This window comes from Monodelphis domestica, chromosome 8, assembly GCF_027887165.1.
Source record: "Monodelphis domestica isolate mMonDom1 chromosome 8, mMonDom1.pri, whole genome shotgun sequence".
In the NCBI taxonomy this organism is placed as follows: Eukaryota; Metazoa; Chordata; class Mammalia; order Didelphimorphia; family Didelphidae; genus Monodelphis; species Monodelphis domestica.
The window spans coordinates 259,792,743-259,864,831 of record NC_077234.1 but is presented as its reverse complement, the minus strand read 5'-3'; positions in this window follow the sequence as shown (position 1 = coordinate 259,864,831).

Sequence of the window (72,089 nt, the reverse complement as noted above, 5' to 3'; positions counted from 1 at the left end):
TTTATTGGAAGGATAAACAATGTGACAATGTTCCTATAAGTAATGTGACAGCGTGGTGCCTAGCCTGACAGTTTTTTCCTCATTCCCCCTCACCTGCCTGCTCTGTCTCTTCTCCCAGTGATTCTCCTGATTCCTCTTGTAGGTCTCCCCCAATTCTGCCCCAAACCTTAACTTTTACTGATGTACAGAACATACACCAATGCAACCCTGGTGCAACTGTGGTATGTCAGGAATGTTCGATAGACAGATAAAGTTACTCAGGAAGGGGAGGGGATGAGCTTCCTTGACACAATGAGGAGATCATTTACATTTTCTGGACTCCATTTTCTTTAATAGTAAAAGAGGAACTTCATATATGATCTCTGAACCATTTTTGATAAGTAACATAGATCATCAAATTTGAATAGAATAAATTCTAGTCAGAAACCTTTTTACATTCCAAACTGTTCCATATTTAATATCCTAATGAATAGTCAGATTACAATCACTTTGCATTTCAAAATATAATGCAAATACATCCTTTCATTTGATGACATAAATGCATTATTGTAGTTATGGAAATATTGGCTGCCAAATCACTCTAGGTGGCTAAAAATGTAGATGAAAGGCAGCTAAAGCATAATTAATTATTATGGTATCTTATTTGTTCCTAACTATTTTATTATAAATAGATTCCTCTTTTGATTTACATTTTCTAGCTGTGTAATACTTATCTCTAAACCTCCTTTTGAGGATAATTCTTTCTCTAATTCAAAAGGTCACCATGAGGGACAAAGTTTGTAAATTTTTAGCAATATGTAATTGAGAACTAGAATAATAAAGTATTATTCTACTGTTTTATTTATTCCTTTTTAACAAAGGAGAATGTATAAAAAGTGATTGTGTTTATAAGTATAGAAGTGAAAAGATGAAGCTTTCAGGAAATATCCCGTAAATCTAGGAGCTAAAAGCATGGTGTTGGCAAGAATTATTTGAGAGGAGTATGGAAAATTGACATAAAGACATTGAGTGGTTCCTTAAATACCAAGCATGCAATAGAAAGCTTGAAATCCTTGCTGCCCCAAAAAGACAACATTCTGAGTAAAAGAAATACTCTGGAGAAAACAGAATATAAATAGTAATGAGAAATATTTTGATGTGATTTTGAGAAATGAAATCATATCAGAAAATTAGATTACCCTATTTAGCAAATGAAAGCCAATGTCAGGAGGTTAATGTGATCCAAGAAATCAAAGTAGCCCAAAGAACAAAATTAAGAGTTCAATATTAATGAAAAAGGGTTTTGTTTTCTTAGAAGGTTAAGAAGTGAGAGCTCCCAACGAAACAGAATGTACATATATTGTGACCATTTTCATCAGTGGTCTTTACATTTTTTTGGTTTGATAAGCCCACTGGTAGAAATGTTTTATATGTAAAGTTGCAAAAACACAACTATAGTATTGATTAAATATGTTATAAACCATACAGAAATTAAAACTTAACAAGATAAAATAAAAATGGATGATATAATACTTGTTTCTAGAGTCAATAAGGAATGGTCAGACTAGAGTATTTTTGTAAATCCCTTGTAACTGTTTGGAAGATAGATTTGAATGAGAATGCAATGAGGCAAGGCCAATTAGTAGTTAGAATTTAGGGGGAAAAGGTGATGAGAAACAGGACTGGTATTTGTGCTTAGAGAAAAAGGAACAGATCCCAGAGTTACTGTTGAAGGAAAAATGGTAATATTTGTAAAATTACCATATATCAAATGAAGGAGATTTTTCTTAAATGCAGCTCTGATCTTGTCATTCTCTTAGTTAATAAACTCTAGAAACTCTCTATTTACTATAGGGTCAAAGGATCCATTTCATTCTTTTTACATTTTATGTGAATTTATAACTTATATGCTTATTAGCATAAATATTAATTTACATAATTTATTTAAAATTATACCTTTTAGGAGGATGGTAAAAAATTTGCTGATGGAGAACATGATAAAATTTTGGAGAACATTATTTTAAAGGAATTTCCACCATTTAAATGATTTCATGATCACAACTGGAAAATATTAGCCTCAGAAGAAATATGGAATGATTAGCACTAGAGGAAATGCAGAGTACAAGGCTAAAGAAAAAAAAGCAAGACCAAAGAAATACTGAGATAAGCAATGGAAAAGTCCTCTGGACAGGCTGTCCAAGTATGGAAGAGTACTAAGATGAATAGTTACAGCCTTTGCTTTTCCCATGTCAGGTAAATTCCAGATCGCAGTAAGTTTATACAAGTGGCAGGTGTAGTTCACAGTTTTGCAATACAAAATGATGATGAGGATTGAAACAGAATCAGGAAAGCTCAGGTTGGAAAGCAGATGATACTATCCTTCTCCCCTTCACATTCACTCTTCAGTATGTAATTAGAGTTTTCTCCCCAGAACTCTTTCCCAGCTCCCCATTTTCCTTCTCATATTATATAAGAAAGATATATTTTGTTGTGACCCCACCTCCCTCTCTCTCTGCTCCCAAGAAGGTGATCGTGGAGTTTGGGTGAGAGCCAGGCAGGAGAATTTTACCCATGTGGTTTTTACTTAGGCTTTATACTTTTATTCTTTTATTTCTTCTACTCCAAGTGATTACTAATAACTCTTATAAAATATAATACTTGGAGTTATTGGACATTAATTTAACTTGACTTCATCATGGGCTCAGGTTCACTAATATTATAGGTAATGAAGGTACTTATTCTATAGCATAACACATATTTGAATGATAGGGCAAATACTAAGATTTGTAGTACTCCACCAAACGGTAAATTTTCCTTGGCCTATTTGCCCAAGATTTCCCATTCCCTGGAAGCTTCTTGGAAGAGCGATACTCATTCTTTGGCACATTAGAGGCCTTACCTAAGCCCTCTTATTTTGGGGGATGTGGCCCTGCACGTTTTCAACCAGGGTTTCAGAATTGGCACCAAGTCAGTTAAGGATTTTCCTTTATTACATTTACCATAGTTATTCACTTATAATATCATCTGTTCCCTATATTTGGAAAGAAGGGTACTTCTATGTAATATTTTCACTTAACCCTTCAATCTCTACCTGGGAAGAATTAGTGTAAAAAAGCTTAGGTGAAAGATGCCTTATCACCTGAAGATAACCTGAAGTATTTCCTTAAAGAGTATGTAGGGCTATGAAGGGTCATAGAACTCAAGGTCTATGTCATTCTGAAGGAGTGATAGAAAAGGTCAATTGCAACAATGTCTAGTAATTGTGGTTATCAGGTACGTGTCTCTGGTGGCCAAAGAACTACGGTATTTGAGAGACATCTGAGAGAAAAAAGTTATGTGCTAATGGAAGTTCCCTAAGATACTTGGAAACTTTAAGGGGATCAGGGACCTCCTTAAGAGATGTAATAAGATGGTCAAATGGAGTCAACAAGAACTATAGTCTTTCCTTATCAGGTAAGTTCTCCTATAGGTCAGATCCAAGAAACTGCTAGCCTGGAAAACCTTCCTAAGGTGGAGCATTTTAGTCAGTGCCTGTCTTGAACTTTAACATTAAACACACACACACACACACACACACACACACACACAACTAATGTCATGTTAACTTGCCCTATTACTTCCAGGCAAAAAGAGGGAAAAGGAATGCAAGGAGTATCAGATTTTGTATAATTGAGTCCAAAGATGATTACATATGGTGACTACAGCCACAAAATTAAAACAGACTTAAGAGGAAAACTATACAAATCTGGATAGCATACTAAAAAGCAGAGACATCACCTTGACAACAAAGATCTAGTCAAAGCTATGTTTTTACAGTAGTAATGTATGACTGTGAGGATTGGACTTTATGGAAAGCTGATCACTATTGAATCAATGTTTTTGAATTCTGGTGCTGGAAAAGACTTGATAGTCCCTTGGACAGAGAGGAGATTAAATCAGTCAGTACTTAAAGAAATTAATTCAGACTACCCATTGGAAGGAAAAATACTGAAGGTGAAGGCTAAATACTTTGGCTATATAATCAGCATACGGGATTCAATGGAAAAGATCCCAATGTTGGGAAAGTTGGGAGGCATAAAGAAAAAGGATGGATAATATGTGTAAGATGAATAGACAGTGTCATTAAGTCAATATAGATGAGTTTTGGCAGACCTCAGGAAATAATGGAAGATATAAGGGCATGGTGTGTTATAGTCCATGTGATCACAAAAAGTCAGATACAATTAAAAAAAATGGAGCATTTAAAAGTGGTATGCAAGCTCTCACAGACAGAGGAATGATAATGACCTTTCAGATACAAATAGAATTGTACATTAAAATATATTCTAATGAAGGTATACCCAGAAAATCCTAGAAAACCAACTAATAAAATAATTGAAATAATAATATTAGCAAAGTTCCAGGATATAAAATAAAACATATAAATCATCAACATTTCTTATATATTTCCAATATATCCTGACAGGAAGAATTAGAAACAGAAATTCCATTTAAAATCACCCTAGACAATATAAAATGCTTAGGAATCTATTTTCCAAGATGAATACAGGAATTATATAAACATAACTACAAACCACTCTCCACACAATTAAAACTAGATCTAAACAATTGGAAAAACATTAATTGCTCATGGCTAGGATGAGCTAACAATAACAAAAATGATAATCCTACCCAAATTAATTTACTTATTTAGTGTCTTACCCATCAAACTACCAAGAAAATTTTTACTGAATTAGAAAAAAACTATAACAAAGTTCATTTGGAAGAACAAAAAATCAAGAATATCAAGGGAAATAATGAAAAAAGTGAAGGAGAGTGGTCTAGCTGTATCAGATCTTAAACTGCACTATAAAACAGTGGTCATCAAAACAATTTGAAACTGACTAAGAAACAGAAAGGATGAGCAGTGGAATAGACTTGGGGTAAGTGATCTCAGCAAGATTGTCTATGATAAACCCCAAGATTCTGGCTTTTGGGACAAAAATCTACTATTTGCCAAAAACTTCCAGGGAAATTGGAAAACAGTATGGGAGAGATTAAGTTTAGATCAACATCTCATATCCTACTCCTACATCAATAAGCGCATGAAAAAGTGTACTAAATATCTTATAATTAGAGAAATGCAGATCAAAACAACTCTGAGGTATCACTTCACATTGAGCAGATTGGCTAACATGATAGCAAAGGAAAGTAATGAATGCTGGAGAGGATGTGGCAAAATTGGGACAGCAATGCACTGCTGGTGGAGTTGTGAATTGACTCAACCTTTCTGGATGGCAATTTGGAACTATGCCCAAAAGGCTTTAAAAGACTGCCTACCCTTTGATCCAGCCATAGCACTGCTGGGTTTGTATCCCAAAGAGATAAAAAGGAAAAAGACTTGTACAAAAATATTCATAGCTGCGCTCTTTGTGGTGGCAAAACATTGGAAAATGAGGGGATGCCCTTCAGTTGGTGAATGGCTGAACCAATTGTGGTATCTGTTAGTGATGGAATGCTATTGTGCTCAAATGAATAATAAAGAGGAGGAATTCCATGTGAACTGAACAACCTCCAGGAATTGATGCAGAGTGAGAGGAGCAGAACCAGGAGAACATTATACACAGAGACTGATGCACTGTGGTACAATAGAATGTAATGAACTTCTCTACTAGCAACAATGTCAGACTGTTAAGGGTAAAATTTTGGGTTGAGACTGAATATATTGTTTAGTGGTCACCAGGGATTTAAATTCTAAATCCCAGTAAAATACTCAAGTCAGAATGGAATCTTATGGTGGTTTATTTGCAATAGAAGGAAGAAATTAAGAAGGATAAAGAGGGAAAGGGGGTAAATATCTACTCCAATCTGGCCTTAGCCAGGGGGAATTCATAGGCATCTCAGCCAAGTGGCCTTCCCAGAAGATTAAATCTAACTCAGCTTCTAGGTAGGAGGCCTCCTCCAAGATGAGGGGCCTCCTTGGGGGCTGGAACGTTTAGAAGGGTCAAGGGAAATGGAAGTCAGCCTTAACACTCACCACATGGTTGCCTAAGGAAAGCAGTCTCAGTACCTATGCTTCAGAGCTCATCCAAGTCAAGTTTTTTCCACCCAAGACTGCAAAAGCCCCTCTCACAGGAAGTGATGTGAAACATTAAAGTAGTTCCTTACATCACTTCCTGTTATCTCATATGTACCAATGGTGGCTTAAACTTGGTTTAGGACAGCCCAGGGGATCAGTCAGTCATCTCAGATTTGTCACTTGCTAGCACACACATTTCAGAGCGTCCTCCCCCACACTTAATCCTTAAGTGGTGGTATATACCTTCCTGGTTGCAAGAATTCTAAAGACTAAGCAGGGTGGAGTAAAACTAAAATTCACAATCCCCTCATATGATGATTGGGGGACTAGTCTCCTCAACTGACTAAACATAATCATCTTGTACCTCTAAATCTTCTTACTACAGGTGCATACAAAATTTCACCTTCTAAGAAGAAACTGCAATAGTTAGAGATGATACGGAAATAGAAGAGAGAGACAGCAAAACCAATGTTTTGCTGGGTGCATTGACAAAAACAAATTAGGAGTCAGTCCCCTTTTTTCATAAGAGTATACATTCAAAATAAATGTTCAATCAACCTTCAGTTCAATCAACCACACCCCAAAGTTCATTCTGGATCTTCCTGATGTAGTATAGATGTAGACTTATGAGAAATAACACTATCCCCATTCAGAGAACGAATCATGAAGATTCACAGAAGAAAAACAACTGCTTGATCATGTGGGGTGATGGGGATATGATTGGGGATATAGACTCTAAATGATTACCTTAATGCAAATACTAATAATATGGAAATAGGTCTTGATCAATTATAATATAAAACCCAGTGGAATTGTGTGTTGGCTATGTGAGAGGATTTGGAGAGGGCAGCAAAAGAATATGAATCATGTAACCATTGAAAATATTCTAAATTAATAAATTTTTAAAAATTTCAAATAAAAATTAATTAAAATCATTCTAGACTATATAAGATATTTGGAAATCTACTTGCCAAGACAAATGTAAGGATTTTATGAACACAATTACAAAGCATTTTCATAAAAAATATTAATTGCTCTTTGGTAGGCCAAGATAATATAATAAAATGATAGTTCTACCTAAGTTAATTTCCTTAAAAATACCATACCAATCAAGCTACCAAAATATTGTTAGAACTTAAAAAAATAACAAAATTCATCTGAAAGAACAAAAGATCAATAATATCAGGGAACTAATAAAAAACAGGTGAAAGATAGTGGTTTACCATTACTAAATCTTAAATTGTATTTTAATAAATAAAGCAGTAATCATCAAAGCAATCGATAGATCAATGGAACAGATTAGTGGTAAATTACCTCAGCAATCTAGTGTTTTATAAATCTGAAGATCTGAGTATTTGGGATATGGACTCACTCTGACAAAAACTCCTGGGAAAATTGTAATATTAGGGAAATATTGGGTTTAGATCAATATCTTATACCCTATACCAGTGATGATGAACCTATGGCATGGATGTCAAGATGGCATGCATAGCACTCTCTGTGGCCATGCAAGTCACCCTCCCACCTCCCAGTTCCTCACTACAATGGCAGAAGTATTTGGGCACAGCTATACCCTTCCCCCTATCCACTGTGCCTACAGACATTTTTTCACTTTATATGCCCTCAGCAGAGCTTGAAGGGAGCAGAATTCTTGGGCTACTCCCCTTCCCTCTTCACCTGAACTGAAGACATTTTTTCACTTCATCTGCCCCTCTGCCCAGCAGCCTAATGGTAAAACTTCTTCCCTCTCCTGTCTGGGATAAGGGGGTGCAGAGGGCAAGGGGGAGAGGGGCTCAGTACTTGATCTCTGTGGAAGAACAGGAACAGCACTAAGTTTGGGGACTTGGATGGGGGTGGGGCTTGGCACTCCAATTCTAAAAGGTTCACCATCACTTCCCTATACCAATATAAGGTTGAAATAAGTATATGTATATTGCAAGTTGTAAAATAAATCATTTTGATTATATTAAATTTAAAAAGTTTTGTACAAACAAAACCAATCCAACTTAGAAGGGAAATAATAAGCTAGGGAAAAAAATTAATGGATTTCTTTGATAAAGTTCTCATTTCGTAAAAAGATAAAGAACTAAGTCAAACTTGTTCAAATGTTATTCCCAATTGATAAAAAGTCAAACGATCCAAACATTCTGGAGGAGAATTTGAATTATGTCCAAAGAACTATAAAACAATGAATACCCTTTGATCCAGTAATGTCATTACTGGGTCTGTATCCCAAAGATGTTTTTAAAAAGTGGATAAGGACTGGTTGATACAAAAATATTTACAGCTTCTCTTTTTGTAATGGAAAAGAATTAGAAACTCAGGGGAGTGGCTGAACAAATCATGGCATATGATGGTGATGGAATTCTATTGTGTAATAAGAAACAATTAACAGGATGATTTCAGAAAGAATTGGAAAGACCTACATGCAGAGTGAAATAAGCAAAACTAGGAAAATATTGTACACAATAACAGTAATATAGTGGAATGATCAAATGTGGTAGACTTAGTTACTAACAGCAATAGAACAATCCAGAACAATTATGAAGGACTTGTGAAAAAAAAATCTTATCCGCCTCCAGAGAAAGAAATATTGGAGTATGAATGCATATGAAAGCAAAAGATTTATCACTCCTTATTTGGGCATATATTTGGGGTTTTGATTTTATAAAATTATTCACTTATAAAATGATTAATATGGAAATGTGTTTTGCATGATAATTCATGTAAAATCCAAACTGAATTGCTTGCCAGCTCTGGGAAGCAGGCGAGAAGAAGGGAGGGAAACAATTTGGATCATATATTTTCAGAAAATCAATGTGGAAATTTGTTATTATAATAAAAAATTACATTAAATTAAAAAAAAGAAATGCATAGTAGGCAAACAAACAAAGAAGAAGAATATATTCAAGGCAGATAGGTAAGTGACAGAGATGTTTGAGAGCCAGGCCTCAGGATGGGAGGTCCTGGGTTCAAATCTGTCCCAAGACAGTTCCTAATCATGTGATCATTGGCAAGTCACTTAATCCCCATTGCCTAGCCCTTACTGCCTTTCTGATGTGGAGTCAATACATAGTATTGAGTCTAAGATAGAAGGCATTTTTAAGGTTTCCAGAGTCTTATTATCACTATTACAGGTGATAGTTTATATAAGAAAACTTTCAGTGGACAGGAACAATTCAACCAACCTGGGAAGGTCCATTCCAGATATTTTTGACAACACTGACATCAATCAAGATAGGAGAAAAAGCAGCATGGATACATTGTCCACATGTGAAAAAGGACCTGACATCAAAAATGATTACCTGCATACATCAGGGACAAGACTACAGATGGACTCTGGTTTTAGGGACATTGAAATTAAACAAGAAGGCTACAAATGGACTCTAGGACAATTGGATGATATTTACAGGAACACTGGATTACTACAAAGGACTACTACAAATGGACAATATTTTAAGGATAATTTGTGGGTAAATAAAGGTTTCTCTTACATAAAGGTTCAAAATGGAATGGAATGGGTAAGTATAATCTATTTTATGCTATTTTATTGTGTTTTATTTTTATTTGTTATATGTTATGCTATACCTTTTATTAGTTCTATGTAAAACTAATAATAGTAATAATACTTCTATAGGATTATAGAAAAAGTTATAGATATAATATATTTTTATAGAAAAGTTTAAAATGAACTAAATGATAAGTAAATGGTAAAGCTTTATAACTGTTGCACAAGATCCACCTCAGAGGGAATATATTAGATGTATATGTATTATATATATATATATATATATAATGTGTATAGAAGGTTCTTGTTCATTTTTATTGTTTAATTTTTTGTGTATCATAATTATAAGGTGTATTTGAATTAATATCTTTATGTTTTAATTTCTATAAAGTATAAGGTTTTATTTATTTATAGTATGAATTTTGTGATTATAATTTCTGTAACTGTAAATATTTTGAATTATATGTTATTTGAGACTTGCATTGTGCAAGAATTGTTTTTCTTTTTTCCTTTTTTCTGTACTTCTTCCTGTATATAATATAGAGCACAGGAGAGTTTTATTTGAAATATTCATTGGGGAGATGAGTCTCGCAATGAATCTCAGGGGGATTGGATATGTTAAGTGTTTTTTATTAATTTCTCTTTTTTTATAATTAAGAGAAAAAGGAGCAAGACTATTTTTCAGTAAGAAACCCTCTGCTGTGCCTCTTGTCAATTAGTGACAGTTAGAAGGGTGTGGCTGAGTGGAGTTACTCAGTTGCATAGAGTTGCAAAAGGCTTTTTGCCTCTGTGTCTCCAGTGGAGAGGCTGTGCTGCTAGCACTCTCTCTGGTTGGAGACAGAGAAACAGACTTAAAACCTTAATAGCCTTATTGATTATTAATAACTTGAGTAGATAGGTAGATAAATAGATGTTATATTATTAGATATTCAGAGTAAGAGAGTAGGCGAGGGTTTTGGCCTAGAAAAACATACTGCCCTCTGAGACAGATAGATTTAAGGTTATTTAGTGAAATTTTAGTTAGGTTTGGGATCTAGTCTATAAGTACAAGCTATTATAAGATTACTTTCACTTCCTCCTTCCTATTTCTCAATATGAACATAGAAATTTTACGTTGCATGTATTTTTATATTTTATGTTGGACCATGTGCAATAGATATCATATTACCTGACATCTTAGGTGGGAAGAAGGGAGAGAATGTGTATTTTAAAAATGTAAGAAAAGGATCATGAATATTGTATCTACAAGCAAAAGGAGCAGAACCAGAAGAATATTGTACACAGAGATTGATACGTTATAGCACAAACAAATATAATAGATTTTTCTACTAGCAGCAATGAAATGACCCAAGACAATCAAGAGTAGCTTGGGAGAAAGAATGCTATCCACATCCAAAGAAATAACTGTGGAACCATAAATGCATTAGAAAAATATATGATCAAGCATATATTGTAATAGGGATGTGATTAGGATTTTGTTATTAAAGTTATGCAAATATGAATAACATAGAAATAGGTGTTGAACAATGATACATGTATAACCCAGTGGAACTGCTTCTCTGCTTTGGGGGGTGGGTGAAGGAGGAAGGAAGATAACGAATCATGTAACCATGGAAAAATATTCTAAATGAAATTTTAAAAAGATTGTATCTACATGAAATCTGGAAAAATATAAAATAAGTATATCTACTAATGTGACTTTCTACTCAGGAACCAGGCCAGGAAATCATGGCATAGAGAGCATTGGGGTAAAGGTCAATGGAAATAGAAACAGAAGTGGTTTTGTTATTACAGTATATAACGGACTATCTGGCAAGAAGAATAAGTAAACAAGGGGTTTAGGAAACAGATTCCAAATCTGGCAGAATCATGGTCATGTCAGTTATCTAGACATCTTTCCTTCAGTCAAAAGCAGTGAAATTAATAATATACAAAGGGGGAAGGAGGTTTCTGGGGTGGAAATGACAAAGAGAAATGACCATGTACTCTAGACCATCTGATGTAGAAAGAGAATTTCCAAGCGTAATATGACATTCTCTTTAAATCTTGGGAAATTTATTTTTTTTAGTATTTCAGAGAAAGGATACATAGAATGCCATAAATTAAATTTTATAGTAGGATTGAGCTCAGGAGGAACTGGAGAAATTCTAAGGTAATGAAATTCTGAAGAAACAAAGGGAAACAGTTCTAAGGAGGAGGAAAATAAGGAGTTGTCTAAAAGGACAGATATGGATGCAAAAAGAACTCATCAACCAACTTAGATTTTTAAAAGAAATGCACATAAGTTTTCTGAAGTTATATGATCCAGATTGCGTCCTTCTCTTCTTCCCTCCCCCTTCAAGAGCTGGCAAGCAATTTAATCTGTGTCACTTACAAAAATGAACAATATGGAAATTTGTTTTGCATGATAATACATATATAACCCAGTTTAGAGATTTTAAAAACTAAATAACTATTTTGCAGTTTAAAAAGAAAAGAAATGAAATGTACATAATTAGGGCAAAGCTTGACACAGGCCATAGCCTTTTAGTTTGCATTCAATATTATGATGAAATGAGGCCCTCATAAATCATATAACATTTTATTTTATTATTTTATTTTAGTTTTTAAAACATTGTTTTATTTGGTCATTTTCATACATTGTTCATTGGAAACAGATCATTTTCTTTTCCTCCCCCCCAAACCCCTGCCACCCCTTACCTAGCCAACAGGCGATTCGTCTGGGTATCATATGTGTCCTTGCTCTGAACTCATTTCCTTGTTGTTGGTATTTGCATTAGGGCGCTCATTTAGCATCTCTTCGATCATGTCCCCTCAACCTCTGTAGTCAGGCAGTTGCTTTTCCTCAGTGTTTTTACTCCCTCAGTTTGTCCTCTGCTTGAGGATAGTTTTTTTGTTTTTTCTCATAGATCACTGCAGGTTGTTCAGGGACATTGTAAAGCCATTACTGGAGAAGTCCATTATGTTCTCTTGTACCACAATGTGTCAGTCACTGTATACAATGTTCTCCTGGTTCTGCTCCTCTCACTCTGAATCACTTCCTGGAGGTCTTTTGAGTTCACATGGAATCCCTCCAGTTCATTATTCCTTTTAGCACAATAGTATTCCATCACCAACATATACCACAATTTGTTCAGCCATTCCCCAATTGATGGGCATCCCCTCGTTTTCCAGTTTTTGGCCACCACAAAGAGCACAGCTAAGAATATTCTTGTACAAGTCTTTTTCCTTATTATCTCTTTGGGGTACAAGCCCAGCAGTGCTATGGCTGGATCAAAGGGCAGACAATCTTTTATCACCCTTTGGACATAGTTCCAAATTGCCCTCCAGAATGGTTGGATCCAATCACAACTCCACCAGCAATGAATTAGTGTCCCCAATTTGCCACATCCCTTCCAGTATTCATTACTTTCCTTTGCTGTCATGTTGAACAATCTACTAGGTGTGAGGTGATACCTCAGAGTTGTTTTGATTTGCATCTCTCTGATTATAAGAGATCTAGAACACTTTTTCATGTGCTTATTAATAGTCTTGATTTCTTTAACTGAAAATTGCCTACCATGTCCCTTGCCCATTTTTCAATTGGAGAATGGCTTGATTTTATGTATAACTGGTTTAGCTCTTTATAGATTTGAGTAATTAGACCTTTGTCAGAGGTTTTTGTTATGAAGATTGTTTCCCAGTATGTTGTTTTCCTTCTGATTTTAGTTACATTGGTTTTGTTTGTACAAAAACTTTTAAATTTGATGTACTCAAAATTATTTATTTTGCGTTTTGTGACTCTTTCTAAGTCTTGCTTGGTTTTAAAATCTTTCCCTTCCCAAAGTTCTGACATGTATACTATTCTGTGTTCATCTAATTTCCTTATAGCTTCCTTCTTTATATTCAAGTCACTCGCCCATTCTGAGTTTATCTTCGTGTAGGATGTGAGGTGCTGAAACAAACCTAATCTCTCCCACACTGTCTTCCAATTTTCCCAGCAGTTTTTATCAAATACTGGATTTTTGTCCCAAAAGCTGGGGTCTTTGGGTTTGTCAAAGACTGTCTTACTGAGGTCATTTGCCCCAAGTCTATTCCACTGATTCTCCTTTCTGTCTCTTAGCCAGTACCAAATTGTTTTGATGACCACTGTTTTATAGTATAGTTTGAGATCTGGGACTGCAAGTCCTCCTTCCTTTGCATTTTTTTTTCATTATTTCCCTGGATATCCTTGATCCTTTATTCTATTAAATGAACTTTGTTATGGTTTTCTCTAATTCAGTAAAATAGTTTTTTGGTAGTTCAATGGGTATGGCACTAAATAGATAGATAATTTTGGGTAGGATGGTCATTTTTAATATGTTAGCTCATCCCACCCATGAGCAATTAATGTTTTTCCAATTGTTTAGATCTAGTTTTAATGTGTGGAGAGTGTTTTGTAGTTGTGTTCATATTGTGCCTGTGTTTGTCTTGGCAGATAGTTTCCTAAGTATTTTATATTGTCTCCAGTGACTTTAAATGGAATTTCTCTTTCTAATTCTTGCTGCTAACTGGGTTGGAGATATATAAAAATGCTGATGACTTATGTGGGTTTATTTTGTATCCTGCAATTTTGCTAAAGTTGTTGATTATTTTGATTAGCTTTTTGTTTGATTCCCTGGGATTCTTTAAGTAAATCATCATATCATCTGCAAAGAGTGACAGCTTGGTCTCCTCATTGCCAATTTTAATAGCTTCAATTTCTTTTTCTTCACTAATTGCTCCTGATAGTGTTTCTAGTACAATATTAAATAATAAAGGTGATAATAGGCATCCTTGTTTGACTCCTGATCTTATTGGGAAGGCTTTGAGTTTTTCCCAATTGCAGATGATGTTTGCTGATGGTTTTAGGTATATACTATTTATTATTTTTAGGAAAGGCCCTTCTATTCCTATACTTTCTACTGTTTTCAATAGGAATGGGTGTTGTATTTTGTCAAAGGCTTTTTCTGCATCTATTGAGATAATCATGTGATTTTTGTCAATTTGCTTGTTTATATGGTCAATTATGTGGATGGTTTTCCTAATATTGAACCATCCGTGCATTCCTACCTGATCGTAGTGGATAACCCTCGTGATGACTTGCTGGAGTCTTTTTGCTAGTATCCTATTTAAGATTTTTGCATCTATATTGATTAGGGTGATTGGCCTATAGTTTTCTTTCTCTGTTTTTAACCTGCCTGGCTTTGGGATCAGTACCATGTTTGTGTCGTAAAAAGAATTTGGTAGAACCCCTTCTTGGCTTATTCTGTCAAATAGTTTGTATAGTATTGGGGTTAGCTGTTCTTTGAATATATGATAGAATTCATTTCTGAATCGGTCTGGACCTGGGGTTTTTTCTTAGGGAGTTCTTTGATGGCTTGTTCATTTTCTTTTCCTGATATGGGGTTATTTAGGTAATTTATTTCTTCTTCTTTTAGTCTAGGCAATTTATATTTTTATAAGTATTCATCAATATCACTTAGACTGCCATATTTTTTTGCCATATAATTGGGCATAGTAGTTTTTAATGATTGCCTTGATTTCCTCTTCATTAGAGGAGCGGTCTCCCTTTTCATCTTGGATACTGTCAATTTGGTTTTTTTCTATCCTTTTTTAAATTCGACTGACTAATACATTGTCAATTTTATTTGTTTTTTCAAAGTACCAGCTTCTAGTCTTATTTATTAAATCAATAGTTCTTTGACTTTCAATTTTTTTGATTTCTCCTTTGATTTTTAGGATCTCTGATTTAGTCTTCATCTGAGGATTTTTAATTTGTTCACTTTCTAGTTTTTTTAATTTGCATGCCCAATTCATTGACCTCTGCCCTTCTTAATTTGTTTATATATGAACTCAAGGATATAAATTTCCCTCTGAGTACTGCTTTGGCTGCATCCCTTAGGTTTTGAAAGGATGTCTCAAAATTGTCATTTTCTTCAATGAAGTTATTAATTGTTTCTACAATTTGCTCTTTAACTAGCTGGTTTTGGAGAATCATATTGTTTAATTTCCAATTAATTTTTTATTTATCTATCCATGTACCCTTACTAATTGTTATTTTTATTGCACTGTGGTCTGAGAAGGTTGCATTTATTATTTCAGCCCTTTTGCACTTGTTTGCAATGATTTTGTGCCCTAGTACATGGTCAATTTTTGTGAATGTACCATTTGCTGCTGAAAAGAAGGTGTATTCCTTTTTGTCCCTATTTATTTTTCTCCATATTTCTACTAACTCTAATTTTTCTAAGATTTCATTTGCCTCTTTCACCTCTTCCTTATTTATTTTTTTATTTGATTTATCTAGTTCAGATAGGGGAAGGTTCAGATCTCCCACTAGTATAGTGTTTCAATCTATTTCTTCCTTGAGCTCTTCTAATTTCTCCTTTAAAAATTTGGATGCTCTGCCATTTGCTGCATACATATTGAGTACAGATATTTCCTCGTTGTCTATACTGCCTTTTATCAGGATGTAATTACCTTCCCTTTCTCTTTTAAATAGATTTATTTTTACGTTGGCTTTGTCCAATATCATGATTGCTACTCCTGCCTTTTTTTAATCATTTGATGCCCAATAGATTTGGCTCCATCCTTTTACTTTCACCCTATGTGTATCTACCTTCCTCATGTGTGTTTCTTGCAGACAGCATATAGTAGAGTATTGGATTCTAATCCACTCTGCTATTCGCTTGCATTTTATGGATGAGTTCATTCCATTTACATTCAGAGTTATGATTATTAGCTGTGTATTTCCCAGCATTTTGATTTCTACTCCTGGTCCTGCCTTTTCTTCTTTCACTATTTCCTTCTATACCAATGTTTGTTTATAGTCAGTCCCCCTAGTTCCCCCTTATTTTACTTCCCTTTCTACCCCCCTCCCTTCTTATTCCCTCCCTTATTTTCCCCTGTTGTTTTTTAAAATTTCCCCCCACCCTCTCCCTCCCTTGTACTGCTTCCCTCCCCATCAGTCCATTTTTTACCCTTCTACTCCCCTATAGGGCACAAATCTATTCTCTTCCCCAATGGATTGGATTGTTCTTCACTCTTTGGGTCAGTTTCAAAGTAGGTAAGAGTTGAGTATTTCCTATCTCCAACCTCTTTACCCTTCCAGTGTATCGATGTTCTCCCTCCTCCCGCCATGAGCTTCTTTGTGACATATAAATTTACCCCCATTTGTTTCTTTCCCCATTTCTTTTAGTCATAACCTCTTTTTTTAGCTCTAGTCATGTATATATATATATATGTGTGTATATATATATACATACACATGTATATGTATTTATGCATGCATGCATATATATGTATATATATATGTATATATATATATATATATATATATATATATATATATATATAGCTATTTATGTCTTGTCCTTTCATCCTATACAGTTTGTCACTGTTCCCTCTAAGTGTAATTCTTCTAGCTGCTCAGGTGATAGCAACAGTTTTTAAGAGTTACCAATGACCTCTTTTCTTATAGGGATACATATCATTTTAACTTATTGAGTCTCTTAAAAAATTTTTGTTGTTGTTTTGTTTGTTTTTCCCCCTCTTTTTTAATTACCTTTTGATGATTCTCTTGAGTTCTGTGTTTGAACATCAAATTTTTCTGTTCAGGTCTGGTCTTTTATTTATGAATGCTTGGAATTCTTCTGTTGTGTTGAATGACCATACTTTCCCCTCTAAGAATACAGTCAGTTTTGATGGGTATTTCATTCTTGGTTGTAGACCTAGTTCCCTTGCTTTCCAGAATATCATATTCCATGCCTTTCGGTCCTTCAGTGTGGATGCAGCCAGATCCTGTGTTAACCTCACTGTGTTTCCATAGGATCTGAATGGCTTCTTCTTGGCAGCTTGTAATATCTTTTCTTTCATCTGATTGTTTTTTAATTTGGCTATAACATTTCTTGATGTTGTCAGTTGGGGATTAAATACAGGGGGTGATCTGTGGATTCTTTCAATCTCCACTTTTCCCTCTTGCTCTAGAATATCAGGGCAGTTTTCCTGGATAATTTCCTCTACTATTATGTCCAAGCTTTTTCTTTTGTCGTGGTCTTCTGGTAGTCCAATTATTCTTAAATTGTCTCTTCTTGATAGACTTTCTAAATCATCTGTTTTTTGAATGAGATGCTTCACATTTTCCTCAATTTTTTTCATTCTTTTTGTTTTGTTTTATAGTGTCCTGCTGCTTTGTGACGTCACTTGATTCTAGTTGTTTTATTCTGGTTCTTAAAGATTGGATTTCATCTCTGGTTTTTTGGTCATCCTTTTCTTTCTGGTCTGATTTTCTTTGAAGATCATCTTTCATCCTCTTTACCTCGTCTTTCATCTCCTTTGCCTCATTTTCCAGCTGGTTGATTTTGGCTTTCAAGACACTATTTTCTCACTTTAGTTCAAATGCCCCTGTTTCCAGATGACTTATCTTAATTTTTAAGTTCTTTTCCCAATTGTCTTTAGCCTCTCTTAGTTGTGTTTTGAGGTCTTCCACAGCCTGTATCCAATTTGCTGGGATTTCTGGTTTATTGTTTGCTGATCTCTCCCCATCTGTTCCATTTGCTGAGCAGTAGCTGTCTATTGTAATTTCTTTCTTCTTTTTCTGTTGTTTGCTCAAATTCACCCCTTCTTTACTCCCCATATTTGTCTGTGCTCTTGTTCCTCTCATTTTTTTGTTTTTTGGGGGACTTCTATCAGTCTCCCCTCTTGGATCTTTAACAGAAGATCTCTTGGTGTAGTCTCTGGGGGAGGGTTGTTGGGGGTTTGATCTTCCCTGTCCTCTGGAGGCTTTTGATTGGCTTAAAGTCCAGCAGTCAATGAGGATGGGTGGGGAGCCTGGGCTTCCCTGCATTTTGGAGACTTTTGATGGGATTAAGAACAGCTTGGTTGGGCTGGGTTTGCTCTGAGTTTTAAACTTCCTGGATGGCTGGAGCAAATATGGAGGATCTCCAAAGCTCTGGCCAGCCTGCCAGGTCTATGCTCCTTCTAGGCTGCCATCTTGGCTCTGCCTCTAGGTTTCTGTTTTTTTCAGAAGACCCTGCTCTCTAAGAGGGGAGGGGCTATGGCCTCCCTGGGCTTTGAGGGCTCCTGATGGGATTAGGTTCAGCTGGTTTTGGCCAAATGAGCCCTGAAGCAAAAAAAAAAACCCTCCTCTACAATCTATGTTGAATGCTCGGAGACTGGCCCAGGTTGCTTTCAAGGAATGCCCTTTGGAGCAACCCCTTTGCCGGCCCTGAGATTTCTGTTCTTTCCAAAGACCCTGCTCTCTAAGTGGGGATGGGTCCTGGCCTCCCTTGGTTTTGAGGGCACCTGATGGGATTAAGTTCAGCTGGTGTGGGCCAAATGATCCCCGAACCAAACAAAACCTCCTCCTCCACAATCTGTGTTGAATGCCCGGAGACTGGCCCAGGTTGCTTTCAAGGTAAGCCCTTTGGAGTAACCCCTTTGCTGGCCCTGAGGTTTCTGTCCCTTCAGAAGCTCTGAGGACTCCTGATGAGATTGGGTTCAGCTGGTGCCCTAAAACTGGAACCTCCCTTGAGACTCAGATGGAAGGACCCAGCCAGGGGGCTACAGGATTCCCCCTTCTCTCTATGTTTCCCTGCTGTCTTTGTTGGGGGCCCTGGAGACTGGCTCAGGTTGCTTTCAAGTTGAGTCCTTCAGAATAGCCAGCCCTGAGGCCCTTTTGCAGGCCCTGAGGTTCCCGCTGCTGTGGGCTCAGCACTCTGGGTTGGGGGGGTGGGCCCTGGGACCTTCCTTCTGCCTCCCCCTTAGATTCTAGTGATCTAGGGTTCTGGCTTTTGGGGGGCCATACCTTTTGATCCAGGTCCAGGAGGAGGGTTCCCCAGGTCTATCCTGTTATTCAGCCTGAATGTCAGTGTCCTAGGAGCACTCAGTTTGCGATTGGTAAGGAAGGGTTTCCGAGGTCTGAACTTTCACTGCTTCTAAGCCGCCACCTTGACCATAAGCGTCTCATATAACATTTTAAAGTAGGTTGATTTTTCCATAGCAAAAATAATCTGCTGTTGGACATCTGCTTCCAGCCTAGATTGGGGCAAGTTGTTCAATGGCACTGTTGAGGTATAAAGTCTCTGCTAGGTAGGGCTCAATTTGCCATTTGGGAGCATTCTCTGATGAATATCTGTAATATTTTTCCACCTCTGGAAACTGACTTGGCTAGTGTCACTGCACTTTCTTCAGCTATTCTGAAAAGGTTTTGAGCATCCTCAGCAACAGACTAGGTCTATTTTCAGGGGGATTGTCTATAAAATTCAGAAAGACATATCATTAGCAAAGTGGCCTCTTGGTGATGAGACAAAGAAGAACTCAAAAGTTATTCTCAGTTCTACTTTTATGTTGCTGCTTGCCTGACTGTCAGGAAAGAAAGGCAAGGGGATCTATGAATTTCATAGTTTTCCGATGATCTATGAATTTTAATTTCCTGTATTCTAAATGCGAGATCCTTGTCCATCAATTCATTAAAGGATATATCAGTGTAATCAAATGGGAATATGACTTACAGGTTCTGCTTGGAGATATGAAGAAAGAAAACTCTATTTGGTAAAATTGGACCAAGTCATACTATTTCTTGTGATATTTGGTCATCATAAAGTATTTGCAAAAAGACCACCATGGAAAAAATTACAACTTCTACACTAACATTAGTTCTTAGGCATAAAGAAGGACATTCTACTTAGTACTTGGTAAGATTTTCCAAATTTCATTTGGTGATATTGGTGGAAAGTTAGGGAAGTGGATAAATATATAGAAAATGATTCAAGGAGGCATGTAAAAGCCTGGAGACTTGTAGTTTACACATAAAAACCTATGGCTTTTTTAATAAACACTTTTAAGAAAAGAATTGATAGTCAGTGAGTGTATAGATCACCAGATAACATTGTCAAGAAAATAATATTTTAGAAGAGAGGAAAAGCCTTATTATAGATATGTGATTTCTCCTTAAATCTGCTGTATGTATAGAGAAACCATTAACTTTTCAGGGATAAAATTACTTTTAAAAAGAAAAAGAAGAGAAAAAATAATGAGAATAAGATATAGCATATATTGAAAGAATTATCTTTTTTATTTGAACAAATTCAGTGTTCAAAGAGAAGTGGATTTGACCCTGGTTTCAGAACTACAAAGTATATGTATAAATGATGGAAAGGGGAGGTTGGGTGATGATCAGGTGAAACCGTCATTAATCCCCAAGCTGGAAGTTGGAGAGATTAAAAGTATTAAAATCTGGAGGGCATGATTTCTGGTCTAAATGGGAAGTGTATTAGCAAAGTCATTCAGAATAATGCAGGGGAATAGGGAACAAAATGAGGTATGACTGGGGTTCTCCTGAAATAATGGGTCCATGAAGCAATTACAGATCAGGATATCAAGTCCTCTGTCTAAAGTTTTAGGGTTAAAACCTTTAGGGGAAAAATCTTGGGGAAATGGTTACTGATCCAAATTGAAAGGCTATCAAGAAGTTTGGGTAGATAGTAAATTATAAGGTAAAAAGAATTTGAAGAAAACTTTGCCTGACATCAAATAACAAAGACATACAAAGAGCCTTCAAGAGTAAAAATGGATCTATAATAAACTGAAGAAAAATGGAAAAATATATGTAAAACATAGTATAATGAATTGTGCATGTGATTTTTTAAAATCAAGGATAGCGACACCACTGTGTTTGAATCCTAATAAAATTATTAGATGTACAAATAGGCAGGGATGTACTGGTGAATGTTTAATACTTGAATCAACAAAATCAACACTTTTAAAACTTATTCTGCATTAGTACCATTTTCTTCATCTCCTACAGCTATAATAGAAAGAATCAATCAAACTAATTCATGGCATTTGTTTATTTCTGAGGTATAAACTTTCATAGTGAAAATGTACCAAGCTAGCTCTAAAACGTCCCTGAATATAAAAGAAGTCATAGCACCAAAGACAACAGAGGTAGCAAAAACTCCAGATTGTAATTGTGCTAGGATTAAGGGATCAATATATAAAACATCTGAAGTAGGAAAAAGTAACAGGCATGAAAATAAACCTTTGACAGTATAAATACCCAAAGTATAAAATAAAATAAACTGACCAAGAAAACATTATTAATTACTGACCTATATGCCCATTATTCCATAAAAATAAATTTTTTATGAGAATTGTCTCTTGATGGACTGAGGGCCCTTGTAGGAAAAAGGAACAACCAACAATAAACCAAAGCTTTACAATGTATAATTGACTGAAATGTTTAAAGAATACAAGAACCCACTGAGTTTATTGCCTCTTTATTACAAAGAAGCGTTTTAGTTGGAATAAATGATGACATTTGGGTTCTTTTTAAGCAAATTGGTTGGCAATTGTATATTAAATTTATTCACGATTCTTTGGGAGTTGTCAACAACAGCAACAGCAAACCCCCCTCCCCCTTTGCAATGATCCTTTAATCATGAACCAAGGGAGGCTTAACACATGGAGATGCATCTTTAACAAAAGTGTCACAACTGTGGTGTGAAAGGAAGGAATGAAGGAAAAAGGAACGTGTAGTGTGTGGCAGAGCGTAAATACCGGAGTTTGTCTGGAGTACAGAGGGACAGAATGTTCAGGAGGACTCTTGGAATTCTGAGAGAGGCTTCTGAGGTGAGGAAAAACTGCTAGTGGGAGGAGGAGACTGGGGAAACCAGTGAGAGATCACAGCTCCTGAAGTTTGCTCTCCTCTTATCCTGCTGTGGCGTGTACTGTCTACACTGTGGATTCTGTCTCATCTACTGTTACTCCTCCATCATTTTCCTGATCTGAGTGACTTTTATTGGAATTACTTTGAAGAGAGAAACCCAGACTGCATCTCTAACTGCACGGGCTTAAGCATGATCCAGTGGTGATCAGCTAATCTTGGTCACCACCGTGATTTAGATTACTTGCTCCGCACCTCTATCAGAATTGTTTTTGAGTGACTATAGATTTCGGGAAGTTATATTAGGGAATTGGGTTTGGAGTGCAGTCAAGTTAGGGTGTGCATATAGCTTGGAAGATCAGACGCAAGGCCTATGTAGACCTTTTAGAGGTGGGATAAGATAGAACAACAAGTTTTAAGGGATCTTCTTAGCCCTCCTTCCATACCCACTCCTGGGTATTCACTTTATTAAACCTGTTCTTATAAATATCGAGGAATCAGATTTACATCTTGAGAACGCTCAGTCTGTCAGCTTGCCCTTGGGCCTGGGGCAGGGATGGGAGGGGGGATAGCTACAACAGATTCAGAGTTGCTAACCTCCTTTACTGGCAATTCCTACAGCCTGGTAGGTGCAAGCGATCCTGTGTAGAATTTAAGCTGAAGAATGATGCTCAATGGGTGTTTAGATACAGGAATTTGTTTATGGCACTGGGCTGATTAGAGCAGGTAGATAGTGCAGTGAATGAACCACTGTTCTTGGAATCAGGAAGACTTGAGTTCAAATATGACCTACCAGCTTTGTGATCCAGTGCAGGTTACTTCTCCCTATTTACCTAAGTTTCCTAATCTGCAAAATTAGATGGAGAAGGAAATAGTAAATGACTCCAGTATCTTTGTCAAGAAAAAACCCAAAAGGAGTCAAAAAGGGTCAGATATAGTTGAAAAAAATTGACTGAAATAACTGAATGGTGATAATTGTATCAAGTCTTGGAACACTGCAGAGCCTCTAGGAAGAGGTGCTCATTGGAGTTTAGCTTGATCATCTGGACCAGAGAGTCTATTTGGATAAGAAATGAATATTGCCCAGATCTGACATGCATTTGGATGGATAATTTAGAGAGTTTGTCTCTATATGTGAAAGAAATAATAAAAAATGGCAACAAGAACTGAATAAGAGTGAAACAGGTAGAGTTCCCTTTAGAAAATTGCAAAATTCCTTTAATAATTCATAAGCTTCCTTTGAAAATGAAGGCTCATTTCTTTTAATGTCAAGATTCTATCAAGTGCTTTTGGATTGCAGTGAGAAATGCTGTATAATTGCCTCTGGAAGCATAAACATATTACAATATTAGATAGAAAGCAATGGAAAGGAACATGGGAGTTGTGAGCAGGCTACAAGATATGACCACTGAAGAACTTTTGAAGATAATAAGGAACAAAAGATATCAACAATGATTGTATGAAAAGAAGAGAAATGGATTAGTTCTGTGTAGGACAATGGATAACACTTGGAGAGCCAGAATATTCCACTGGTAACCTCACAATGTACAGGAAAAAAGTGAAGTCTTAAGCTCATTAGGTGTTTCTGTTGCAGTGAATCTATTGTGAGAGGATGTAGACGATAATCGCACAGGCTAGGTTGATATGGAATTTGATACACAATATTATAGTTGAGGATTTTTCTGCTAAAGAGAAAAAGTTACAGTAAAAAAGACAGAAGAAAAGTTATGGAAGAGGGGCAAATACTCAACATAAATAAAGAGTTAATAAAAGAACATCTATTTACTTTTGAAGAATTCATCACCACAATTTTAGCAACTCAAAAAAGCTCAGAGTCCTTTCAATATTAGAAAGATTATAGAGACTGGATAGGTACTGTAGGTCTGAAGAATGGAGAATGTTACCACAGTTTTTTTTTATTTTTTTAATGTTTAGAACCTGAAAAATATAGGTCAGTGAATTTTATTTTAATTCTAAAAAAAATAGTAGGAAAATCATTAAAGGGATGGTTAAGTGAATATATAGATCTAGCTACAAGAATAGGGAATTCCTTATTTCAGACTGTCTAAATTTATTTCCTTTTCTGATAAGGTTATTATGCTATTAAATCACTGGATTGCTGTTAGTGATAGTTCATGTGGATTTACTAGCTTCTGTAATTCTTGTGAAATGTGTTGAAAGATTTAGACAGCAATAGAATGGATTTCTAGCTCATTGAATAATTAATTGGATTCAAAGAGTAGTTTTTAATAGTTAAATGTCAGTATCAGTAGATCTCCAGTGGAGTATACCAGAGATCTGTGATTTGCTTTGTGGAATTTACTATTTTTATCAATGAAGTGGGCAAAATCAGAGAAAGCATATTTGTGGATAGCATTCAAAAGTTATGCAGCTGGGAAGGATAATTAAGATCTAAGATAATGCAATCAATATCCAACAAGCAGACAAAGAAGCAAACAAAATGATAGGCAAAAACATGGGGCTGAATTTCAAAAGATGAAATTTAAGAGATAAATTTAAAAGTCTTACACTTGAATTCCAAAAATCAACCTTGTAAGTACATGGTAAGGGAGGCATGCCTAGAAGCAGTCTGTGTGCAGAAAAAAGAATAGGGATTTTAATGGAATGAAAAGTCAATATGAATACTAGTCTGATGCCAAAAAAGTTAATGCTAAAAAAGTGGCTCAATTAGGAAAGATGACTTACAGAATTAAGTGGTAACAGTCCGTTTATGTTCTTGCTGATCAGACCACATGTGGATTGTTGTCAATTCTGAGTGATGATGTTTAAGAAGGTTATTGATTAGCTGGAGAGTGGGCAATCAAGATGATGAAGGGCCTTGGCCATATCAGTTGAAATAAGGGGATTTTAACTTAATTATTTGTTTTAACAAATGAACATATTTGTCTTTAGAAGAATACCTATACTATTAAAACAGCAGCTATTTACCCTAAAGAAGACTTGGAAAAAAACATGGTACTTTAAAAAAATTTGAGGGTTTTCATGTGCAATACATATTAAATCAATTCTGTTTGGCCCCAGGGGGCAGGATCAGTAGCAATAGAAGGCAATTACAGAGAAGCAAATTTGGAGATGATGCCAGGAAAAATTTACTAGAACTATATAAATTCAATGGATTACCCTTATATAGATAGTTTTCCTCTTTGAAGGTCTTCAACTAAGGTAAGATGAATTTTTCTTTAGTATGGTATGATGTAGTATCCTTTCAAGTAGAAAATTGGATTATATAGCTAGTGAAGTAACTTTCAACATTTAGATCCTATAATTCTGTTAATAATAAGACATTTAAGACATAGCTTATTCTTCCAAGGAGCTCAAAATTTTATTGGAGGTAGGGGTAATAAGATATAAAAAAGAATAATATATGGCAATATCTTATAAATGCTAATGATATCCAGATAAGAATTTATGAATATTTGACATTCAGAAATATATAAGAAAGTTTTATGAACTGATAATATGATTAAAGTAGTATTAAAAGAAGAATATGATGACAATGATGGCAGTTATATAAATGCAAATAATACTAGAGGGATAATTATTTAGATATTACATAATTTCTATTTTTGATTCAGTAGAACTTATGATTAAACACATTCTTCAGTAAAAAGGTGATGAGGGATGATGATGCTAGTTGAAGTCAATTTTACTGAATTGTTTCTTTGCAACAGAGGGTTTTGGTCCAGGGGGAGGATGGGGAGTGATCATGGTATTTTAAAAAAACAGAAAACAGATTAAAATTGTATATGGATTTTAAATACTCAAGAGAAATTGAATATTTTTGTTTGCATGTGACATTTATCCCTATCTCTACACATTTTTATAATACACATTTTTATAATGCAATGTGTTTTTTTTAGAAGAGGAATACAATTCATTGGCCATTAAAAATTAGATTAGAGCAAAGTGCCAATGTTTAAAATTCAGATCCAGAGGCATATGATTAGAATCCAAATAATAAGTTATTTAAAGAGCTTAAAGTGGAAATGTAATCTTTTTAATGTCTAAGCTGTTACTGGGGTCATGAAGAATGTTAAAAGGAACATTAATAAAAAATACTTTGCTAAGGAAACCAATCAAGGAGGATTTTCCAGGAATTAAGGCAGCATGATGAAGCATAGCAGGAACAAAAATTACTAGAGTTTATTTATTACAAATAGCAAATAATCACTGCAGCTCCTGCATAATCATTCTAAATCCTACTCCCTGACTCAGATGAAGTATGTTATAGATATTTGATCTCATTTAAAATAAAAGAGGATGTTATGGATCAACTAGTCCTATTGTGACTAAATTATTTCTTGGCAATAAATAGTCCATCCATATTCAATGAATAACTTTTCATGGATGCCAGAAAAACCATTTAGTGAAATGGAAAAGGTTACATACTGAATGGCACCCTCCCTGGAAGAATTTATTCACCTCTCAGGGGTGGGTAGTATACTCCAAAGAATTAATTTATTTACCATATCACATGTTCTATTCTCCCCTCTAGAGTTGAATTAGAAAAAAATATACATGTTTTCAGGAAAACTTACAACAAAAACAGAAAACCACAAGCATTTTATATTAAAATAGAAAATTTTTTCTTATTGAACCAGAGAATTAAGATATAATAGTTTCAGTGTGAAGCTGACTATGAATAATGTCTCATGTGACTTTGGATAATTATTTTAGTATATCCCTTCACCTCCATTTATCATCATACAGAAAATTTCATGTGCTTCATTCTTTTTTTCCCAACTCTCAATTTAGAGAAAAATTCAACAAACTTATTGTACACCTTTATAAAGTCATTGTATAAGATGTACAGATTACAGAAAAGATAAAGCCAGAATAAGGAGTAGAAGTCTCTAAAAACCAGAGAAATTGTAAAAAGATTTCAAGGACCCAAATCTTGAAGAAATCTAAGATTATAAGTGGTGGGGGAGAAGAAGGGATTTATTATATCTATTGGGAGCAGTCTAGGCAAAGACAAAAGTTTGGGAACTGGAATATTGAGTGTGGAGAAAAACAAATAGAACAATTAGCGTGTGAAATATAGTGTGTGAAAAGGAGTAATATGAAATAAATATGGATATATAAGCTATAGCCAAATTGTAAAGAGTTTTTGATACCAGTGCCTATTTCTTGTTTTTAAAACCCTAACCTTGCATATTGGAATCAATACTGTGTATTGGCTCCAAGGCAGAATAGTGGTAAGGGCTAGGCAATGGGGATTAAGTGACTTGCCCAGGGTCACAGAGCTGGGAAGTGTCTGAGGTCATATTTGAACCTAGAACCTCCCATATCTAAGATTGACTCTCAATTCACTTAGCCACCCAGCTCCCCCTCACCCCCAGTGCCTATTTCTTAATACAACAACAATGGAACAAAATCTGATTGAAATATAGAAATATAATTCTGTTTATGGAGTTTTTACCAGGTAACAGTTCATAAGGGATTACATAGTCACAGAATAAAAGACTCATATGAACCCCCAAATAAAGGCAGAAAATTCCATTGGGATCCTTTGGAATAGGGGCTAGAAATTTGTTCCCTTTTGTATGCCTTTTTTAAAAACCTCAGGGAAAACTGAGAAAGGAAGAAGAATTTAGGCCACTCTTTGGTTGTATATTAACTTCATTGTGTTTGTTTCCGGAGGGTGTAAACAAATTTTGTAATTTTCTTTTGTTTGTAAATATATTTAATTTTACCAATTACATGCTATTTCAACTTTTCTACATAAGTTTTCTGAAGTTATATGGTCCAAATTGTCTCCCTTCCTCCTTTCCCTCTCCCTTCTAAGAGATGGTAAATAATTTGATCTGAGTTACAAATGTATTATCATGCAAAACATTTTATATAGTGTACATTTTTGTAAGGGAACAATCATATATAGCAAAACTCCAAAATAAAAACCCAAATAAATTAAAGTGAAAAATGATATGGTTTTATCTGTATTCCAACTCCAACAGTTCTTTCTTTGGAGGTGAATAGCATTCTTTGTCTTAAGTCCTTCAGTATTATTATGGATTATTATATTGTTAAGTTTCTAAGTCTTTCACAATTGATCATTTCACAATATTGCTGTTACTGAGTATCATGTTCTCTGGGTTCTGTTTATTTCACTCTGCATCAGTTCACATAGATCTTCCCAGCTCTTTCGGAAATTATCCTTTTCATCATTTCATCATGCTAATGATTTTTGTGGGTTTATTTTGTACCTTGAAACTTTGCTAAAGTTATTATTTCCACCAGCTCTTTAGTTGATTTACTCAGATTCCTTAGTGTTGTAAGGATTAGCTCTTTGCTACAAACCTGGAGCAGGAAATCCTACAAACCAGGACGTCCTAAAAGGCAGAAGCAGGAAATCCTGGAGAGCAGAGAGATTCCAGACCATTGGGGGAGTGAGAAGCTGTAGCTTTCTCTAAGAATCAGGAGAGCCAAAAGTTTACTGTCTGGTTATTCTTGGGTAGACTTAGATATCCAGATATTCCCCATTCTGTGGCTTTTCTTGAAATTCTTCCTATCACTGCTGCTGCTGCTGAAGATTGATTTTCAATAGAGCTGCTGCTGGTGATTTTCTACTGGAAGTTCTCCAGACCCATCATCAAGAGGACATAAGTTTCCTTTGGCCTTGTCCTTGCTCCTACCAGGCCCTCCCTTAATCTTAATTAGGTATTAAGGAATTAATTAGATTAGTATAGAAAGTTGTTAGTGGATCAGTGCACTGACTTTGTGGGTTAAGATTAGATGTTCCCAGTTCCCTTACCTTGATTCCTTTAGCTTAAATAAACTGTTAATTTGATATAGTACATGTTCTACCTAGTATTTGAATTATAGTTATTTCAGTTGGTAAGTCAGTAGGTCAGATCTACAAAACTTGGCTTAGGCCAGGGTAACTCAGAGGAATCAGTAGGCCTGGCAGTTGAAGAACCTTGAACTATTCCATTTTTACTTGGCAGCACCTGGTTGCTCTCCAAGGTCCTGGAACACAGAATTCTGACTTTTGATAGACACTAGAGTAGATTTAAATATTAAAAGACTGTTTAAATAGACAGAGTTAGAGGGCAAAAAGCACATGGGCTAAGGGGAACATTTTTTCTGTTGTTTTTTTTTTTGGTTATTGTTATTGGTAATCCAGGTGGATAATAACAACACATATCCTATCTTATAACAACTTTATTTATACATTGGGCATCGTGTCAGGAGACATGATAAATGCTCTTTTTCTGGAACTGTTCCATGTATATTTCTTATGGAATTTTCACCCTATTCCTTCATTTCTCTTATATGATACTGGGTTATGAATGGATGGAACTGGTTATGTCATTAACTTTAAGAACTATTTTTACCTATGTACCTGTACTATGCTTATGCTTCATTGTGTTATACAAATGCAGATACTTGTTTTTTTTTAATTCATTACAAATTAAGGGAAATTGTGCAATGGATAACAAAGGATTCAGAAATGAAACAAAAACTAATGTTAATGAAGGATAAAATTGAAGCAATGGAACAATGTATGAAGGAGGGACTGATTCTAAATAATGGTGTTAAGCATAATTTACAGGACAATGTTTTTGATAAGGAAATTAATGAAGCAAGCATGTTATAAATGTCCAGATTGGAAAGAGAAAATGCCGAATTTAATAAGACCCAGGCTTGGGGGCAGAGTCAAGATTGCAGTGTAGAGGCAGCAAACCTTCAGACTTCTCCAAACCCTTCCTTACCAATTACAAACTAAATGCTCCCAGGGGACTGAAAATCAAACCTAACAACAAGAAAGAGCAAAGGAATCCTCCTGCTGGACTCAACTTAACTACAAAACACTCTCCACACAATCAAAACTAGATCTAAACAATTGGAAAGACATTGACTGCTCATGAGCAGGATGAGCTAACATAATAAAAATGACAATCCTACTCAAATTAATTGACTTATTTACTGCCATACCCATTGAACTACCAAAAAAGTTTTTTATTGCATTAGAAAAAAACCATAACAAAGTTCATTTGGAAGAAAAAAAGATCAAAGATATCCAGGGAAATCATGAAAAAAAAAATGAGAAAGAAGGTGGCCTTGCAGAATCAGATCTCAAACTATTCTATATAGTAGTGGTCATCAAAACAATTTGGTACTGGCTAAGAGATAGAAAGGAGGATCAGTGGAACAGACTTGGGGTAAGTGACCTCAGTTAGACAGTCTATGATAAGCCCAAATATCCTAGTTTTGGGGACCCAAATTCACAATTTGATAAAAAATTCTGGGAAAATTGGAAGACAGTATGGGAGAGATTAGGTTTGAATCTACATCTCACTCCAAGATAAACTCAGAATAGGTGAATGATGAATATAAAGAAGTAAACTATAAGCAAATTAGGTGAACATAGAATAGTATACATGTCAGAACTTTGGGAAGGGAAAGACTTTAAAACCAAGCATAAGCTAGAAAAAAGTCACAAAAAGTATAATCAATAATTTTGATTACATCAAATTAAAAAGTTTTTGTACAAATAAAACCAATGAAACCAAAATTAGAAGGAAAGCAACAAATTGGGAAACAATCTTCATAACAAAAACCTCTGACAAAGGTCTATTACTCAAATCTACAAAGAGCTAAACCATTTGTACAAAAAATCAAGCCATTCTCCAATTGAAAAATGGGCAAGGGACATGAACAGGCAATTTTCAATGAAAGAAATCAAAACTATTAAAAAGCACATGAAAAAGTGTTCTAAATCTCTTATAATCAAAGAAATGCAAATCAAAACAACCCTGAGGTATCACCTCACACCTATCAGATTGGCTAAAATGTCAGCAACAGAAAGCAATGAATGCTGGAAGAGATATGGCAAAGTCAGGACATTAATGCATTGCTGGTGGAATTGTGAATTGATCCAACCATTCTGGAGGGCAATTTGCAACTATGCCAAAGGGGTGCTATAAGACTGTCTGCCATTTGATCCAGCCATAGCACTACTGGGTTTGTATCCCAAAGAGTTAATAAGGAAAAAGACATGTGCAAGAATATTCATAGCTGTGCTCTTTATGGTGGCAAAAAATGGGAAAATGAGGGGATGCCCTTCAATTGGGGAATGGCTGAACAAATTGTTGTATATGTTGGTGATGGAACACTATTGTGCTCAAAGGAATAATGAAGTGGAGGAATTCCATGTGAACTGGAACAACCTCCAGAAATTGATGCAGAGTGAGAGGAGCAGAACCAGGAGAACATTGTACACAGAGACTGATACACTGTGGTACAATAGAAAGTAATGGACTTCTCCATTAGTGGCAATGCAGCGATCCTGAACAAGTTGGAGGAATCTATATGAAAAAAAACATCCACATTCAGAGGAAAAACTGTGAGAGTAGAAACACAGAAGAAAAACAAGTGCTTGAATACATGGGTTGAGGGGGTATGGCTAGGGATGTAGACTCTAAATGAACATCCTAACACAAACACTAACAACATGGAAATAGGTTCTGATCAAGGACACATGTAATACCCAATGAAATTGCGTATCAGCTGCAGGAAGGTTGGGGGGAGGGGATAGAGGGAAATAATGTGATTCATGTAACCAAGAAATAATGTTCTAAATTAACTAAATAAATTAATTTTAAAAAATAAGCCCTAGGCTTCTTTGTTCCCTCTCAGAGATAAACCGGTTGTTGCCAAGGATGAAATATTTAAAATTAAGACATATTATTCACTCTTGAGGATTTAGAATCTATCAGACATAGAACCTCTCATTTTTTAATGAACCTAATAAATTAATAAAGTAATTTCAGAGGGCAATCAAAATCTTTGACCTTGACTATATTCATTTTTTCCTACTGATGAAGGAAGTGCTGAGAGAGAGGAACCAATTCATTGAAGAGACCAAAAATATTCCACCTTTGACCCCATGGTCTCAGGATTTTTAGGACATTGATTTGAATTCTGCTCCTGATTATAGACAGATTAAAAAGGCAAGGAGATCAATAATAGAAATAATGAAAAGTCATTCCAAATGCCCACATGCATAATCAAAATTTGAAAGTATAAGGGAGAAACAGGATGAAGCATCAACTAATATTTTAGATAGAATTACAGACACTCCTGAATTAAATTTAGGACTGGATGTGTTGGTTGAAGACACAGTTGCCCAAATCAAAAGACTTTTTGTTAAAAATAATAATAAAAGTATTATATTTAGAAAGATTTATTAATGATTATTAGAAGTAAAGGAATAAAAATGTAACAAAATAAAACCACGTGCCCATGGCTAATCAGCCTGTTCAAAAAACCTCACTTACCACCACTTTAGTTGCCAACGGGAAGCAGAGAGGCAACCAGGAATGCCCATTGAATTTATCCCTTGTCTACAGGAAGTACGTAATGATAGGAAGTCAACGGACTCCCAGGAAATGTAGTTTTTATGATAACAGATTTATAATTATACACTTCCTTATCTCTTTTATTGAAATCTATTATTTGCTTTTGCTTTGTTTAAGATCATGATTACTACTCCTGCCTTCTTTCTCAGTGTTAGATTCTAATAGATTCTGTTCCAGCCACTTATCTTTATTCTCTGTGTGTCTACCTGCCTCAAATGAATTTCTTGTAAACAACATATAGTGGGATTCTGGTTTTTAATCAATTCTGCTATCTACTTCCATTTTATGGGTAAATTCATCCCATTTATATTCATGATTATGATTAACATCTGTTTATTCTCCTCCATTTTGATTTCCTCATTTAATCTTGACCTTTCTCCTCTCACTTTTCCCCTCCACACCAGTGTTTTCCTTCTAATCTCTCATCCCTTAGCCCTCCCTTGTATTATTTCCCTTCCCACCAATTCCCTTCTTATTCCCCTCCAACTTCCATATAAGGTCTTTTAATCACCCTCAACTTCTCCTTTCCTTTTATTACTCCCCTTTCCACCAACCCCTTTCTTATTACCTTTCTACTTCTCTAAAGGGCAAGATAGGATTCTATATCCTATTGAATTGTAGGGGGGGTGGAAAGGGGTTAACTTTATAAAAGGTTGGATTAGATTATATTTAAAATAGGTTTTCCAGGAATTTAATTTATTCCAAAGAGATTTATTTATAATTTATTTACAAAATATAGAAAATGCAAAGTAAGAAATTCAGAGAGAGGTTAGAGTAAGATATCTAGTCTAAGCACTAAATAATTTACTCCCAGCCCCTGACTCAACCAGAGCAGGGGAGTTAGTCCCAAGGACCTGGAAATTCAGGGAGCCTCTCTCCAGAGGATAGGTTTCTCCCAAAAATCCAATATGAAAGGAGTCAGCCTTTTACTCACCCTGTCTTGGGTCCAATCAGCAGATTCTCCACCAGCCTCCATTCCAAAGAAAGAAAGAACTGTTAGTACAACTGAACTCAGAAAATTGTCACTCCCTTTTAAAGACACCTTCTTTTGGGTCAGTTCTTGTGCCTTCCCCTAATTTTCACATGGACAAATCACAGTCTAAAGCCTTGCTTAGAACTTCCCAGGAGGCAATCAGTCAATTCTAATTTGTCACCCAATATTGTATATGGGGTCACAGACCTCCACTTAATGATTAAGTGGGATGTTTACACTTTTGGTGATTAGATATAAAAAGGGGCAGTTCTCCCCACTCAACTTTAAGTACTGTGTTTACACTTTTAGTGATTAAATCTAAAAATTGGGAGGGGTTACAATTTAATCTTCACAATCAGGGGAGAGTTAAATGTAATCTTCACAGAATTTACCTGTATATTCCCCTGAATGAATTCCAGGGTTAGGTGTGAGTATTACCCTGTCACCACAATCTTCCTCTCCTCCATTGTCATAGTATTCTACCCCCACAATCCTCTTCATATGATATAATTTACCCCATTTTGCTTTGCTTTTCTCATTTCTCTTAGTACAATCCTCTTTTTTCATCCCTATTTTTTGACATCATCCTAAACAGCTAAATACCCATCCTTCATGTATACATCTTCTATCATAGTATAATAGTACTACTATGATAATGAAAACAATTTGTAAGAGTTATAGATATCATCTTTCCATATAAGAACATAAAGAATTTGACCTCATTGAAACCTTTAAATATTTTCTCTTTCTTATTTACTTTTTCATGCTGTTTTTGAATTTTTCTTTTGGACATCAAATTTCCTGTTCAAATCTCGTCTTTTCTTCAGGAATGCTTGGGTATCTTCTACATTATTAAATGATCATACATTCTCCTGAAAGAATATTATCAGTTTTGATGGGTAAGATATTTAATCATTCATCCTTTTCGTCTCCCCAATTTTTTTTATTTTTTATTAATCCAATAAAATTTTCTCCATTTTCCTTTTTTTAAGTCATATTTTATGCTTAAGTATTTTTGATTTTTAAAATTCTCTTTCAAGGCTCAATTCATTTATTTTTTCTATACTTTATTAATTTACTCATAAGAATTGCTTTACTCTTTCTCAAAATTGATATCTGGTTTTTTCTATAATTTCATATCTCTTGTAAGTTTAAAATTTTTCCTATCTGTTATCAATAATAATTTATTTTTTTTATTTAAGTACTTTATTATATGAGATTTCAGGATTCCATTGACTGGTGGTATAAGTGATTGAAATTCATAAATGTTCTTCCTTAACTAGGAATTATTTTACTAATTCAAACTGACTTGATTATTTCCATTTCTGCTACCAGTCTTATAGACATGAGCTTATTTTTTCCCTTCTCCAATGTATTTATCTTTTAAAAATTCTAATATGGTTTTAACATATGCACACATTTGAATGAAATTTGTCTTATCTTCTTTTCCAAATAGAATCTTGCAGGCATTTTGTAAATGATTTTCTAGCCAACTGAAAAAAGGAGTATAACTCTCTAAAAATTACCACCTTCTTGTTATAACCTTTATATAGAAAAAGAACCTGTTTCTACATGTACTGCATTTTAATTCTAAAACAATTATTTTTATTTTTTTATTAAATATAAAAATATATACCTTTCCAGCTTGTCTCCAAATATTTTTTTTAAATCTTATTTCCATAATTGGAAATCATTCATTCTCCATTATAAAATCATCTTTGACCCTGAAATATGTAGTAGGAGCACATCCTTATTTTGGCATTCAGGAAAGCACCAGATGGGGCTCATTCCTTAATAGCCTGTTGAAAGATGGGAATCACTCCTTCTCTCTATGATCTGAGCAATCTGCCTCCACAGGAAACCCAAAACACTTTGGCCAAGCAAGTGAGAGGCCAATATTGATGCTTTATATCAACTATAAACCTCATACCTGGCATTAGAGAGCTAAACATGACTGCTGTGCTTTTGAGTCATTCTTGGAAAATAGTTATGTTGCTGGAAACATTGTGTTTGACTTTTAATTGTAGCTGTTAAGGGATTTGTGCTGTATGCCTTTGTTTTGGTTTCAGCAGAAATGAAGTAGATTTTGGCATTGTTCCCTTATGCAGTTCCAGAGTTGTGTCATTATCAAATGGATCAGAAGGTGTAAGGGAAAATATTATTGGAGCAACATCGCAGATGGGATTGGTGGATATATAAGTTTTGAAGGCCATTTGAAGACAGAAGGAGACTAGGGAACACTTGTTTCTTAGTGAAGCCAAACTAATTGTTGAGGGTGATACCATGATGGTAATGCTAATTATAATAAATTATGATTATCCCAGTAACATTATAACAAGAGAGCACTCCAAAGGAGTTACATTCATAAGTTTTATTTTGGTTTTCTAGAGTTTTTTTCCAAATAATATTTGGCATTTATTTTTGGCCTCTCCCTTGGAAAGAAAATAGGATCTTGTTAAAAATAGAATGTTTTCAATAAATCAGACCTTTTGGTCACTTGTGATTGATCCTTATTAAATAAACTCTTAAATAACATCTTTTATTCAACAGTCAGGATTCTTTCTTCCAAAGTCCACTATAAGTTTTTTTTGTGTATATATATATATATATATATATATATATATATGTTCCAAATACTTTATATATAAAATGTGTTTTTTTTTAATTTGGGTAAAATATTTACTTTCATGTATTATGTACTATTACTTAAATATGTTTCTCAATCAATTTCTTCCAAGAATCTCCTTTTTTTATAAAATGGTCATTTTATAGGATATATTGCTCTGTTTAAATCAACAAACATATGCATCATATACATCTATCACCATTTTCTTTCTTCAGATGTTGCCTGATTACCCTTCAGTTACCTACCCCACTCACAAATCCACTTCTACATCTATTTAATCTCTCACATGCACTCATTTCAGAACATGGAAGTCTGCAATGGAAATTCTTTTTCTCCTTATTCTTAGTGAGTTTCACAATGGCCTTCCACATGTTCATCTTATCCAAGTTGGAGTTTATCCAAGATTAGAGTATATTTACACCTTCTTGAGATCTTTATTGCCCTATTGCATTTAGGCTAAAAAATATATAAACTCTATTTTCCTTTTGGAGTCCTTTATAATGTGATTCCAAATTATCTTTCCAGACTGTTATCCCTCCCACCCTGAGATATAGCCAAATTGACCTTCACTCTGCTTCGCACATAGGTCAGTTCATATAACTGGATATCTACATTATTGGAATGAACTCTTGCTTTATGTCTGCCTCATAAAATCCTCTTCTTTCAAGATGCAGCTTCAGCATTATTTTCTACACCAAACCTTTCCTGGCTTTCCCCAACTTCTAGTGTCTGAGCTTCTATCTTATGTTTTAATTATTTTGTATTTATTAACGTTACATTTATTCTATGTATAGCTATATATGCCCTTTTCCTCATTTCAGTGTAAGTTCCTTATGAGTAGTGTTTATTTCATCCACCTTATTTATATTCCCAGCACATCTAGCACAGTATCAAACACATAGTAAACATATAACAAAAATCTGTATACTTCTTTGTTTGAGTAATTGAGCAAGAAAAATCTCCTTGCAAGCCCTTTATTTTTTCATATTCTACTTATCAATTGAAAGGAAATAAAATACCTGTCAGGTCCCTTTTGTCTTGATGCCCTTTAATCAATGAATGTAATAAAGAGTTCTATAAATATTAGAAGAGAATGATAATCATTCTGTATTTCCTATATACCAGGAATTGCATGCCTGGTACTAAGTATACAAAGACAATAATAAAGTTATTCCTAATTTTAAAGAGCTTAAATTTGAAGGAAAGAATAACATGTGTCTAGATAGAGACTCAATGTTGGAGATACGTAGGTGAGCTCTATTGAGGTGAATACTACATCAAACTAGAGAGTCTAGGCTGATTATAAAACAGAAGTACTCAAGGCAAACAAACTACTTAGTATAGATGTTCTTTGAAAGGACTGATCCTCAGATTGGAATGAAAACAATTACTAAAACTCTATGTCATTATAAGCTTCTTAAAATTACTTCTAGACATCCCTAAGAAATGTCCTGCTTTTTCCATTGGTGTTAGCTGGTCTTTGTACTAAAAGAGGAACAAAATTACATCACTATGTTTGGGGGTCAATGTACAGTGTGTCTGACTACGAATGACTAGTTCAATAGAAGCTTGGAAGGCTCTATCATAAATAAGGCACAAATAGGTCATACGAACATTTAGGATGGAGATGTCTCCAAATGTGTACGTCTCACATTTCTTTTGACCTACTGAAATTCTGCTTTGGTCAAAGATAATACTGATTCCTTTGATGCTGGCACTCAAATGTCTCCCATGTCTCACAACTGATAACAAAGTTCTTTAGAGAGACTAGTGTCCTTGCATAGTTTCTTACTTTCACTGGAGCTCTTGCCTTGTGTGAGTTCTTTGTAAAATAGTCTTTTTGGTAAATATGTTTTTGGCATTCAAATAATGTGGGCAGCCCATCAGAATTATGCTCTCTTCAGTAGAGTTTGAATGCTTGTCAGTTCAGTTTGAAAAGAACCTCAATGTCTGGTACCTTACCGTGCTAGGTGATCTTCCAAATCCTCCTAAGACAATTCAAATGGAAGAAATTCAGTTTCCCAGAATAGTGCTGGGAAATGATAGTACCTTGTATCTTGTAGTAGGCACTTTGCTACTTGAAAAAAGCCAAATGGCATTTGCAGTGTCTTTAATTGGAAATTCAACTGGAGAAAGACTTACTTCAAAGAGAGGTATAATCAGTGGCTTCACCATTGATTAATTATGATATATTGAGAACATTATGAAAGTGCTCAGCCTATCCCTACTAGATCATATCTTTATCGCTGATCAGTTTGGCTCCATCAGTGCTGTGTATTTGAGATGTGCCATAGGTCTTTGCTCCCAAAATCACTTTCAGGGCATCATAGAAACTTGGGGGGGTTGTTAACTATCAGAATAAAATTGAATTGCATTTATCTTCTCACTGAGCCAAGAATTCTGGATCTCTTCAACTTCATTTGCACTTCACTTTTGATGGAGTGAAATGATGATTTCTTAGAAATTGATGTAATATCCCGCAGGTAACTCTGTTCAGTTCTCATTTTTTATTGAAAAGCTTCTGAATTTCTCCATCATTTTAATCTAATCAGTCCTGATGTTTGAGAATATTCTGGCCCAGATTAGTAAAAGCAGTGCTATGCACAAAATCTCTGAAAGTTGTCCACTCTTTTCTGCTGCTTCGTTGTCAATTGTGTGTTGCCTCAGCTTTCCCTCCAAGTGAGCAACAAACTGTTCAAGCACAGAGAAGGCACCAATCTATTGATATTAAATCCTATTGGTGTTTTGCCATGGAGCAGTTGCTTTTGTTGAATTTGGATGTTTAGCTTGGAGAGGATAAATCTGTGATAGGTCCAGCACTCTGTGCCACATTGTCCTTGTCACTCTCACATCTGGTTTATCTTTTCTCCTTGCAATATCATAATCTATTAAATCCTGGTGTTTACTGCAAGGGTGCATATCCAAAGTTTTGTTGTGTTTTGGTAACTGGAAAGCAATGTTGGCAATAAGAATGTTATGAGATGCACAAGTAGGAGGTGACAGTTGCTGTTCTTGTCTCTGATTCCATTCCTCCCAAGGACTCCCTACCATTTCTGATAATATGTGCCTCTTCTGGCATTAGTCACCCAGAATTACTAATTTGTTCTCTTTTGTCACAGTGTCTCCATGTTACACAAATTTTTTTCTTTAACCTCATCAGTATTCATCATGGTAGAAACATACACACTAATTACAATGGCATGGCACGTTACTTCAAGTGGGCATTGCAGTGTCACAAGTGTATTATTCACTGCTTTGGGGAAGCATACTACCTTGTCAAATAGATTAGATTTGAAGGCAAAATCTATGCCAGTTACATAATACTCCTCATCATGGCAGCCACTCAAGAAAAATGTATATCCAGCTTGAGCTTTGGTAAGCTGCCCGACATTTGCCAGTCTTATTCCACTCAGGGCCATTTGGATGTGATACCTAATGAGTTCTCTTACAAGAGCTGTTATTCTTTTGGATTTCATGGATTTCATGTTGTCCATAAGCATGCACACATTCCATGTACCTAATCGGAGTGGAATTGTCTTTGCAAAATTTTTTGTATACTTTTGTGTTTCAACGAGAGGTTAGGATCACCACCTGCCATGGTAAGGAGGCATGGGTAAGATTGAGTGAAGCAGAGAAATTTAGGGCACCTTTCCTAGCCCCTTCCTCATGTCAGGAGGTGAGCAGTATGCTCCTTAAAAAAGACTACTCATGAGCCAGCTAGATGGTTCAGTAAATAGAGTCAGACCTAGAAACAGGAAGTCCTAAGTTGAAATTTAATCTTAGCCATTTTCTATCTGTGTGGTCCTGGGCAAGTCACTTAATCCCAATTGTCTAACCCTTACTACTTATCTGCTATGTAAACTACTATGTAAAATATGGGGAAGTCTCCTAGAGGGATGTAAGATGTTATAACCCACCTAGGACCTCCTCAGGGCATATTAAGCACCAAACCCTTTGACTATAGAAACAAAGTTTATTTTAACAAAAGGGATAAGGGGAACTGGCAAGTATGACCCTGCCACTCTTCAGACTGCCTCCACCTGACTCCCAATTCTCCTACTTAAGGAAAGCCTTCTGTTCTTCCTTAGGCCTTACCTACACCTCCTTATGCTACTGAAACCCTTTCCCAGGTTATCTCATTGAAACTAAACTTCCCACCAGTAATTAATAAAGAGAGAAAGGGAACAACCTCTGGGTTTGGCTGCTGTACTAAGTAACCAGACTTAAAGATGAAAAGCTTTGGATTACTTTGGCCAATAGGGATTCTGGCAGATGGACCACTACCAGATGAAGACTGAACTGAGGGAAATTGGTTTTCTCCAAGTAAATACTCTCCCTGGATGTCAAAGATTTTCTCCATGAAAATCCTGACCTTCCAGGGAGAATCTCTTAGAGCAAAATTCCTCCTTCAACTTGAAATTGTAGGCAAAGAGACAAAACCCATTCTCAGCTCCGACGAAATCCAAGAAGTTTGAGACTCCCCCAGTTTCTTCCTATGCAGAATTCTTTCCCAGGGCTTATCTCAAAATGCCCTTCTTTCCACTAACCCTAGAAAACCAGACCATCCCTAACTTATATTCCTACACTACACTTACTGCTTTTAAGAAAGGAGGTTTGGGTTTTTAAAAAGCTAGTCCAGACATCCAGGGGCTGTGAAATCTCACTGCTACTTCAGTCCAGTGGTCAGATGAGCCCTGGGATGTCCATATGCAGGATTGTGACTACAGATGCCAGTGTATCTACAGCTATTGCTTCATCACTTCCCTGTGGCAATAGGAGTGACAGAATAAAAGTAAGTGATGGTAAAATGGTTTCAGTAATGTCTTTTGACTTCCATAATTGCGATTTAAGTGAGGCAGAGTTTTAAGGAATAATAAGCAACTCTCTCTCTTCCAGAGTCATAGGAACTCAATTACAAGACAAAACTCAAGATGACTAGCCGTTGCCCAGTATGCAGGGGAAGACTTTGCCATATTTAATGTCTGACCAAACTCTAAGCACTACATAGCACCAGCTTTGACTTCCTTCATGGCTATTGGGGCAAACTGTTCTCACGTGTCCATTGCACTTGGGCAAGTCTTCATATGTTGGGGTAGACATGGAAAGGTTTGAGGCCTGTTGATGAGCCTCAATCTGGTTTTGTTTATCTCCTGAGAGTTTAAACACAGTATGGCTGCTGCACATCCTACAGCTTAAATTGGAGCCAAAGGTAAGAGCTGGGAGGCAGATGAATACCAAAGGAGAAAAGCAGCCCTGTAAAAAGGGATTCTACAAACCCTCACACCAGAGGCAATACACATTTTGGTATGTAGTAGTGAACTGAAACTTTAGTGCCCTTTGGGCATCATTCCAAATTGCCATCCAGTATGGTTGGATCAATGCAGAACTTCACCAGCAGTGCATGAATGTCCCAACTTCATCACATTCCCTCCAACATTCATCAATTACCTTTGTTGTCATGTTAGCCAATCTGTGAGGTGTGAGGTGATACCTCAGAGTTGTTTTGATTTGCATCTCTCTGATTATAAGACATTTAGAATACTTTTTCATGTGCTTATTAATAGTTTTGATTTCTTTATCTGAAAATTGCCTATTCATGTCCCTTGCCCATTTATCAATTGGAGAATGGCTTGATTTTTTGTACAACTGATTTAGTTCCTTATAAATTTGAATGATTAGACCTTTGTCAGAGGTTTTTATTTCCCACTTTGTTGCTTGCCTTCTAATTTTTGTTGCATTGGATTTGTTTGTACAAAAAAATTTTAATTTAATGTAATCAAAATTATCTATTTAGCAATTTTTTCTAACTCTTGCTTGGTCTTAAAATCTTTCCTTTCCCAAAGATCTGACAAATATACTATTCTGTGTTCACCTAATTTACTTATTGTTTCTTTCTTTATGTGTAAGTCATTCAAGCATTCTGAGTTTATCTTGGTGTAGGGTGTGAGGTGTTGATCTAAACCTAATCCCTCCCATACTGTTTCCCAATTTTCCCAGCAGTTTTTGTTGAACTGGATTTTTGTCCTAAAAGCTGGGATCTTTGGATTTATCATAGACTGTCTATTGAGGTCACTTACCCCAATTCTATTCCACTGATGTTCCCTTCTGTCTCTTAGCCAGTACCATATGGTTTTGATGACCACTTCTTTATAGTACAGTTTAAGATCTGGTACTGCTAGGCCAAATTCCTTAGCATTTTTTTTCATTATTTACCTGGATATCATTGATCTTTTGTTCTTCCAAATAAACTTTGTTATTGTTTTTTCTAATCGTATAAAAAGTTTTTTGGTAATGTGATGGGTATAGCCCCAAATAAGTTAATAAGTTTGGGTAGGATGGTCATTTTTGTTATGTTAGCTCATCCTACCCATGAGCAATTAATGTTTTTCCAATTATTTAGATCTTGTTTTAATTGTGTGGAGAGTGTTTTGTAGTTGTGTTCATATAGTTCCTGTGTCTGTATTAGCACATAGATTCCTAAATATTTTATATTGTCTATGGTGATTTTAAAGGGAATTTATTTTTCTAACTCTTGCTGACGGGATGAGTTGGAAGTGTATAGAAATGCTGATGACTTATGTGGGTTTATTTTGTATCCTGTAACTTTGCTAAAGTTGTTGATTATTTTCACTAGCTTTTTAGTTGATTCTCTAGGATTCTTTAAGTTGGCCATCATATCATCTGCAAAGAGTGATAGCTTGGTCTCCTCATTGCCTATTTTAATACCTTCAATTTCTTTTTCTTCCCTGTAGGATTCCAGGCATATACATCTGGAAAATGTGGTTGATGTATTGATATTATATTATACTTGGTCAGAGCAGTTAATGAGACAGCTCAGAAGCCAGAAGAATCTCTGGGCCTGAGCCACAGACAGCATTCCAATGCATGATTTATGAGCTGGCCATGCGGTCTTTCTTCTAAGGGTTTGGAAAGTGGGGGGTTTTACCCACACCTCTAGCTTGCACATCATTGATAAGTCAAGCCAATGTAAATCCACTGTATGCTGTTACTTATGTATTAAGTGCCTCCCACTCATTGTCTTAATAAAAAGACAGGAACAGCGACTCCTCTCTCTTCCCTTCCTTTTCTCTCTCACTTGGAACTTGGCTGCATGCCAAAGAAACTTTCTATGGAGCTCCATTGTAATCTCTAAAGATCTTCTTTCTATATTCTTTTGTTCCCTTCTCACTGACTGCCAGCCAGTGCCCTGGCACTTGGAGCTTAAGCTCCCAGTTCTGCCAGTGGTACTTTATCTTCAACTTATTTCTATCCTCACTCCTGATTTCTATTCCTATCTAGGAATTCTACATTCCACGTATTCTTGGCTATTTATATCTTCCTTTACTGAATACTCTACAAAGGAAGATATCAGGAACTAGCGCCATTCCTTCCCAAAATCTGATCTGTGTGTCACTCAGTTTATCAACCCTTTCTCCCAAATTGTGTTCTCCACCTCAAATTAATAATCATTAGGAACTTCTTTAGTACAGCGCTTACCGGTCATCCCCTGTATTCCCTAATTGCTACAACTAGTGTTTCTAGTACAATGTTAAATAATAAAGATGATAATGGGCATCTTTGTTTCACTTATGATCTTATTAGGAATACTTCTAATTTATCCCCATGGCAGATGATGTTTGCTGATGTTTTTAAATATATACTGTTCATTATTTTTAGAAAAGGCCCATATATTCCTATGCTTTCTAGTGTTTTCAATAGGAATGAGTGTTGTATTTTGTCATTTCCTTTTTAACTTGGCTATGATTCACAATGTGACTGCAAATGATTTTTACTAAGCAACAGCTTTTCAAAACAGTAGTATAACAATTAATTCACATTCAAGGAGTAACAAAACCCCAAAATCATAAGAACGCATTTAAATGACAATAGCAAACAAACATGCTATCATATGGGATTCACATGAGTTGCTCTGTGACTTTTTAAATTATTTTTTTTTTGTTACAATAATCACTTTATTTCCCTACCCTCCACCCACTCTTTCCTTGGCCGATGCGCAATTTTATTGGGTATTACTTGTTTCCTTAATCAGAATATATTTCCATGTTGTTGTTTGTACTAGAATGTTCATTTACAGTATACATCCCCAACCATATCCCTTGGACACATATATTCAAGCAGTTATTTTTCTTTGAGGTTTTTACTCCCACAGTGTGATTTTTGTCAGTTTGCTTAATATAGTCAATTATGTGGATGGTTTTCTTAATATTGAGCCATCCTTGAATTCCTAGTATGAATCCTATCTGGTCATAGTGAATATCCTTTGTGATGACTTGCTGGAATCTTTTTGCTAGTATCCTATTTAAGATTTTTGCATCTATATTCAATAGGGATATTGGTCTATAGTTTTCTTTCTCTGTTTTTGACCTGCCTGGCTTTGGGATCAGTACCATGTTTGTGTCATAAAATGAATTTGGTAGAACACCTTCTTTGCTTATTCTGTCAAATAGTTTGTATAATACTGGGATTCGTTGTTCTTTGAATGTTTGATAGAATTCATTTGTGAATGCATCTGGACTTGGGGATTTTTTCTTAGGGAGTTCTTTGATGGTGTATTCAATTTCTTTTTCTGATATGGAGTTTTTTCTGTAATCCATTTCTTCTTCTGTTAGTCTAGGCAATTTATTTTTTTTAAGTATTCATCCATATCACCTAGATTGCCATATTTGTTGCCATATAATTGGGCATAACAGTTTTTTTTTCTTAAAACCCTTACCTTCCTTCTTGGAGTCAATACTGTGTATTGGCTCCAAGGCAGAATAGTGGTAAGGGCTAGGCAATGGGGGTCAAGTGACTTGCCCAGGGTCACACAGCTAGGAAGTGCCTGAGGTAAATTTGAACCTAGGACCTCCCATCTCTAGGCCTGGTTCTCAATACTCTGAGCTACGCAGCTGCCCCTAGGCATAATAGTTTTTAATGATTGCCTTAATCCCTCTTCATTAGAGGTGAGGTCTCCCTTTTCATCTTGGACACTGTCAATTTGGTTTTCTTCTTTCCTTTTTTTAATTAGCCTGACCAGAACTTTGTCTATTTTATTTGCTTTTTCAAAGTACCAACTTCTAGTCTTATTTATTAAATCAATAGTTCATTTACTTTCAATTTTATTAATTTCTCCTTTGATTTTTAGGATCTCTGATTTAGTCTTCATCTGAGGATTTTTAATTTGCTCACTTTCTAGGTTTTTTAAATTTGCAGGCCTCCCTAATTTGTTAATATATGAATTCAAGGATATAAATTTCCCTTTGAGTACTGCTTTGGCTGCATCCCATAGGTTTTGAAAGGATGTCTCATCATTGTCATTTTCTTCAATGAAGTTACTAATTGTTTCTATGATTTGTTCTTTGACTAACTGGTTTTGGAGAATCATATTATTAAATTTCCAATTAATTTTTGATTTGCCTCTCTTTGTACCCTTACTAATTATTATTTTCATTGCATTGTGATCTGAGAAAGCTGCATTTATTATTTCTACTCTTTTGCACATGTTTGCAATGTTTTTATGCCCTACTACATGGTCAAATTTTGTGAATGTACCATGTGCTGCTGAAAAGAAGGTGTATCCCTTTTTGTCCCTATTTATTTTTCTCCACATATCTACTAAATCTGATTTTTCTAAGATTTTATTCACTTCTCCTATCTTTTTCTTATTTATTTTTTGGTTTGATTTATCTAGTTCATACAGAGGAAGGTTCAGGTCTCCCACTAGTACAGTTTTTCTATTTTTTTTCATCCTTGAACTCTACTACTTTCTTCTATAGAAATTTGGATGCTATGCAATTTGGTGCATACATGTGGAGTACTGATATTTCCTCATTGTCTATGCTGCCTTTTATCAGGATGTAATTACCTTCCCTGTCTCTTTTAACTAGATTTATTTTTAATTTGGCTTTGTCAGATATCGTGATTGTGACTCCTGCCTTCTTTTTATCAGTTGATGTCCAAAAGATTTAACTCCATCCTCTAACTTTCACCCTATGTGTATCTACCTTCCTCATGTGTGTTTCTTGTAGACAGCATATGATAGAGTTTTGGATTCTAATCCACTCTGCTATTCCCTTGCATTTTATGAGTGAGTTCATTCCATTCACATTTAGAGTTATATGTATAACATATACCAGTTGTGTATTTCCCAGCCTTTTGATTTTTTACTCCTATTCCTGCCTTTTCTTCTTTCACTATTTCCTTCTACACCAATGTTTTGCTTTTAATCAGTACCCCTACTTCCCACCCTTATTTTTACTTCCCTTTCTACCCCCTTCACTTCTTATTCCCCCCTTATTTTCCCTGCAGTCTTTTTAAAACTTCCTCCACACCCTCTCCCTCCCTTAAACTGCTTCCCTCCCCACCAGTCTGTTTTTTACTCTTCTACTCCCCTAAAGGCACAAATCTATTCTCGGACCCATTGGATTGAATTGTTCTTCCTTCTTTGGGACAATTTGAATTCATGTAAGAGTCAAGTATTTCCTATTTCCTACCTCTTTATCTTCCAGTGTATTGATGTTCTCCCCCCTCCCGCCATGAGCTTCTTTGTGATATATAAATTTACCCTCTTTTGTTTCTTTCCCCATTTCTTTTAGTGTTAACCTCTTTTTTAGCTCTCATTGAATATATATATATATATGTATATACACCTATATTTATGCATGCATGCATATATCTATATATCTATTTATGTCTTGTCCTTTCATCCTATACAGTTTGTCACTGGTCTCTCTAAGTGTAATTCTTCTAGCTTCCCAGGTGATAACAATAATTTTTAAGAGTTACCAATGACCTCTTTTCTTATAGGGATACATATCATTTTAACTTATTGAGTGTCTGAAAAAAAAAGTGTTTTTTTTTTTTATGTTTCTCCCCCCCCCCTTTTAAATTACCTTTTGATGATTCTCTTGAGTTCTATGCTTGGGCATCAAATTTCTTTCTCAGGTCTGGTCTTTTCTTTACAAATTCTTGGAATTCTTCTATTTTGTTGAATGACCATACTTTCCCTTGTAAAAATATAGTCAGTTTTGCTGGGTAGTTGATTCTTGGTTTAGACCTAGTTCCCTTGCTTTCCAGAATATCATAATCCCTTCCTCTCTGTCCTTTAGTGTAGATGCAGCAAGATCTTGTGTTATCCTCACTGTGGTTCCATGGTATCTGAATGACTTCTTCTTGGCAGCTTGTAATATTTTTTCTTTGGTCTGATAGTTCTTGAATTTGTTGTGTGGCATTTTTAAAAAAAACCTATGAACTCATGGAAAATCAGCACAAGTTCTACAGATGTAGCAAATATTTTAAACTTGGTTGAGATATTTTTAACAAAGTCTATTACTGCCATTATCACAAAATTTAGCAGAGGAGGCCAGAAAAAGACAAACCTTTGTACAGGTGATGAAAACCTTTTGGGTCTAAAATGTCACCAATAATCTAGATCATTCTGGTGGAGGAAGATTAAGCTGAAGAGTTAAAACTCATCCAGAATCTACTTAGGCTTCATGGGAAATACTTCTTCTTGGGAGCCACCCAGGGGTACCATGCCCTAGGAAAACCTTCCCAGGTCATCTGATATGAGACTGTAACAGCCATAAAATAATGTCTTTATATGTCTCATCCATTATATTTTTCAAATGTGAAGGTGGGGAATTAATGCTATAATACTTTACTTCAGCTACTAAGTTGACCCTTACCTCTTGTTACAAACAGCTCAAAGATACTTTTATCATGCCATCTTCTCCAGTCCAGTCATTATGGTAAGGTACAAATAAAGACAATATAACAACACAAAAAGCTAATTATCAAAACAAAATAACTTAAAGTGACATAGTATAACAGAATTTAACAAACAAAATAAAATCATGAAATGAGCAATCAGCAAATACAATATATGTGACAGGATACAGGCACTAAATTCAAGAGTCCTTTTTTTCCAATTCTGATAGAGATTTTGCATAAAATAATGGAGTCTAAAAAGGCTTAAAATCCACCTCCAGACTCTTTAAGTTTCCTTCCCCTCCCCAGCATCATCGTCCATCTAGGTTCCTTTTGGTCACACCTCTGGGATCTCCCATAGTGAGGGAGAATTCTGCACTGAACATAGTGTGGAGGAATCCCATATTGGATGCATTGTAGTGACTGGGAAGGCCAGAATGGCAAGATGGTGTAGGGAGATGAATTTTCTCCCTGAATCTCAGGATTATTCAAACTAATCGCAAGGACCAATGCATATGGGAACAGTAGGAAGAAAGGGTACTCTACAACTGAGAGTTGTTTGAGATAGGTAATACATTGCTCTTTTATAGAGTGAGCCATACTTGCAATTCTACTTCCTGTTTGGAAGAGTAACCTTCCTTCTCCTTCCCCCTAGGGGTAAAACCCCAGGGAGCAACTTGATTCCCCTGCCACATGGACAGAGAGTTGAGGATAGAAGCTCTATTACCTAAGGGAAACACACCAGGGCTTCCAAGGCAAACAGAGAGCAAGTACTCAGCTATTGGCAATGTAAGGGAATGAGGAATTTATACTTTCCAAGCCTCTAGAGAATGACTACAATCAGCAGCAGCAACAACAGCAGTAACAGCAGCAGGAGCAGCAGCAGTGGGAGGAGCAGGAATGGCAGAATCAATAGGCTGGGACCACCCAGAAAGTGAGTGGCAGGAGGCTGGATCTGCATAACAGGTAGCAGTAGCAATGCTTGGAATGAAGAGAGTTCCCTGCAAGGGGGATGTGGGGGCAAAAAGCCGTGGCAGGAGAAACATGGTTTCTTTTCAAACTAATCTACTCAGAGAGAATGTAGGGTTCTGAACCCCTCTTCTGGTTTCTGTGCCTTCCTTCCACTTTATGTCACCCAATTGCAATTTTAGCTTTGCTTAGGCCTGTCCAGGGGACAGTCAGTGGGTTTTGATTTGTCATAGCACACATGGGTCATAGACCTCTCCATATTTAAGGATAAGTGGAGTGTATATTCTTCTGGTTATTAAATCTAAATGTGGGTGAGGGGAGAGTTAATCCCATCTTCACACTTTGTATCCCAAACAGATGATAAGGAAAAAGACTTGTAGAAAAATATTCATAGCTGCACTCTTTGTAGTGGCAAAAACAAATGGAAAATGAGGGGATGCCCTTTAATTGGGGAATGATTTAACAAAATGTGTTATATGATGATGATGATGATGATGGAATACTATTGTGCTGAAAGGAATAATGAACTAGAGGAATTCCATTTGAACTGGAAAGACCTCCAGGAATTGATTCAGAGAGAAAGGAAAAGAATCAGGAGAACATTGTACACAGTAGACTGATACATTATGGCACAATTAAATTTAATAGACTTTTATTCTAGCAGCAATGCAATGACCCAAGACAATCCAGAGGAACTTAAGAGAGAGAACACTATCCACATCCAGAGATAGAACTGTTGGAGTAGAAACACAAAAGAAAACCATATGATTGATCACATGATTTGATGGAGATAAAATTGGAATCTTGACTTTAAAAAGTCACTTTATTGCAAATAAGAATAATATGGAAATAAGTTTTGAATGATGATACATGTATAACCCATGGGAACTGCTTGTTAGCTTTAGGAGTGGGGAGGAAAAAGTGTATGTGTAGGATCATGAATCATGTAATGAAGGAAAATATTCTAAATAAATAAAAGAATATCAGCAGTTTTCTTGGATAATCTTTTGTAACTTGATATCTAGGCTTTTTTTGGGGGGGGGGGTCATGGATTTTTTGGTAGTTCAATCATTTTCAAATTGTCTCTCCTGGATCTTTTTTCCAGGTCAGGTATCTGATCAATGAGATATTTCATATTTTCTTTTCTTTTCAATCTTTTGCTTTTGCTTTATTAATTCTTTCTATCTCATGAGATCATTACCTTCCATTTGCCCAATTATAGTCTTTAAGGATTGATTTTCATTTTTGGTTTGGTCCATCCTGCTTTTCATGGTCTCCAGAAGGTCAATTCTGGACTCTAATTTGCTTATTACTTCATTTCATTTTTGTGCCTCTTTTTCCATTTGGGCAATTTTGTCTTTTAAGCTTTATTTTCTTTCTTTATTACTTTCATTTCTTTCCCCCCCCCCCCTTTCTTTCCATTTTTCCATCTTTTTTACTTGGTTCTTGAACTACTTTTAGAGTTCCTCTTGAGTTTGTGACCAATTTCCATTGGGGGGGGGGGCTTGCCTGTGTTTGTTATTTCTCACTCTCTTCTGTTGCTTCTGTATTTTGTTCTCCATAGATATTTTCCAGGGTCAGGAGCTTTTTTTTGTTGTTTAATCTTTTTCCTCCTGGAGGATTTGGATTCCTGCATGTTGGTGGTCATTGCTATCTTGGTTTCTGTTTCACAGGGCTATTCCTAGAAACTATATTCCCTTTCCTGTCAGAGGCCACTCAGAGGGCAAGTAAAACTGTGTATTGTGTGTGTGTGTGTGTTTGTGTGTGTGTGTGTGTGTGTGTGTGTGTGTGTTTGTTTGTTTAGTATGATTTAGAGAGTTTTGTCCTGAGGCTACCTTCCTCAGCTGCTGTTGCTGTTAATGCAGCTACTGTGAGAGTTCCTGCGATTCCCCAAGTTACATTGCCCAGGTCTGGCACAGCCATCCCTCAAGAATTTGGGTATTTCCCCAGCCCTGATTCTCATTGGCATGGTGAGTGCGGGAAGAGGTAGTCCCTTGTGCAGTTTTGCCCACGTATGGTAATCCCCCCACTCTGCTTACATTTGTGTTGTTTTGACCTCTATCCTTTTGAGATATGTTGTAATTATCAGTTTGGAAGAAATTTATGAATAGCTTCAAGTTTTTCCTGCTACTAAGCCACCATCTTTACTTCTCCTAAAATGAATACAGTTTTCACATGAAGAAATCAAAGCAGGGGCAGCTGGGTAGCTCAGTGGATTGAGAGCCAGGCCTAGAGATGGGAGGTCCTAGGTTCAAATCTGGCCTCAGACACTACCCAGCTGTATGACCCTGAGCAAGTCAGTTGACCCCCATTGCCTAGCCCTTACCACTCTTCTGCCTTGGAGCCAATACACAGTATTGACTCCAAGACAGAAAGTAAGGATTAAAAAAAAAGAAAAGAAATCAAAGCTATCAATAATCATATAACAATGTTCTAACTTGCTCTTCATTAGAGAAATGCAAATCAAAACTATTCTGAGATATCAGCTTTTAACTGGCAAATTGGCCAATATGACAATAAATCAAAATAACAAATATAAGACAGAATGTGGCAAAATTGGACCACATATGTATTGCTGGTGGAGTTGTGAATTGATCTGACTATTCTGGAAGGGATTTGTAGAATTCTGTCCAAAGGACTTAAAACAAGGCATACCTCTTGACCCAGTAATACCATTACTAGGTCTGTATCCCAAAGAGATAAAAAGAAATGGGAAAGAACCTGTTTGTACAAATACATTTATTAGCTGAGCTTTTGATGGTGGCCAAATATTGGAGAATGAGAGGGTGTTCCTCAAATGGGGAATGGCTGAATAAATTGTGGTATGTGATGGTTTTAAAATACTATTGTGTTTTAAGGAATGATGAACTGGATGATTTCACAAGGAATTGGAAATACCTATATGAATTGATTTGGAGTGAAATAAGCAGATAAGGAGGACATCATTGATAGTAAGTGAAACATTGTGGGATAATCAAATGACTTTGCTATGAACAGCAAGATAATGAAACAGGTCGATTCTGAAGAACATATGAAAAAGTGCCATTCACATCTAGGGAAAGGACCGGTGGAATAGGAATGCAGAAGAAAATATATGATTTGTATTTTGTTTATCTGGGTATATGATTTGGGGTTTTGGTTACTCTCTTATAAAAATGATTAATATAGAAATAGGGCTTGATTGATAGCATGGTATAACCTAGTGGAATTACTTGTCAACTCAAGGGGAGGGAAGGTAAGAGGGGAGGGAGACTATATGAATCATGTAATCTAGGGGAAATTCCAGTGTAAATTTGTTACTAGAATAAAATAAAGAAAAAAATTTAAAAATAAATTAAAATTTAATCAAAGACCTCAACTCTTACTCCCTTACTCAAAAGCTATATAAATATCTCTGTTTAGTTTTTTTATAGCCTTTCACAGCCTGGTCCTAACATCTTTAAACAGACTCATCATACATTACTTCTCCTACTACATTCTTAGATCCAAGTAAACAGGCCTAATTATACCTCTGCATGGGTTGTTCCCTATACATAGGATGTTTTCTGCTTTCTCCGAAGAGAGTCCTTTAGCTTCCTTAAAAGGTACATCTGAAGTATCAACTTCTAACAAGACTTTTCCTGACCAAAACTTTTCATTTTCTCCTTTCCTAATGACATTATATTTTTATGAATTTATTCTCTATTTATTTATATATGCATATGATGTTTCTCAGAATAGACCACAAACTCCCTGAGAGTTGAAATATTTTATTCGTTTCCTTTGCCTAGCTCAATGCCTGGCACACAGCTGGTGCTTAATACAACTTTCGGGGATTTTTAAACAACAAAGTACACATTATAGAATTAAAAGCAGACAACTACGTAGACAGATTAAAGGTTTATAATGAGGTCATATCAATATAAAAATGATAATGCTACTTGGGATAACTTTCAGAATTGGTATCATAACTAAATTATCAAAGAATTTCTTCCTAGAACTAGATAATAAAACAAATAGAGAGAAACAAAAACTTTATAGAGAAATGATGAAAAAGTGTAGGAAGGAAATAGGCCCATTACAACCAGGTTTCAGACTATCTAAAAAAACAATAATCATTAAATGATTTGATATTTGTTTAACAACAATAGAAAATAAAACCCACATAAATCCTCAGCATTTTTCTATATGTTGCACAAAACCCAGCAGTAGGAGTTAGAAAGAGAAATTCCATTTAAAATCTCTCTAGATAATAAAAAATGCTTAGGAAACTACTTGCCAAGACAAATACAACAATTATATCAATACAATTACAAGCCATTTTTCACACTGAGGGGGATAAATACTGTTTTTCTCAGTAAAATATTACTAGTCCCTTGACTTGACTTGCTCTGATGCTTTCAAGAGGAAATGTGACACAGTTTAAAAGCAATTTTATATTTTAAATTTTTAATTATTTTAAATTATTTTTTGTTTTTTCCATATTATTTAATTTATTTTTTAGAATACTTTTCCATGATAACATGATTCATGTTCTTTCCCTCTCCTCTTCCCTCACCCTTCCCAGAGCTGACAAGCAATTCCACTGGGTTATACAAGGCTTATTACTCTAAACCTATTTTGATATAATTCATATTTTAATAGAATAATAATCTTTTAAAATTACAACCACAAATCATATACCTATATAAGCAAATGACAAATCATATATCTTCCTTCTACATTTTTACTCCAATACTTCTTTCTCCAGATATGGATAGCATTATTTTTCATAAGTTCCAGGGGATTGTTCTTGATCATTGCATTGTTATTAGTAGAAGTTTCTATTACATTCAATTATTCCACAATGTTTCAGCTCTTGTATACAATGTTCTCCTGGTTCCTCCTATTCATTTCATTTTCCATCAGTTCATGGAAGTCTTCCCAGTTCATATAGAAATCTAGCAGTTCACCATTCCTTATATCAAATAGTATTCCATCCGTATCATATACCACAATTTGTTCAGCTATTCCTCAATTGAGAGACACTCCCTCATTTTCCAATTTTTTGCAACCACAAAATGTGCAGGAAAAAGTATTTTTGAATAAACTATCTTTTATCTCTTTGGGGTACAAACACAGTAGTAGTATAACTGGATCAATGGGCATGCCATTTTTTAAAATCACTTGGGCCTAATTTGATATTGCCCTCCAAAATGATTGGATAAAGTCACAATTCCACCAGCAATGCATTAGTGTCCCAATTTTGCCACATTCTTTCATACATTTATTATTTTCCTTTACTATCTTATTAGCCAATCTGTTAGGTATGAGGTGGTCCCTCAGAGTTGTTTTTATTTGCATTTCTCTAATCAGGAGGGATTTAAAACACTTTTTTTCATGTGCTCATTGATAGTTTTGATTTCATAGTGTGAAAACTGCCTATTCATGTCCCTTGACCTTTTGTCAATTGGAGAATGGCTTGATTTCTTATACATTGAATTAGTTTCTTAAATATATGGGAAATTAGATCTTTGAGAATTTTGTTATAAAAATATTTTCATGGTTTGTTGTTACAATGCAATTTTGCTTGTATTGGTTCTGTTGGTACAAAAAGTTTTAAATTTAATATAATCAAAATTTTTCATTTTACATATTGTAATGTTCTCTGTATCCTATTTACTCTTAAATTCCTTCCTTTCCATTGTGTCTGACAGGTAAACTATTCTATGTTCACCTAATTTATAATGATTTCACTACATTTAAGTTATTTAACCATTTTGAATTTATCTTGGCATAGGGTGTAAGAAGTTGATTTGAACCTAATTTTTCCCATGCTGTTTTCCAAGTTTCCCAGCAGTTTTTGTCAAATAATGAGTCTTTTCCCCCAAGTTGGGATCTTTGAGTTTATTGAACACTACTTTCCTGAGGTCACTTACCCCTAGTCTATTCCATTGATAGGGTTGCCTTCTGTCTCTAAACCAGTACTATATTGTTTTGATGAGCATTGCTTTATAGTACAGCTTAAGATCTGGTACTGCTAGGCCCCCACTCTTCATATTTTTTTAAATTATTTCCCTTGATATTCTTGATCTTTTTTTTCTTTCAGATGAACTTTGTTATATTTTTTTTCCTAACTGTATTTTAAAAATTTTGGTAGCTGGAAAGGTATGACACTGAATAAGTAAATTAGTTTAGGTAGGATAGGATTATCATTTTTTTATATTATCTCATTATACTCATGAACAATTAATGTCTTTCCAATTGCTTAGATATTGTTTCATTTGTGTGAAAAGAGTTTTTTAGCTTTAATCATATAATTCCTGTGTTTGTCATGGCATATAGATTCCTAAATATTTTATAATGTCTGGGATGATTTTGAATTGAGTTTCTTTTTCTAACTCCTGCTGCTGAATTTTGTTGGCAATACACAGAAATACTGATGATTTACATCGATTTCTCTTATACCCTGCTACTTTTCTAAATTTGATGATTATTTCCACTAACTTTTTATTTGATTTTCTAAGATTCTTTAAGTATACCATCATATCATCTACAAAGAGTGATAGTTTAGTTTCCTTATTTCCTGCTTTAATTCTTTCAATTTCTTTTTCTTCTCTAATTGTAGTGCTAGCATTTCTAGTACAATATTATATAATAGAGGTGATCATGGGCATCCTTGCTCCCCTCCTGATCTTATTGAGAAAGATTCTAACTTGTCCTCATTGCAGATGATACTTACTGATGATTTTAAATATATACTGTTTATTATTTTGAGGAAAGGCCCTTCTATTCCTATACTTTCTTTGGTTTTCAATAGGAATTGGTGGTATATTTGTCAAAGGCTTTTTCTGAATCTATTGAGATAATCATGTGATTTCTGCTGCTTTGGTTATTGATATAGTCAATTATGTCTATGGTTTTCCTAATATTAAAACATCTTCTCAGCAGTAAATGGTACAAATATAAAGATTGACCGTGTACTAGGGCAGAGAAATATTGCAAAAAAAAATGGATAAAAGTAGAAATAATAAATGCAACTTTTTCAAATCTTTTTTTAACCTCTTTGTTTTCTTTGTTTTGAAGACATAAAGGTTCTGAAGGGACATTTTTTTTCTCCTCATAGAAGAATATTAGCAACAAATCTTCATCCAGAACCTTCCAATTACTCAATTAAATTTACATGTTTTTAAATTTTATTTAGTCAGTATAGACCATTATTCCTTGGTTACAAGAATCATATTTGTTCCCTCCCTGCCCACCCCAACCTTCCCATAGCTGACTCCCAATTCCATTGGGTATTTCTTGTGTCTTTGATCAGAACCTATATCCATGATGTTAATGTTGGCACTAGGATTTTCATTTAGAGTCTATGTCCCCAATCCCCCCCTCGACCCATGTAACCAAGCAGTTGTTTTACTTCAGTGTTTCTACTCCCACAGATTTGCCTCTGAATGTGGATAATGTTCTTTTTCTTAGATCCCTCCAAGTTGTTCAAAATCACTGCAATGCCACTAATGGAGAAGTCCATTGCATTAGATTGTACCGTACTGAATCAGTCTCTGTGTAGAATATTATCCCGGTTCTGCTCCACTTTATTATTCCTTTTAGCACAAGAGTATTCCATCACCAACATATACCACAATGTGTTCAGCCATTCCCCAATTGAAGGGCATCTCCTCATTTTCCAAAAACTTAGTATAATTAATAGCAGAGGAAGGAAGGAAGGATAGAAGGGAGGGAGGGAGGAAGGGAAGAAAGAAGAAGGGGAGGGAGGGAGGGAGAAAAGAAACAGGGGAGGGAGGGAGAGAGATAAGAAGGATGGGAGGGAGGGAGGGAAGAAGGAAGGAGGACAGGGAGAGAGGGAAGGAGAAAAAAAGGAGGGAAGGGAGGAAGGAAGGAGGGGAGGAAGGGAGGAAAGAAGAGAAGGGAGGGAGGAATAACAAATCCAAGAAGCTCAAATTTTTGAAAGTCCTTTCATTCAAATGAAATATAAAATAATATATAAAATTCTCCTTAAGTATAGTAGGTATAGTTCTCTATTTGGTTCCAAGTGTTGGTACCCATACAAAGTCCCAAAGCTTCCTTTCATCAGTTTATTATCAGTGTGTCTCTCAAGTTCCCAATTAAGATGCTGGCATTGGTTGCTGATACTTGCTGTCAGCTAGTTGGACACTGCTACCAAAGCTGATGGAAACTCTAGATCTTTTATTTTTTTAAAATCACAGGGCTTTTATTTGGTCAGTAGGAGTAGGAAATTATAAAACTAATTCTGGGATTATTTCTCCTCTCCCCTTGGTGCTCTTTGCTTTTTTACATCGTTACAAGGGTCTATATCTTTGTATCATCAGAATGCTTATAAAGAGTAAGTTACTCCTAGGATCTCTTCTTTGATATACATAAGCCTAGAGTTGTAGTTAATTCTTTCAATTCCAATATAGTTTCTATTTAATAATATCTAATTACACCCTGTCGCTCAAGGCACTTACTCCTACCATCTTGATTAAGTATATATTTGCATCTACAATGAACAGCTCAGTGTGAGTCACAGTGAAATACAGGACAAAGGTGTAAACCTTTGATTGATTGCTTCAGTAGAGGGGTCTAGATCTTATTCTCATCTACTTTACACTTTTGATTAATTGATTGATTTAATTAAGAAATTTTGAACTTTTGTAATTCCACTAATTTAGGATATGTGGGCATAGACACATGTCTAAGGTTTACAAGGCATATATTTTCATTATTCTTTTCTCTGGTCAGAATACATCCTGGAGTACTGTTTTCCATAATTACTGATATGCTTTAGGAAGGACGTTGAAAAATCATAGGGCGTCCAGAGAAAAGAAAATAGCCTGATGAAAGATTTTATTATTTCACATGTTCAATCAGTTGTCACATCTTGTTATTTTTATTTCTTCACATACACTTTCGTTGAGGTTCTCATCACATCTTATTTGGGACAGTGCAATGGCTTTTCAATTAGTAATCCAATATCATCTCTCCCTCATTTTAATCTACCCTTTTAAGAGCTTCTGAAGTAATTTTCCTAAAGTATAGATATAAACATATGACTTTACTAATTGACAAACTCCAATAATCCCCCATTGCCTCTAGGATCAAATATGCACTCCTCTGTTTGACTCTTAAAATAATTTACAACTTGACTACCTATATTTCCAGACTCATTATACATGAGAACAATCCTTTATTCCATTATTCATACATGCTAAACTTCTATCTGATCCTTTACTTCCTATATACATGTGTCTCATATGTGAGAACTCTTGTTTAAATGCTTTATAAAGTAAAACTTTCACATCTTGAACTTCCTTACTAGGTTGCTTTCCTTTACCAAATGATCTAAAGAACTTTATTTCTAAAATTGTTTTAAATATTGTGGTTTGCTCTTTTAAACAACACATATTTAGAATCCCAGGAATGAGTCAGCCAATTTGACTTTGTATTTTAAAAAAATTGCCCCCCCAAACCTATTTTTTCCTATTCTTAAATTCATGGCTATCATTTCACATATATCCAGACAAAGTTCTTGGAATTCTTTGAAATAAAAACACACAAAGGAATTCTGAGGGATTCAGTGTTTCTGACTGGGATTCATATATACCTTGGAGGAAGGACAGAAAACTATGTTTAAACAGGAAAATTACTTTTTACTTTTGATCTATTGTTCCAAATCCATACATTTATTACACACATCTGCCAGTAACAAAAGCACTAGTCATTGTTAACAAATAGAATTACTGTTAGCAACAAGCAAGAAATTCTCTTTTTTTGTTGTTTTGTTTGTTTTAGTCAATTTAGAACATCATTCCTTGGTTACAAGAATCATATTCTTTCCCTCCCTCCCCTCCCCACACTCTCCCCATAGCTGGTGCCCAATTCCACTGGGTATTACTTGTGTCCTTGATCAGAACCTATTTCCATGTTTTTGATGTTTGCACCAGGATGTTCATTTAGAGTCTACATCCCCAGCCATATCTCTTTGACCCATGTAGTCAAGCAGTTGTTTTCTTCTGTGTTTCTATGCCCACAGTTCTTCCTCTGGATGTGGATTGTGTTCTTTCTCAAAGATCCCACCAGGCTGTTAAGGATCACTGCATTGCCACTAATGGAGAAGTCCATTGCATTCAATTGTACCAAAGTGTATCAGTCTCTGTGTACAATGTTTTCCTGATTCTGCTCCTCTCACTCTGCATCACTTCCTGGAGGTCGTTCCAGTCTCCATGGAATTCCTCCAGTTCATTATTCCTTTGAGCACAAGAGTATTCCATCACCAACAAATACCATAATTTGTTCAGCCTTTCCCCAATTGATGGGCATCTCCTCATTTTCCAATTTTTTTGCCACCACAAAGAGCGCAGCTATGAATATTCTTGTACAAGTCTTTTTCCTTATTATCTCTTTGGGGTACAAACCCAGCAGTGCTATGGCTGGATCAAAGGGTAGACATTCTTTTATTGCCCTTTGGGCATAGTTCCAAATTGCCCTCCAGAGTGGTTGGATCAATTCACAACTCCACCAACAATGCATTAATATCCCAAATTGCCGCATCCCCTCCAGCATTCATTACATTCTTTTGCTGTCTTGTTAGCCAATCTGCTAGGTGTGAGGTGATACCTCAGAGATGTTTTGATTTGCACCTTTCTGATTATAAGAGATGTGGAGCACTTTTTATATGCTTTTTAATAGTTTTGATTTCAACAAATTTCTCTTGACAAACCTATTTTTGTCTCTACTTTTCTAAGGTTCTTTTCCATTTTGCCCAACAGTCTTTCAGTAAACATTTGAACATTTACTATCATTTCAGTTGTGTCCTTTTCTTTCGGACACAATTTGTGGCTTTCTTGGCAAACATATGGGAATGGTTTACTATTTCCTTCTTTAGCCCATTCTACAGCTTAGGAAGTTGAGACAAAAAGCACTAAATAACTTGCTCAATGTTTGAAGCCTTTTTTCAAATGAGGACTTCCTAATTCAAAGTCCAGTTTTCTATCCACTATAACACTGAGCCATCTCACATTTGAACATAGATAGCTATAACTCCAAAACCAGTTGGTACTCAGTTTAGGAGAAAACCTTGATAATTTTCTTGTGTAATATGGAAAGTTTGTCTAGGAAATCATAGCAATAATATGAAATGGGTGTAGAACGTTGACTGTGTCTTACAAGATTCCTAAATAGAACACAGGGTAAAGAGTCGTGTTCTGAGTATTTTATATTTCCCACACTGTGCATTAAAGAATGTGGAAAAGAAGCATTGGTTTCAGAGGTAGAACATCTGAGTTCAAACCCTGGTTCGGTGACTATCAATGTCATGATCTCTGGATTTATTTTTTAATCTAGAAAATGCAGGATTAGAAGGTTTCCAATTCTGAATCTATTATGAGTTTCACAAAAACTGTATCACTTTAAGTTTTGATTAAGCCATTCTACATTAGCATCTACACTGCAGGAATTTCTGTGAGGAAAGTTTTAAAATGTGAGGAATTTAATTTAACATGTGAGGAAATTGAGGCTTAGGAAGGAAGGATGACTTTTTCCAGTGTAATTAATAAATATCAAAGTTGAGAAATAATATTAGGTTGACCTTAATTTTTTAAGTCAAGCATTCATTTCACTGCACCATGCTGTCTTGGAAAAATGAATGTGGATCAATCAATTCAGTGACCCAAGATAATATTCATATACTTAACATAATGAGTTATAGTCAGATTTTAAAGTAATATAACTGATCAAATAAAGCCTTTACAGGATGTTGTAATACGAAAGTTGGTGTAACTTTCATCAACTTTTCTAAATATATCCTAGTCAAGGCTTTATTTTCTTTTTTACTTCAGAGAATATGGAGTCACCTATTTCTTTGCAGGACTATCAAAAGTACAGTTGTAATATCTTAAATGAGCAAGAATGATCTAACATGAACATGTAGAATTAACTTTTTGTAGCCCATAATAGATATCTCATTTTAAAACATAAGATCCCGCAAAGAAAGAACTTTTGAAGACACTGATTGCCAGATATATGTTTACATCTCTTGGAATGATGAATCAAGATATATTTTATGCCCTAATTTACATTTATTAAAGATGAGAATTTTTTAAAAATTTACCTGTAAATTAGGTTTTTAATTTTACCATAAAATTTACTTTTCAAAGTATATAATTAATTTTCTATGTCTTTGGATAAAGGCTAGCCTTTTGGAAAAGGAGAGATTAATTTCTCTAGAGTATTTGCTCTTATTAAACATGAATTGTTGTTTCATAATCTTGAAATCTTGACTGGATTCCATCTTGCCTAAAATACTTTATAGTGGTGGTCTCTCGGTGACCGAGAATGACCATTGTCTTTATGCAGTTTCATCTACGGTGTACCCTCAGGTAGCTTTGGAGTCCAAGGGCTGAGGTGCACAGGGTGTGGCACATGGGGCCTGGGACTCCAGTTGTTACGGGAGGTGCGGTTGTGGCCTGGTGTCGGCGTTCACGTGCAGCAACAAGACATTGACGTCGACTTTATAATTTATAGGAATTCAATAAGAACCACCCTGATACTTTTATTTAGTATCCAATTGACCTGAATAAGGACCTTTATTTTATAATGTAATCAATAGAGGATAGACTATTTAGAAAGAAACAGAAATATGGAATTGGCGGACTTATGAAATCAAGCAATTTATCTTTGGAATGTTTGGTATGATAGAAGTAGGCTTGTGCTAGAGTTTAAGCTAGAAGCTTACTTCCAGAGGAAAATGTCATTCATCTGTTTTCTCTCTCATCTCTTCTCTCCCTTTCCTTTCTCTCCTTCCCCCTCCCTTTTCCTTTTCCCTCTGTCTGTCTCTGTCTCCTTCTGACTCTTGACCTCTGTTACCGCCTGCCTTTGTCTCTCTGTGAGTCGATCTCTTTCTCTTGGGTCCTTGTCTTTATGTCTGTCCCTGTCTCTCTGTCCCTGGCTTTGTGATAGTTCTACTATCCATACTCCTAACCATTTGAGTTTTCCCTGGAGAGAAGAGGTAACTGCCTTGCTGTGCTTATTAGTTTTTGATGATTTCCTTTCTTTAGTGGCAAGTCACTGACTTTACTTAGATTGTTCTTCAGACTATGAGCTATACGTCTGCACAGCCTTCCAGAAGGGTTCTAGTCATACACCATGATGCACAATGTGGCGTCCTAATAAGATAGTAGAAATCCTGTGAGAGAAAGAAGCAGACACAGAGACAGACACAGACACAGAAAGGCAGAGGCAGGCAGGGCTAGAAAAAGATGGTGCTATATAGACATGGAGAGCTTTTGAGAGAAGAGAAGAAAAGGAATATCAAGATAGAGAAAGAAAAGTATACACCAGTCATTTTTGGTTACAGTATATAACCTCTGTGATACATCATAGGAGTCTCCTAGCTATTATTTTATTCAAACCTTTTGCATCTATAGTATTTAATGAAATTAGCACCATCTAAATTTGAGGAAGTCTGCCTGGTGAAATCTCTGTCCCAGTTATTGTTTTGGGAAGCTTCTGTTTTTATGCCAAAGCCACCACGGCCTTTGCTAGTATCCCCTTTTCCAATTACCTTTGATCTTCTGGCCGATATTTTATATATTTTTGGTAGATGAAATCCACCACTATGCTTTCCTTTTCTTTTAGTTTTCTGATCATCATTCAAACTGGCGTGCTCTTTGGTCTTTCCTGGAGCAGCTGTGTGGGAGTTGGACTATGTGCTTTTATTCAGGAGGCCGTCTTCTTAAGAAGTCAACTCTACGAACTGTTTTATACTGTAACTGAGTTTGTACCCGCTCCCTTTTCCCGGTCTTATTTAAGAAACTTAAGGGATGACAAGGGGACATTGTTTGGTTGGAAACGTCTTAGATATTGGGGTCTACCTGAGAATAACGGCACCCCGAGTTCTTGCTACTGAGTTGTGGTAGACCTGGCCCACCCCCAGAAATCCTCTTGTATTTGGTCTTCAATAATGTTCCCGACAGTCCAGACAAAGGAAGCTGTTTGTGTTGATCAGTTTTTTAACTTTGCTAATCTGTTCACTGCAAATGAAAAAGTACATGAAAAGGCCACGAAACAGAAGAAAAGGGGCAAGCTGCTTAGTTCAGTTCAAAGACTTTGAAGTAAATAAGAACTGTTGTTGTGAAAAGAAAAGAGAAAATATTACTGAGATAACAAGAGAGCATCTCTTGCTTTACTTCCACTAAGATTCACTTGCTGCTCTGAAGTATGAGAATTAGAGCGGAAACACAACTTTCCTCTTTAGGCCCACAGAGAACGCCTCCATGTTTGTCTTTCGCTTTCCCTGTATGTCACTGAGGGCGGCATGAGTTTCGGTTCTCAAGTAACTTCTCATGAGATCCGCATGTTGTATCAAGAGTCAAAGAAGAGAAATGACCTGCTCGGAGAGCTCCCATCACGGGCCTGTTTCCCGAGAGATTCCTGAGAAGACCGAAGAGAACACAGATGTTTTCCGTCAGCCACTAATGCTGGAGAGCAACCATCATCCCCCGCTAACCGCACGCTGGAGGCTGCAATCACGCGCTCCCTTCTTCTGCTTCCATAGACACAGCAGCGCGTCACCATTCAGACTCTGTTTTGCTGACACAGCTTGCTTCCGCTGCTCACATAGCAAAAGTGTTGTTCCCTGAAACTGAAGACACAGCAGCTCTTTGTAGAATGGCGGAGAGGAGCTGCTGCTCTCCGGACGGCGTTTGCGGTCAAAGGTACTGCGGGGCAGGGGCCTAGAGCGCCTCCCTTTGGTGTTTGCACTATTTAAGAACGCAGGTACAGCGGGGATAGTTTGACCACGGCCGTCCTTAACATTTGCACTTACTAGGAACAAGGCCCGGACGCTATCTGGGACCCTCTTTCCAAGCTGCCCAACATGCTGTTGTTATTGTGGTTTAGCCATTTCAATCATATGTGACTCTGTGTCTCCATTTGGCCGTTCTTTTCAGATCCTGGAGTGGTTTTCTGTCTCCTTCCCCAACTCATTTGAGGTTCACAGGGTTAAGTTACAAGGCTAGTAAAGGTCTAAAGCAGGTTTTAATTCATCTTCTATGCCCCAAAAGTATGGCTCTATCTCTGGCACCCCTGGCTTCCTGCCTATCAATTGAGGATATATGAAGATTGCTTGCCATATTGCCTCCTGTCAAACGCCTCTCCAAGCAGAACTGTGAACTTTCTGATGAAGAAACAGAAACGGAACAACGAACGTGATCCTGACCACCATTTCAGGAAAAGGCAAACCGGTCTATAAATTATAGTTTGTCATCAGTTATCATTATCTTTAGGGACTAAACTCGACATTTCCTATAAAGCAGGTTTGGGATTACATTTTTCTTTCCTTGTTAGCACATATTGGTCCCACTGTATTTCAGTAATGGGTTCAATTGTATCATGGGGATAATTAGCCATAAATTCAAGGACTAGAATTAGTCAGATCATTTGAAAGAACACTGAGATGGTCAAAGGCGGAGCCAAGTAGCAGCATGGATACTAGGAAGCTATAATCTCTCCCAAAATACCCAGCAACAAAACCTTTAAAATAATGCTTCAAAATGAATTCTAGAGTATCAGGACCAGAGAGGATGAGGAAATCTTTCAGCTCGAGACATATTTTGGAAAGCAGGAAAAGTCTGTTTCACTGGGGCAAGAGGTGAACACAGTGCACAGCGTAGCAAGGGAATTTAGCAGGGTAAGCTAGCAGCATGGGATGATGCAAAACCAAGATTCCACCGAGCTTGCAAGGACTGGGTCAGCATTCGAAGGCACTGAGAGGCAGTTGGGAACTAACTGACTTTGCCTCTGGAAGCAGACAGAGAAGGTGGGGAGGTGTCTCTCTCTGAAGAAAAACAACTTTGGAGCTGCCAGGGAATTGGACCATCTTCAAGGAGTGGTTGAGTGGATGATTACCCCACACTGGTGGACAGCGTGTGTGTTTTAATCCTCATTCCCCTCCTAAAATCCTGTGAGCACTTTCAACTGACCCTGGTGTTGTGAGAATCTGGGCCCTGTTGACTTTACTGATCCCTCTTTATCTTTAATTACCCTTTTATTTAGTTAGGTTAAGGTCATTTTAAAAGTCTGAGATTTTCATATCTGGGTGGGGTAGTAGTAGTACTTACTCTTTTCAAGTTTGGTATACACCTTTCACCCAACTCTTACCTGTGGCTCCAGGAAAATGTGCCAGAGCCATGGACCACACTCTGCTAAACCCTTCTCATTAGACAAACAAAACCATGTTGAGGCCTTAAACTTGTTGGAGAGTTGAGGAGTTGTCCACCCCAAGTCTGTGAAGGCTTTCTCCTGGAAGAATAAGTCATTGAAAACAGTTTGTTCAAATGGCCATGAAGGCAGCCAAAGCAGGAACCATGTAGTACTTAACGACTGATCAGATATGAAAGATGCCAAAGTCATCCACTGAATCCTGTGACATTGCTAGTTACCTTGACTTTTGTATTGCCATTGGACTTCAAAGTCTCTGGAAGAAAGTATAAAGCTTGAGTTATATGCACTTCTGCCTCACTTAAATCCAATTCACATCAAGTCATAACATTACAGGTCATGTCATTGGTTTTCTTCAAAAATGAAGCATGGACAAGGACAATATTTTATAGATCTTCTCAAAATATAGTTTGCTGTCTGCTTCCAATTATTTTTGGTAATTTCCTCATATGATGCATTGAGATATACATTTCTTTTCATTAATGTCTACAATACACAAATTTTTTCTCAATATTTTCTATTTCAATGTGCTTATTTTATCAATTTTTCATGTATTCTTTCAATCTTTTGAAATTGTTTCCTTGTTTTTTTTTTCCCAGAGAATCATCCATTTTAGAAACTATCAATTTCTCCCTTAAATATATTGTCTGTTACTATATTTATTCCTTCCTTGGATTATCTAATTTATACATTTTCATAAATTTTTTACCTAATTCCTCAATTCCTCTTTGAATCATTTTAGATATTTATGGAGTTGTTTTATCTTGTCCCAAAGAATTTGTTAATAACATAATGGAATTTTTTTTGCTCACTTTTCTTTGTTAAGAAGGATTTTTTAAATTGAGATGGTACTTTACATATTTGTTCATTGGATGACCAGTTTTCATTTGTTCTCATTAATCATATAACCAATTACTTCTTGACACTTTTATTATACAAATCCCTCTTATGGACTGTGTTCCAACATTGGAATGCTTCAGAGTTCTCTTATCTTCTTCCTGAGTTTTCCTGATTCCAATTCTGGCTAACAGAAAATCGCCAATCTATTGTTCTCTTGTATGATTCTTGTAGCTTTTGGCCCACGGAAATTTTGAGGCTTTAGGAACCTATTTATTCTCTTTTCTCCAAATAGGTCATATTGAGACATGATAATTACCCAACCCTTAGACCCTTGAAAAATGCTTCTGAGATAGTTAATACTCCCAACTCATCTAGAACCTCAAATATACACCATGCTTTCTTCCAATTGTTCTTCAGCCTTTTCTAATTCCTTAAATTTCTATGCCTGCTCTTAGTGATATAGTGATTATCTCTAGTACAATGTTAAATAATAGTGGTGATAATGGACATCCATGCCTCACCCTGATCTTCTTGGGAAGGGTTTTAGTTTATTCTCATTACAGATAATGCTTGTTGATGATTTTAAATAGATGCCATTTATCCCTTTAAAGAAAATTTCATTTCTTCCAGTGTTTTCTAGTGTTTTTTTAAATAGGAATGGGCATTTTATTTTCCTAAAGGTTTTTTCTTCATCTGTTGAAATAATCATTTGATTTCTGTGGTTTCTTTTATGCTCATGTTTTTTTCTAATATTGAACCATCCCAGTATTGCAGATATAAAGCTTACCTGATCATGGTGTATGATTTGTAATGAAATGTTGTAATCTCCTTGCTATTATTTTATTTAAATTTTTTGCATCAATGTTTATTAGGAAGATTAGTCTATAGTTTTCCTTCTTTATTTTATGTTGCCTACAAGAAACAAATGTGAGGCAGATAGACATACACAGGGTAAAGGTAAGAGACTAGACCAGAACTTGTTGGACATCAACTAAGAAAAAGAAAGCAGGAGTCACAATCATGTTATCTGACAAAGTCAAAGTAAAAATAGATCTGATTAAAAGAGATAGGGAAGTTAACTATATCCTGATAAAAGGCAGTATAGACAATGAAGAAATACTCAACATGTATGCACTATGTAATAGTTAAAATTAAATTATGAGACTATTAGTAGCTTTAATAGCAGGAGAGAGGTAGAGAGTTGCTTAGATTACTACTCTACTTACAGCCATGATGGATTGAAGATCACCATGGACATGGATTCCTTCAGATTCTGTATAAGAGGGAAAGACCAGAAGCAATGTGTTAGATTTTTTATGGTTTGGACTTAATATTTAAATTGGTGGTCAGCAGGGATTTAATTTCTAAAATCCCAAAATGAATTACCAAAGTAGAATGGAATTATGGTAGTTTATTTTTACAATAGAGGGAAAATATTAAGGATGAGAGAAAAGGGGGGAGAGAGATGGGGAGAGAGAGAGAGAGAGACAGAGAGAGAGAGACAGAGAGACAGAGAGAGAGAGAGAGAGAGAGAGAGAGAGAGAGAGAGAGAGAGAGAGAGAGAGAACTACAACTTCCTCTGAGTCAGTAAGAAATTCTAAGGCCATAATCAGGGAAAAGGAGTCTCAAGATAATGGGTCTTTCTCAGAGGTTCACACGTCCATAAGGGGCAAGGAAACTAAGTCAGCTTTTCACTCATGAAGGTGACTGTCTAAAAGGAAAGCAGTCTGAGGTCTCCTGAATGAGCTCCTCCTGGGGTCCAGTTCCACAGCCAAGTGTCTTTACTCCAAATCTGACTGTCTTCCAGTCCAACTCCAAGTGACTGAATTCTTCCATCTCTCCTCTGAGTGACTGAATCCTTGATTTATATTGATCGTGCCTCTGTTTCCTCTATTTTAAGACCTTTTTCTCTTGTGTCACCTCCCCTAAATTTTTATGTCTACCAATCACAGCAGATGCTCCTCTCCAGGACTGCCCATTCAATGTATGAAATGGGTGTTCACACCTTTTTTAGTTAGTTAACCTTTTTGTAGTTAAAATGGGTAGATCTACTTTAAATACTGAGTTAACTCTTTGAGGATTAAAATCTAAAAAAAATAGACTGGGGATTACAATTCAGTCTTCACAATAAAGGAGGAGCTAAGTATCTTCATTGTTACAAACTGGGGAGAGCCAAATCCAATCTTTACAAATGGAAAGACTGAATTTGAAGGATTATCTCAGGAGAAGAGGAAATGGAACCCCAGCTGACATAGGGTTATGGAACTTTTCAGCCAAGCTCAGAAGTTGGGAAACCAGGGGTTTTTTGCTCCTTGAGCTGAGAGGAGAAGGAACTAACCCTTTGCTGTGAAGATACCCATTTTCTCAATCCTTTTGCCTGATCCACAGAAGATCTTATTTTTCAACTGGTGACACCTTTTTAGGATAAAGACTTTTTTCCCTTAGGGGAACCTCAAAGCTTATGCTGAAGAAGACTCACTGATTCAGAGCCCCAAGATCTGTATAGGAAATAGCTAGGGATTTCCCTTTCCCTCTGTCCTCATTACTCTTCAACCCTTTGTACCTAAATAAATAAACATCTTGATTTTAATAAAGACTTCAATCAGATTCAGTGTGTTAGGAGAGGAATTTCAAAGAACATCATTTCAAGAAGGAGGACTGAGGGGAAATTTTACTTAGCATTTCAGTCCTCAGAACTGACTCCATTTGTTAACAGTCCAAGTTGAGGGAAAGGGAGGAAGGATACTTATTATTTATTTATCCCCCCCCCCATTTAATTTTTTTATATATTTATTTCTCAAGTAGTTGGCAACTTTGGTTCCTTCTCAATTTCCCCACTAATACAATTGCAAGCTCCAGCCAGAAGAGAACAAACAGTTCCTTGGTCTTACTTTATGAGCAGTTTTCTCCACCCACTAGCTCTTCCATATCATATCTCAGGAACAAATCATAGTTCCTTAATTTACCTAGCACCACCAAGGGTGGGGGAGCAGTGCCTGTGGGATCAGTTTCCTGACTTGTTGGTTTAAACTTCCTGAAGTTCTGGACAATTCTAGAAAATTCTTTCACCTGATCTATTTTAGACAGCAAGTCACTGCAGTTTGGTTTTTTGTTCCCAACTACTCAGGAAAACCCTAATCCTTCCCTTCCCTGCAGTACCCATCTTTTTTTTGTCTCTTCCAAAAGGGTAACTCAGTTTTACACTCCAGAACAAAACAGATTTAAGGAATAATAGAACAGTTCTTGCAAGTGAGAGAAAAGTAACATTTTGTGAAATTGGTTATTTCTAGGCCAGATCCAAAGTGAAAACAATTTTTAATTGTTTTGTGATTAAAGGTTTTTATCAAGGGCATTTTTTTTATTTAGCATTCTACTATTGATAATTATATAAAGGAATCAAAGTAAATAAAAGTTTGCATTCAAAAAAGGGGAAAATGGTAAATAACCTATTTAAGTCATTGAAGCTCCTTAGGCTGGGTTAAGGGAATCAAAGTTCAATGACCTTTTCTTAATTAATTTTTTCTTTAATTCAAGGCATAGGAAGATGAATGTACTAGTGCTAGCCAATAACATGGAAATAACTTGAACTTCTTTCGGCTTTCCCATCTCCTTTTTCCTTTCGTAGTCGTACTCTCTTTTGCCTTTCTGGACAACAAATCATTCAGGATTTCTACTATAGTAATAGGCAAAAGCATGTTAGTTTTTGGTAATGAATAGCTGAGACAAAACTGAGAACTGACTGGGCAATCGTTCCATATGTGTTCGCTTTATGAAAACTGAGAGAAAGATTGTCAATGTAAGCTCTCGCTACATAAACTGTCTTTTTGAGGTTAGCGCTAGTGCTTTGAATAGGTCCATCTGTGCACAGCCTCAGGATTTCCCCTCTATTGGAAGTAAAGTGGAAATGAAAGGGAGATGGGGCAAATCCGAGAAGCCTCCATAACAACAGGCGTTTGGCCCACTTGAAAGTCCTCCCCACTTTGAAGCCAAAGGAACCATCCCTCCTGTAGCGAGCAGATGAGGAGCTCATCAGCAACGGGACCTGGACTTCAGGCTGTTCCTCTTTCTCCCCTTGAGAATGCCTTCTTCCCTTTGTCTGTCACTTCTTCTTTCCAAGGTTGGCATGCCCCGTCCTCATTACATTTAGCTGACTTGAATCCATGTCAACCACAGCTTGCAACCTTGCATCAAGGTTGGACCATCTTCGCACACTCACCCTGCAATAGCCTCCTTTCCACTGTCCCACCCCCAAACCCATGAGCGCACCAGGAAACAATTGGAATGTTCACGTGGTTTTGTTAAATTGACACCAGGAAGACCTCAGCTTTCTTTCTTTCCGCATGACAAGTTCCTTAACTGCCCTATTCAGCCAGGATCCAGTGAAATGACGGAGTCTGATGATGAAACCCAAGAGCAGCCATAACAATCCAGCTAACAGTTGCTTCTCTGGGGTGTTTTAGTTTGCATTTTTTGCCATGTTTGTATGTCCAAAGAGGGAGTAGACATTTCCATCAGAACAGTCTTGAAAGCCAAGAACTGGGCACAAACTCACGAAAGGAAAACAAAAAAGCTTTTCAGCACTTTCTGGGCCTGCAAAGTCCCCACTTCCTTTTTTTGCATTAAACTGTCAAGGAGAATGAGCATGTGCTTCTGAAGTGGTCTTCTAGTTTAAACACTACCTACTATCTGAGGCCATCTCACAGTTGCCCGATTGACCATATTTTACTGAAACCCAACCGGACCTTGTCCCCGTATGAATTCAGTGACGTTTCTGTTGAACAGTGTGACTACTTCAGTTCCCCAGTTTGATTTACACCAGTTTCCAGGCTGTTCTTTTCTTTTTTGTGTCCAGATTTTCTGAAGGACAGATACAGAGCAGTAACCTCCTTTGTGTGCTTATGCAATAATGCAAAAGCAAGGGCTGCATTCAGCTTTAATTTATCACTTGATTCCTACTTGCTTACCTTCTTGCAAAATGTGAATATTCTATATTAGTGCCATCATAAGTCTCCGTGTGATTTTGGAGAGTTTTTACCTTTCGTTTGCTTTTGCTTTTTCTTTTCTTTTCCTTTTCCATCTGCCACTCCTTTGACGCAAAGGACGAAGTGGCTTTTTTAATCAACTCCAGATCCCTTCGCATTCCTGCTTTCATTCCGGATCATTGTGCTTGACCACTTCCACTTTTCTTTATTGTGATATCTGTTGACCCCAGTGTTAGATAATGTGGATGATGGGAGGACTCACTTTCTTTGCACTTCAACTCTGCGAAGTTCACGTTCCAGAGCCATTGATTACAGGCTCTGAGAGAAAGCGTGCTAAAAGAAAGGAATGCGAACTCTTCTCTTCACAGCCATGCGTTCACTCCTGCTGTCTGTAAGCAAAGCCCAGAGTAGCTAAAAGTGCAGGAAAAGGAAAGATGGGCCATTACTCCAGGGACGACGAATACTAGCAGACGTTCTCTGGAAGACTGGACTCTTCTGCCCACTTTCCTATGATCAATGGATATCACTTCCAGAGAAGCAGTTCAGAATAATGGTGAGGAATAAAACCATGGCAGCTCCGTTTGCTGTGTCTGTTGCCCACTGTCAGTAAAACGTCCAAAGAACAGCTCTGCACTCTGCAAGGAACTTGCGGTCAAGCGTATGCTTAGCGATCTAAGTCACATTCTGGGTTTGCATAAGAAATGGAAGACTGTGATTGCCGTGGGGACAGTTCATTTCAAGAATCTAGCCGAATTACCTTAAAGTGGAGGATGAGCGATGTAGAAACCTGACTATGAAAAGGACACGGCAGTACGGAAAAGAGTAAAGACCGGAAGTGTTGGAAACGTCATCGCTGTCCCTGAATCGGACCACTCGAATGGTTTTGAATGAAACGAGAGTCTCCTCTCCGTGAATGCTTTTTGCTCTTTCCTACAGAGGGGATGGGGCCATTTCCCTCCCCCTACCACTCACTAATGTTTACCACTTTACGTCTCACTACTCTCCTCCATATACTCCGTGTTCCAGTCACATTTGCCTTCTTTTCCTCTCTTGCCTGACACTGTCGTGACTCTGTGCCTTAGGCTGGTTCCACAGAGAAGCTTAGGGAGAATGAACCGAATCTTGAGGCCGGGATCAATCAAGCAGGCGGCACTTCTTCTGCCTGGACCTGTGGGGGGCTTTAGCTATCCAGAAGGAAAAGG